A 72,089-nucleotide genomic window follows, 5' to 3' on the forward strand; every position below is an offset into this window, starting at 1 on the left:
AAAATGACAACCCGGCCAAAGATCAGTACTTACACAAGTACTTCTACAAAGCTAACTAACAACCACACTCCTGAAATGTTAGGATGCTAGTGTCGGCTACTTGAAGGATCTGAAAAACATTTGTATGATAGGGGTGAGACACCTCTTAGTAAGGGAGAAACGGGTTATATTAGTGTGTGGATACATGAATGTTCTTTCAACAATAAAACATAAACATTTCAAAATTCTAGTATTTTCACAACACAGTTCTAGTATACCTCACAAAACACCTCGGTCTAGTGTCTTCACACTCTTCGGCCTAAGTCGTCCGCACGACACGCACCCTCGATAACCTGGCGTAGCATAAGCCCCACTGCGTTCAACCGATGCAAACATGGTACAAACTCACACCTTCGGTGACCAACCGGAATCATAGGTGGTATTTCACACCCTCAACCTCAAGCCAAATATCTAAGCCTACGGTAGTTAACCGACTCGGCAGCCTACGGTATTATTCTGGCACGTCTTATATCTCAGCCTTTGGTAGTTACTCGGCACGCTTCGATTGTCCTAGGCCTTCAGTTTTATCCCGACTCGGCATTTTCACAAAACCTGAAACATTTTGAAACTCTCATTCCTATATCTCATTTCAATTACTCACAGCCTACAGTAGTTAACCGACACGCTTTTTCCACAAAACGCATCATTCAATATATCAGCTTATTCCATACTTATTTGGGTATACAAATAATCTTATAACAGATAATTTGAAAATAAGGTTTAACATATAATCAAAGGTACAGTCATCTCTATATTACCATTTAACCAAAAATACGATTTTCCAATAGAAACGGAGACAATGCTTCAAACCCCCATTTTTTCTACAAAAAAATTGTAACCTGAAAAGTCCGTAATTTCACCCGATAAATTTTCCCAAATAAGAAATCAAAACATTCGTATAATCGTAAACCACAGTTTTACCGATTCAGATTACAAAAATAATAGTATATAAATAGAAACTTCTTACACTATCCTGAAAATCGAAACATGAACTTAATCGGTCCAAAACAATGATACGTGGTACCCAAAACCTAAAAACCGAAGAACAATACTTCAATATAATCATATTTACTACAGATTTACCAAATCAAAAACTAAATCAGACTCTTACCTCGATTTCGGAACAAAGCCCAAAAATCCTCGAAACAAAGATCTGATCCGCTATAACTGTAGAGATTCTCCTCCTGATCCATGTAGCTACGTTGGATCGTTGATTCGGGTAACAGAGGGTCTGAAACCTTAGAGAGAGAGAGAGAACCTCCTTCGAATTCTAGAGATAGAGAGAGAAAATCTTTGATTTCTTAGCAACTAAGTAATGAAAAAGATACTTATAAACCTTTGACCTGGCCAGACTCGTCGATGAAATGGAGAGCTCGTCGATGACTAAAAGAAGGGAGTTCGTCGACAACGGCATGGCCTCGTCGACGAACCTTTGAATTTCGTCACCGAACTGTAGAAGGGACTTCGTCGACGAGAGAAGGAGCCTCATCGACGAGCCATGCTGATTTTCCCTTTTTAAATTTTCTTCTCCTTTTTTTTTATTTATTTAATTCAAAATTCTTAGGTCGGGTTCTTACAACCTCCCCTTCTTGCAAAAATTTCATCCTCGAAATTTGCAATCTCTCACTCGCTAACTCATCAATATAACCAAACACACACCCAACTCTAGAAAGAGCCAGCGACCACCCACATAGCAGCTCCGTCCCAAATTTATTACATACCCTCACTTATAGCAGAGGAATACCATGGTTACATACACAGGGTCTCAAGAATTCAAATTTATCACAAAACCCTCCTAGAGACTAACCACACATTAACACTCTAAACAACAGATACATCATATACCTACCCAAACCGTTCCTATAAACATCACCCCTCAAAAAAAATGTGGATATTTTTGGATTATTTCCGTCTCCAATTCCCAAGAAGCTTCCTCAATCGCGTGATTCCGCCATAGTACTTTCACTAACGGTATCTCCTTGGTACACAGCTTCTGAACTTTCTGGTCTAGAATCTGAACTGGTATCTCCTCATATGCCAAAGCATCCCCAATATCCAAAGATTCGTAACTAATCACATGTGATGGATCCGGAACGTACCTCCTCAACATAGATACGTGGAATACATCATGGATCCGAGAGAGTGCTGGGGGTAGTGCAATTATGTGTGCTACTGGACCCACTCGTTTAAGTACCTCGAATGGTCCAATATACCTCGGGTTCAGCTTGCCCTTCTTCCCAAACCTCATCACTCTCTTCATCAGAGTGATCCTCAGGAATATCTTACCCCCAACCTCGAATTTCAACCCACGACGGCGAACATCCGCATAACTCTTTTGCCAACTCTGATTTAATTTAATTCTATCCCTGATCAACCTAACCTTCTCAGAAGCCTGTTGTATGAGTTCAGGTCCCAATACCTTCCGTTCACTGACCTCATCCCAGTACAGAGGAGACCGACACCTTCGACCATACAATACCTCGAACGGTACTATCTCGATACTAGCTTGGAAGCTATTGTTATAGGCAAACTCCACTAACGGTAGAAACTGAATCCAACTACCACTGAAATCTAACACCAAAGCCCATAACATATCCTCCAAGATTCGTATCGTCCTCTCTGACTGTCCGTCGGTATGGGGGTGGAACGTTGTACTAAAAGTAAGCTTCATCCCCAGTGCCTCCTGTAAGCTCTTCCTGAATCAAGAAGTGAATCTCGGGTATCGATCTGAAACAATGGATATCAGTACCCCGTGCATTCTGACTATCTCCTCCACATATAAGTATGCTAGCCTACCCAAAGGGTAACTAACCTTCATTGGCACAAAGTGAGCAAATTCGGTCAACTTGTCCACGATCACCCAGATTGCGTTCTACCCGTGAAGTGTTGGTGGTAACCCGGTGATAAAGTCCATGGAGATATGCTCACATTTCCACTCTAGGATGCTCAATGGCTGTAACGGCCCTGCTGGCCTCTGATGTTCAACCTTTACCCGCTGACACGTCAAACATTGCTCCGCAAACCGAGCAATATCCCTTTTCATGCCACTCCACCAAAATGATTCGCATAAATCCTGATACATATTCGTGCTACCCGGATGTACCGTGTACAAAGAACGATGCGTCTCCTCCAGGATTATCCTCCTTATCCCCTTGTCGTTTGGAACACACAGTCTGGTTCCAAACCTCAATGCACCTCCCTCGGAGATGTGAAAATTTGCAGCCAGCCCCTACTGCACCTTCTCTACAACCTCGACTAACTTTTCATCATTGGCTTGCGCGGCCTTAATTTTCTCACATAGTGTCAGCTGGATCATCAAGCTAGCAATGAAAACCTGATGATTACCATCCACCAATTCCACACCAAGAATCTCCAAATCCTGTCTGATATGATGCTGATCTACTACTACAGATATTGACGCGTGCTCTGAGTTTCGACTCAACACATCAGTTACCATATTAGCTTTCCCCGAATGATAGCTAATGGTGCAATCGTAGTCCTTGATCAGTTCCAGCCACCTTCTCTGGCTTATGTTCAACTCCTTCTACGTGAAAAAGTATTTGAGGCTCTTGTGGTCCATGAAAATCTCACACTGTTTACCGTATAAGTAGTGTCTCTAGATCTTTAGTGCATATACTACTGCTGCCAACTCCAGATCATGCGTAGGGTACTTCTTCTCATACTCTTTGAGTTGCTGAGAAGCATAAGTAATTACTTTCTCCTATTGCATCAGTACACATCTCAAACCCTTTAGAAATGTGTCGCTATAAATCACAAAACCACCATCCCTAAATGGGATGGTTAAAACCATAGCAGTGACCAGTCGGTGTTTCAACTCCTAGAAACTCTACTCACACTCGTCGGTCCAATCAAATCTCACATCCTTCCTCATCAACCGTGTTAGAGGTCCAGATAACTTAGATAATCCCTCCACGAACCTCTAGTAGTACTCAGCCAGTCCTAGAAAACTCTGAACATCCTGCACGCTCTTTGGTTTCACTTAGTCAACCAGTGCTTCAATCTTACCTAGATCAACTGAGATACCCCCTCCCGACACGACGTGGCCTAGAAATGCGACCTGCTTAAACCAGAATTCACATTTCTTCAGCTTAGCGTACAACTTCCTTTCCCATAGTACCTGTAGCACCAACCTTATATGGTTTTCATGCTCTTCCGAACTCCTAAAATATACTAGAATATTGTCAATGAATACCACTACGAACTGGTCCAGGTATTCATGGAAAACTCTGTTCATCAGGTCCATAAATACAGTCGGAACATTAGTCAATCCAAATGGCATGACCAGAAACTCGTAATGACAATATTTGGTTCAGAATGCAGTCTTCGTAACATCTTTAGTCTTAACTTTCACCTGATGATACCCTTGTAGACACCCTATTTTTACCCTGACCAGATAGAACAAGGGGTATATTCTTATTTTTATTATTATTATTGTTACCTTATTAATATTATTATTATTTTATTATCACTATTATTTTTATTTATTATTGTTATTATTTTTATTCTTATTATTAGTATTTTTCTTATCTTTATTTTATTATTACTTTCTTATAATTATTCGTAATGTTTATTATTATTACTAGTAGTATTATTAGTATTACTTTACTATTATTATTTTGGATATTATTATTATTATTATTATTATTATTGTTATTTTTATTATTACTATTTTCATATATTATTATTATTACTTTATTATTATTTTTATTATTTTGCTATTATTATTATTATTATTATTAATTATTGTTTTTAATATTAGTATTATTACTTTATTTACTAATTATTATTATTTTTATGATCATTATTACCATATCTATTATTATCATAAAAATATAAAAAAATTAAAAAAAATGAAAAAGGAAAAGAAGGGGGCGCTAGGGTTGGCAAAAATTTTATAAAGTGGGGGGTGGGCGCACAGCAAAAAGACACGGAGCAGAATACAAAAAAAAAAAAAAAAACTTGCAGCCGAGACCATCGTCTTCTCTTCCTTCCAAACCAGCAGCCTCCCATTCTCCAGCTCCCTATTCTCCCTATTTTTCTCACTGTCAACCACCCTTCCCTGCTCCAGCCCTCACGGCTCTCCCGCACCCACGAACAGACTGACCGCCGAGCACGACCCCTCTGCAACCGCCGGAGATCCTCCAGCCCTCTGCAACGCCGGAGATCCTTCAGCTCCCAGCGAACCAGCCCAGCTCCGGCAGTAGCAGCGGCCATCCACTCCGCCTTCAGTTCCCCTGCAACAGCTGTAATCTCCCACAACCATTCCAGACCCTCCGCGCACAGGCCGCAGCACCAGCTCTCCCCTCTTCACGCCGCCAGCAGCAGCGGCCACCAGCAACAGCCCTAAACCCCCTCTGCAATAGGTCGCCGGCCATCATCGCCTTCTCCATCGCCCATTCTCTGCCCAGCCACCGACGCCGTCGCCGCCCATTAACTCCGGCGGTACCCCCCATGGTAAGTCCCCGGTTAGTCCCTGAAAACACATGTGTAATAATATTATTGTCATGTGAATATCATTATTAATAATGTTGTTATATTATTTGTATATTACCATCAATAATATTATTATATGATTTCTATATTATTTTTAATATTGTCATTATATTGATTATAAGGGTATTGTTATTATGTTGATTGTATTAGTATTAATACTATATGATTTATATATTATTATTAGTCATATTGTTATGTAGTTGGCTCATTATCATTAGCGTTATTATTATATTAATTATATGAGCATTAGTACTGTATTGTTTATATAGCATTATTGATAAGATTATTATATAATTAGCATGTTACTATTATTGGTTATATCACTGTTAATTTATTAGTATTACTATTAGATGAATTGTGTTAGTATAAATGTTATATTATTTGTACATTATTGGTAGTATTAAGTACATTGTTTATGTATAAATACAAGCATATTGTTTATTATAGTTAAAATATTATTATTATTATTATCATCGTTATTATAATTAGCATGTTATTAATATTTTTAGGGTTTGATTGCCTCTATATAGATTGTTTATTAATTTTAGGGTTATGAGTGTTTCCATATTATTATCACATTTTAACTTTAGGGTTTGTTATGTTTCCAAATTATTAGTACATATTTTTTAGGATTTTTGATTTATTTCCATTTTATTGTATGTTGAATTTTTTTTAGGTTTTGATTATTTCCATATCATTGTATATTTATTTTTAGATTTGTCTAAATGCCATAATTTCGTCTTATCTGTTTCCATGTTTGTTTATATTTAACTTTTAGGGTTTGATTTATTGTCATGTTTCATTTATTGTTAATATTAGGGTTTTGTTAGTGTTATGTCAAAGTTTTGATTATTTATAATTAGGGCTTTTGCTTGTATTTGTTAGGATATATTATTATCATATTGTATAGTTATTAAAATTATGATATATATGTATTATTAGTCTAGTAGTATTATTATAGTATAATAGTAATATTTACGTGTTATGATATATATAATTATTAAAGTGGTTTTATAATATTGTATTGGTATTTATGTGTTATTAATATTATGAGATATATATGTGTTATTATTATAGTAGTATTATTATTACAGGTAATGTATTATCATTATAATATATTAGGGCTATTATTATCACATATTTTGGAATTTTCAATTATATCCTATGTTTATATTTCGTATTGCAGTATCCATTATTTCTAGTATTTTGGTATTATTTTAGTAAGTATTTTTTATGTGGGTATATTCTTATGATTTTAATGCTGGGGTATGAGCCTTCGGGCTTCACGTGCCTTAAGCTCTGAAGGAATATATATGTATATATTACATTTATTTATTTATTTTTCATGTGTATTTATAAATCCACAAAAGGAGTAATTTAAAGACTTTTTAAATTAACTTAAATATAATTCTAAATTAATTAAGTACCGTTCGTAAGAATGGGCGCGTAGGGGGCGCTCGTACCTTCCCCTCGCGTAACTAAACTCCCAACCCCAACTTTGGTAACGTAGGCCCATTCTACCCCTAACGGGATAGTAATCATGTGTTCTAACCACACTAAAGGTTAGTGGCGACTCTAATATTCTTATTTTTAATTGAAAATTAAAATTGATTTTTATTTCGCCGCCCGGGGTACACGCGCTTTGAGACGTCGCGACAACCCTAACTGTAGATCAATCTTCGAAAAGACCTGCGTTCCCTACAGTTGGTCAAACAGATCATCTATACGAGGCAACGGGTATCGGTTCATCACTATTACCTTGTTGATCTCACGGTAATCAATGCACATCCTCATTGACCCATCTTTCTTCTTCACGAACAATACTGGAGCTCCCCAAGGCGAAACACTAAGTCTGATAAAGCCCTTATCCATTAGTTCTTGTAACTACTCCTTTAACTCTTTAAGTTCAGCTGGAGCCATCCGGTATGGAGCTTTAGAAATCAGTGTCTTGCCTAGCAGAAATTCAATAATGAACTCCACCTCATAATCAAGAGGTAAATCGGGTAAGTCTTCCGCTAATACATCCAGAAATTCATTAACTACTCAAATATTTTCGAGCTTCAGATCATCCCGTGGTGGTTCCTTCACACAAGTTAGGTACCCCTAACACCCATTCAAGAGAAACCTTCTTGTCTGCATTGCCGACAGAATTTGTGGCGTCAAGCACACACACGATCCTACGAACTCATACTTTGTTTCCCTATGAGGTCTGAACACCACTACCTTCCTACGAAAATCAATCACGGCAAAACTGGAGGATAACCAATCCATCCCTAGTATAACATCAAAATCAAACATATCATACACTACCAGATTCACCGGTAGCGGCCTTCCCTGAATTATCACTAGGCAGTTCCCTAACATCTTCTTGCAGATCACTACACTCGCAGATGGTGTAGCCACCGACAACCCCTCATCCATCACTTGGGTTTCAACCCCACACAATTTCACAAAATTTACAGACATAAAGGAGTGGGTTGCTCCTAAATCGAATAAAACAACAACTTTATTTGAAAGCAGTAACATGGTACCTGTCACCACATTGCAAGCATGTTCTGCATCAGTTGAGGTAGCGAGTACACCCTCGCCTGAGCTGTGTTTCTCTTAAAGTTTCCCCGAGGTGCCTAATTATTTCCCCGGTTTTGACTCGGTGTAGGCGTACCAATCATCTACGTACGACAGTCTCGGGCTTTGTGGCCCGATTTGCCATAGTTGTAACAATTACCCACAAACGACTGGCATTCACCATCATGCCATTTGTGGCACCTAATACAACGCTCGTGAGATTGATTCTCTGGTGGACCCCACAGTTTCGTACCCTAACGATTACCCAAACTGTGGTTCCTCTTCTTCCACCGCCCCTAACGAAAATGAGTCTGAGAACCAGAAGGCACCGGCCTCTTCTTTTGATCTTATACCACCTCATCCTTCAAGAGACCAACCTCAACCACAGCAACTTTATCCACCAAAACAGGAAACTTCTAAATCTACAACATCCCCACCATCCTACGGATATCTTTCCTCAGGCCCTTATCGAATCTCTGAGTCTTTTCATACTCGTTCGAGATCATACACGGCGCAAAGCGAGATAGCTCAATGTATCTAACTGCGTAACTCTACACTGTCAAGGTTTCCTAAGTCAGACTCGAGAACTTGTGTGCTTTTGCATCACGGACGGAAACCGGGAAGTATCTCTCGAAGAATACCTCCTTAAAATGACCTCACATCATCCCAGATGAATCGGCTCTCTGTTCCTCAAGCAGACTAATAGCCATCCACCATCTCTCAGCTTCTCTTGCCAGCTGAAACGTAGCATAGAGAACTTTCTGCTCGTCGGTGTAGTGCAGAACTTTCAGTATCTTTTCTATCTTCTGCACCCAATTCTCTGCCACAAACGGATCAAACCCTCCAGTAAACGTTGAAGGATGCATGCGGGTGAACTTCTCAATGGTGCAACCCACAGCTGTAGGTGGACGCTCCCGTCCCCTAACACTTCACCCAATCTCCTACATAATTTGCGTGGTTAATCCTCAAGGCACGGATGAAGACCCTTCACTCGTAATCCCTTCCGAGCTACTCTCCCAGTTGCTATCCTTAGGCTCCATTCTGAAAAATAGGATAGGAATAGATTAGCATTCCTATATCATGACACAATTAACACAATCATTGCAAGATAATCATGTTAACTTCTAGACTCTTAGGTCTAGGTCTGCCCTACCGCACAAACACAAAACCATCAATGGTTTGCCATGATTTTACTGAAACCGTCATTCCAGGAAAAACACAGAACACCGTCAATGAGTTCCTGTCTATCTACAAGAAAACCTTGACCTACTCTATCCATTTCCTACATCCTATACTCTGGTATGTTCACAAAATCATGTCTAACCAAGTCTACAAGACCTATCAACCTGGTTAACTCTAATACCAAGCTATCACGCCCTAGACCCAGAAATAGGTCCCAAGGTGTGATTTAGTAACCTAACCTATCTCTGTATCATACAAACATCCATGATACTACACAATATAAGGGTCTAACCCTGTAGAGTTCATGTATACCCTATCCGCAACCACATACACAATATATGCAGCAGAATAATTCAACCTATTACATCACAATACCATATCATCATACCATACCAGAGTCTATACAAAACCATAGTCTAATTCCCAAAATACATAATATACCTCAGGTGTCTATATAACCCAAAATGACAACCCGGCTACTTACACAAGTACTTCTACAAAGCTAACTAACAACCACGCTCCTGTAACGCTAGGATGCTAGTGTCGGCTACTCGAAAGACCTGAAAAACATGTGTACGATAGGGGTGAGATACCTCTTAGTAAGGGAGAAACAGGTTATATCAGTGTGTGGATACATGAATGTTATTTCAATAGTAAAACATAAACATTTCACAATTCTACTATTTTCACAACACAGTTCCAGTATACCTCACAAAACACCTTGGTCTAGTGTCGTCACTCTTCAGCCTATGTCGGCCGCATGACACGGCACCCTCGGTAACCTGGCATAGCATAAGCCCCACTACGTTCAACCGATGCAAACATGGTGCAAACTCACACCCTTCGGTGACCAACCAGAATCATAGGTGGTATTTCACACCCTCGACCTCAAGTCGAACATCTGAGCCTACAGTAGTTAACTAACTTGGCCGCCTACGGTATTATTCTGTCACGCCTTATATCTCAGCCTTTGGTAGTTACCTAGCCAGACTCATCAACGAAGTGGAGAGCTCATCGATGAGTAGAAGAAGGGAGTTTGTCGATGATGGCGTGGCCTCGTTAACGACCTTGAGATTTCAGAATTCCCAAAATCTCTTGGTTTCACTCGTCAACGAACCTCTGAATTTCGTCGCCGAGCTTGTAAAAGGGACTTCGTCGATGAAAGAAGGAGCCTTGCTGATTTTCTCTTTTTAAATTTTCTTTCCCTTTTTTTTATTTATTTAGTTCAAAATTCTCCAATCGGGTTCTTACAGTAATAACATAATTTTGGTAGTTACCCGACCCGCTTCGATTGTCCTAGGCCTTTGATTTTATCTCGACTCAGCATTTTCACAAAACCTAAAATATTTTGGAACTCCTGTTCCTATATCTCATTTCATTTACTCATAGCCTATAGTAATTAACTGGTACGCTTTTTCCACAAAACACAATTCATTCAATATATCATCTCATTCCACACTTATTTGGGTATACAAATAATCCTATAACAGATAATTCAAAAATACAGTTTAACATAATCAAAGGTACGGTCATCTCTGTTTTACCATTTAACCAAATAAATGATTTTCTGACAGAAACAGAGACGATACTCGAAACCCCAAAAAAAACTATAACCCGAAAATCCCGTAATTTCACCTAATAGATTTTCCCAAATAAGAAACCAAAACATTCGTATAATCGTAAACCACAGTTTTACTGATTTAAATTATAAAAATAAGTGATATAAACAGAAACCCTTTACCTTATCCCGAAAACTGAAACACGAACTTAATCGGTCCAAAACAACGACACGGGATCCCCAAAACCTAAAACCTGAAGAACAATACTTCAATATAATCCTATTTACTATAGATCTACCCAACCGAAAACTCAATCAGACTCTTACCTTGATTTTGGAACAAAACCCAAAAATCCTCAAAACGAAGATTGATCCGCTATAACTGCAGAGATTCTCCTCCTGATCCACGTAGCAACGTTGGATCATTGATTCGAGTAACAGACGGCCTAAAACCTTAGAGAGAGAGAGAGAGAGAGAGAAAGAGCCTCCTTCGAATTCTAGAGAGAAAGAGAGAGAATCTTTGATTTCTTAGAAACTAAGCAATGAATAGGATATTTATAAACCTTTTACCCGACCAGACTCGTCGACGAAGTGGAGAGCTCATCAATGAGCAAAAGAAGGGAGTTCGTCGATGACGGCATGGCCTCGTCGACGAGCCTGAGATTTCAGAATTCCCAAAATCTCTCGGTATTCACTCATTGATGAACCTCTTAATTTCGTCACCGAGCTGTAAAAGGGACTTCGTCAACGAGAGAAGGTGCCTCGTCGACGAGCCTTGCTGATTTTCCCTTCTTAAATTTCCTTCCCCTTTTTTTATTTATTTAATTTAGAATTCTCAAGTCGGGTTCTTATAGTAATAACATAATTTCATATATAATTAATTGTAATTAACCTATTAAAACTAATCTATTACTAGGAATAGGCATTCCATAATGCAAATGTAACCTTAGTAATTTTCTGAAAAAAAATTAGGTCCTATAAGAAGATCAGCATGGTCCTTCTGTAACGACTCGAAGAATAATTGTATTTAAATAATAAAGAGGGAGAGATATGAAAATAATAATAGAAGGAGGCAGTCAACGACATTGCATTTTGAATATAATAACTCAGGGGATTTTCTCATGGCCTCGTCGACAAACATAGGGGATTCGTCGATGAGGGTACAAGAGGCTCTCGTCGACAAGGGCAAGTTTCGTCGATGAGAAGATACCGAGAGAGGGATTTTGGAAGTCTGAAATTCGTCGACGAGGGTGCAGGTTCGTCGACGAACTTTCTACAAGACTCGTCGACGAAGTAACGTGGCTTGACGACGAATTTCGCAGTATAAATAGTGCTAAACTCATTTTCTTACGCAGAAATCTCACCGAAACCCTCTCCTCTCTCTCTCCTATGGCTCCACCTCCATATATCTTTGATTTCGGCCTCGTCGTTCACCGGATCGATGATCTGAGGCTACCACGATGCTCCTGACGGAGTTCTCTTCAAGTCTGGTGGGGCGGATCATCAGTGGGATCGAGTCGAATTTCTTCCCAAAATCAGGGTAAGGTCTTTTAGTCAATTTTTGGCCTTTTGGCAGTTGTAAGAAATGATGTAAGCAAAGAAATATTGATATTCTATTCTAGCAAATGTTATTTTTAGGGTGTTGAGTGGAGAACCTTGCGGGTGTAGGACCCGTTACAGTAAGGAGATTTTAGCAGAAATCAGGTAAGGGAAATATGCTATGCTGGGCAAATTTAGTATGATTTTTAGTATCGTATATATATTTATACCAGATTATTATTCATAGCAGGAATTTAATACAGTTGTACAGTTTATCAAGTATATTTAATATGTTTCAAATTATTGTGTGGCTTGAGAATATAGATTTAGTACAGAAGTATGTTTTGCAGTATTTTCAGAGTATGTTATACAGAATATACAGATAGTGAATATGTTTTACAGCATTTTCAGAATACCATGATTATACATATTTACATTTAATTACAGAAAAACAGTTGATATAGATACAGTTTACAATACCATGACATACAGTTTTACGGTTCATTTCAGAAATACAGTTGATACAGATACAATTTATCATAGCGTCATGGTTTACACAGTTATTACAGTATCATGGTAAAACAAGTAGTTATATATAGAGATGCATTATATAGTATCAGACCCTGTTGGACCATTACAGATTACATAGCACAATACCATAGCTACATACAGTATATAGAGTGCAACCACTTATTCAAATAATACGTGGTATAACAGTCGATCATATAGAGCCAACGAGTGGATAGGCTCCCCATCAGATATGGGTTAAGGAGGGCTAATCAGACTAATGGAGTATAGTGATTTATTCCTGGTTGGCCATCCAAGGTAGATCCCACCTACGGGCCGCACAACCCTATCATGAGGGGTTAAATCATGACACACAATTATTCACAGAGAAGTTTTCAGTTATTACTATGTTTATACAGATTTACAGAGACAGAAAATATATATATGAAGTATTTTGAGTAGAAACCTAAAGTATAGATATGTTAAGCAACCTGGGAATGATGGTGGTTTATATTACTTGTATTGTAATTGCAGATTCAGTTATACATGATTATATAGCAACAAATTTTCATAGTATTGTAACTCATTTGCCACGCACTAGTAATAGCATATTTCGTCTTACTAAGCATTGGCTCATCCCATTACTTTAACATTTTTCAGGTTATCCAGGTAGGTGAACAGATCAGGTTCGCAGATAAAGGGGCCTCAGTATTGCCCTGATAATAGAGAGAGTATTTTTGGGAGTATTTTTGTATAACTCTAGCCTAGTTGAGGGTACTTTTGGGAAGCAGTCATATATGTATATTCTGAGAAACCTTTTAGCACTTTGGTATTGTATATAATTACATATGGTTATGTTCATTTGATTTCCACTTCTCGCTACTTAGGTTGATGGTTGGGTTTAATTCAGTTTGGTATCAGAGCATTATAAATGTTATAGTATAAAAATAAAATAAAATAAAAACCCAGTTAAATAGCAAGTCATTACACCTCCTATTAAGTCTTTTCATCCAATAAAAACACTCAAATAGTAGGTTCTATCTTATTATACGTTGGTACTACCATATGAGATCCACTATTTGAAGTATTTTTATTCGATAGTAGGGCTTGATAGGAGGACCAATATGGTCCTTTCGAAGGATCTATTTTTTTTTTTTTTAATTCCATAGTAAAATAAAGGAAGTTTTATTTATTTATAAGGACATTATATATATATAAGCTTAAAGCATTTGTAAACTGGTTGGATGATGAGAAAATATGTACCGATGAAATCAAGGTGTGAAATTTTGATTTCAACTAAAATTTCAAGGCTTTAAAAGCATGCAAATTTTGGGAAATTTCGATATCGATGTCCATTTCAATATTGGTTTCTCTTTGATTTTAAAAAATGATGAAAACTAATAGTAAGATATAGAATTCTTTTATAACGTGTTAGAAACTAATTGTTGGCCCAAGAGTAAAGCCTAGAGGGGGGTGAATGGACTCTTTTGCGTATTTTTACTTTTCTCTACAAAACATAAAATCTTGACAAGATGCATATGATTATAATACAATAAATAAAATATAAATCATGCACAAGACATAAATTAAAGAGAAGGGAAGAAAAGCTCAACACTGATGTTAACGTGGTCCGGCCCCTTGCCTACGTCCACACCTTAAGACACACTCAAGGATTCCACAATCCACTTTAAGTCTCCTTCACTGGCGGAGAAACCTTTACAAATGGGAACAAATCCCTATCGCTCACCAAGAGCCGCAAGGTTCACTAAGAACCTTCACATGAGAGCCAACCCCTTTCGCTCACCAAGAGCCACAAGGTTCACCAAGAATCCTTGTACTTCAGTTCACCAAGAACCTTCAACCACAGTTGACTAAGAACCCTCACACTTTGGTTCACCAAGAACCCTCTTACAACTTGAGGAAGAAAATGATTTACAATAATAATGCTCCTTGAATTATCTGATAATAAATACAATCAAACCTCACACAAATCTCTTCAAGTAATGATTCACAACTAAAATAAAGAGAAAGAGAGATGTTAAGCACTTGAAATATCAACTAAAATGTGGTGTGCTTGGAAATGATATATGAATTACTAAATCAATGTTTAAAACAAGTCATTGGACTTGTATTTATAGGTAAAATGGAGTACTAGTCGTTTTATGGTCGTTGGGTATGTAAAATAATTTTCTTTGAAAACTAGTCATTTATAGCCATTAAGGACAGAATCCCGATGCAAATCATCGACTATTTGACCCAATTAGTCAATTGTTTAACCCAATTAGTTGACTGATTACCCCCAATTAGTCAATTATTTCATCTGGTCAGGCCACATTCTGCCTGAAATTGTCGACTAATTACCCCAAATCAAAAAACGTTTTCAACACAAAAGTTGTGGGATTTTTTCTTAACTTTACGTAGATATCAAAATCTCCCTTTTTGGAGTTTTCTAACAAAAGTTATGTTCCAAATACCAAAGGGTATTCAGGGAAATTTGAGAAGTGCATAACTGAGGTTTTAAACCTAACCAAGGCCAAGTTTGTAAAAGATTATAATACTAATATGTTTTAGAACTTGTCCTTATGAAAATATAATTGATTTTCTTGAATCTTTAGGTACATAAAAATAGTTTCGACTCAATCGAAACCAAGTATATTGAAGTTCAGAATATTAAGACCACTTAACACTTGTCCCATTTTAATCAAAGTTGAGTATGGGATATTTTCATATAAGTCGTGATTTTGCCTTTGAAAAATCTTAAGTATGAAACAATAAAATACTTATTTTTCATTTAAGTGATATTCCATATACTCTTATGTCTTAGTATGCACATGCAATTGTTCAACTCTTACTCAGTAATCATGCGTGCAACAAAACCGCAAGAGTTACAAAAAATACTACTCCCCATTACATATGATTCTATATTGAATTCCTTGGATGTGTGTGAGTTTTTCCGCATGAGTGTCCTTTTGATCTTTCCTACTCGATCGTCTACTCGGTTTGATCTTTGCTTTTGATCCAATACTTTCATGTGTTTGTCACTTGTACTAATACTAATTTGATCTATAAAGATAGGATACACTTGGAACTGCAAATGAGTTAATATCATCAAAACACATTAAATATAATTATTTAACGACTAAGGCTAACAATCTCCCCTTTTTTGATGATATCTAACTTATTAAGATTTTACTTAATCTTTGCATTTGAGTTTGTACTTATCATAACTTGATATGCAAAGATTAGTTTACTTAAAAGTACTAATGGGTTGTTATCATCAAAACATAACAATTAAGATCATATAGCCACCAAGGCTAACACGAATAAATAGACATAATAATGCATTATTTTATAACTAAAATATTTTTTTAAAGGGACAGATATACGGTGTATAAGTTGCTATAACTATACTTAATATAATAATCTTAGTGACCAAAATTTTCATCACTAATAGTCCTAGTAGTGACAATTTTTATAAATTGTCACTACTATAAATCATCACTACTAGTAGACTATTAATGATGGTTTTTAACAACCGTCACTAATAGCGGACGCACCGCCGCCGCCGCTCCACCATCGGATGCATTGTCACCACCGGACGCACCGCAGTCGCCGCACCATCAGCAGCCGCAACACCGCCTCTACCCACTGCTGCTTGCAAAAAGGTGTGCCTCCTCCTCCTCCCCCTCCCCCTCGTCTTCTTCCTTTTTCTAATTCTTCTATTACTGTATTTGTGTGTGTGTGTGTGTGTGTGTGTGTGTGTGTGTGTGTGTGTTTGTTTGTTATTGTCTTTTGATATTGAACTATGTTTTGACAACTACATTTTCTTTGTACTCTTGCATATTTATGTTGAACTTGTTACTTCTCGGTCGCATTAGATGAGCATATATATTTCTACACATTGAGACGTGTCTAATGAATTAAGAATCATATGTCTTGGCATGATCTAAGACAAGTTAATTAAATTTGTACATATTGCACAGAGTGATCTTAGCTAGGAAGTTATATATGGTAAGCTAGCTAAGTTACATAGAGTGATTTTAGGAAGCTATACATGATAAGCTAAATCTACTCTCCTATTTATGAACAAGTCATAGCCTTCTATTAACATCCCACCCCAAATTGATGCGGGTTATCCATAATTAAGCATCAATTCGTTTGTAAGAAAATTATATATGTTGTTGCCATGTGAGAGCCTTGGTGAAAATATCTGCCACTTGAAGATTGCTAGACTACACATGAGGAAGAGAAATAGTCTGAGCTTCAAACGCCTCACGAATGAAGTGGCAATCAACATTGATATGTTTAGTGCTTTCATGGAATCAGAAAGGTCATTCTGTTCTTTGGCTGTCCTTAACCCTAATTGGACTCTAATTTAAAGAAAGGTCCATAATGATCCTTTAATCCCTTAAAATTTGTCACAATAGTCTGTCCTTAGCCCAAATTGGGCTCTAATGTAAAGAAAAGTCTATATAATGAGTGACGAAACTATTAGTGACGGAGTTTATATATATATATATATATAAATTTGCAATTCAAGTTATGAATCTTAAATTTGAATTTCAAAATGAAAAGTTTAACAGATTTTGTTGAAATTTTGAGATTTCAATGAATTTCAAATAATTTGTGAAAATTTCAATAGAAATATTGTAGAATAGAAATTAATTGGCATTTCGATTTCGAGGGTTGTAGAAAGGGAAAAATTCGGTGGACACTTCAACAATTTCGAAAAAATTTAGGACAATGAATGAAATATAAACTCTAACACATAATGGGGACATTTATGAACCACTTGTATTTGTTATGCTGGAGGTTTGGATTTGTTATTATGGAGTACTTATTATTTATTATTATCGAGTACTAACTATTTAAGGAGTTTTAGTGTTAGTTGTGAGTAGATGGACTTTAGTGTGGACAGTACTAACTGCTAGTTGTAGGGTAGGTATTTTCATTAACTTTGGTAGGGACAAATATTTTCTTGTACTTTATTTGCTTTATGGAATAATATGGAGATTTCTACATAAATTTTATAAAAAGGAAATTAATTGGTATTCAATTTATATTTCAATAATTTCGAGAAATTTAAGATCATGAATGAGATGTAAGCCAAAGAGGACATTTTTTAACCACCTGTATCTGTATGCTCGAAGTTCGCTACTTGTGTTCAATAAATTTTTCATTATTTATTCGCATCGCATTCACATAATTGTATATTCCTTCCTTATTTTTCTATTATATTGTCATTTAAAAGTACATAATCTTACATTATTTCACAACATCCAACATTAATCATTCTCATAATTCACTTAACTAAAAAGATGTGACCTCACCAATTTTTAAGTAATTTTATCTTTTTGAACGGCATCCAACATACTCCCAAAAAATAAAGGAAAAGGAGAAGATGATTCCACACCTGTTGATGAATTAAATAATAACACATACCACAACGAGCATGTAAGCGTTTGTAGTCCAACGGTTAGGATAATTGCCTTCCAAGCAATAGACCCGGGTTCGACTCCCGGCAAACGCAGGTTCTGTTTTTCAATCTGCTCCTGGAAGACACAAAACCAAACTCTCTCTTCCAAAAGAAAAAACTATTATCTGTTTTTGAAAAAAAATATCTACAATGTACAAAGAGCAAAGCAAAGGTAATGGAACAATAGAGAGCAAAGCAGAAACCCCCAAAAAAATATCCCATTCATAAGCTGTGTTTTCAGCTGTAAATTTATTGAATTAAAATCCATTCCATCAAAGTTGGAAGAAAACAGAATATTCAGTCTCTCAGTCACCCGCCAAACAACGAAAACAACAGCACTGAAAACCGAATCCTTCGGACAGCAGGCCCTGCCTCGCATCATGATCCATACTCGCATCGATGTAGCATATCCGCAGCTCTTCACCTGCAATGCCAACACCAGACTTTAAATTTAATAGAGAATGCACTATTGTTATATCAGTTTTATTTTTTTCTACAATTTTTATTGAGAGAATATCTAGCAAATACTTCCAAACAATTTAGGTGTTTCATTTTGGAAGTTTGGGTTTTTGCTTGATCCCAAGTTTAGAGTCCTATAAATACGAAGTTGCAGTAACCTTTTCATCAGAGTTGAAGATGAATTGGATTGGGAAGGTGGCCATCCTCTATTATATCCCCATCCCTTCTCTCTCTCTCTCTCTCTCTCTCTCCTTGTTCCTCATCAAAATGCCTACTGGGATTTTCATACAACAAATTTCACTGTATGAACAAGAATCATCTTGCCGAACTGATGGAAAACAGTCCACTCAAAGACATGCAAATTTTGTTTGTTTTATTTACCACACGTCCGTTGATTCAGTGGACATAATTTGATGGAAGAGAATTTGCGGTTAAGTTGATCCATCCTAAACACAATTTAGTCCACGCAAGGCTAGCTTAAACTTTTCCCAAAAGACTTATCTTTTGCCAAACTATGTCATATTCTATGCTAGTTTGAGATTTTCCTTTGAAATTTTCAAGTTAAAAATCGAATGGAGCCTTGAAAAATAGGCATGCAAATGATGCCACAGTTAATAGTATATGCGTTATCCCAACGCTTGATATATTCTCATTACAAGAATAACAATGAACCAAGCCATAAGCCCCACTAGGTGGGATCGGTTGATAAATTCCGATTGAAAAAAGAAAATATAATTATGAACCAATTGGTAGTATACTCTCTGTTGACTCTATGAGTCCAATCCAATTTTAATAATGACAAATCACTTTGTATCTTATCTGTGCACTGAGCATTTGAACAGGATTAACTCTTAGCACGTACGGATGCTAAGGACAATGAAAGTCATACGGAACTCAAAGCTCTCATCACATGATGGCATTTGAAGAGTAAAAGGAATGAAGATAAAATTTGTCAATTGTAATTGCATTAAATTTTTTGGTCTGTAATAATTATATGGTTTGTATTAATGCATTGCATGCATGATAGGATTTAATGCTCAAAAACCATAGATTGACCATTAAGTTCCAAAACCCTTAAAATTAAAATGTTATAATCTTTTCACACGGGGTTGAAAAGATTTAAGTACAAAATAAGGCATACCTTGTTTTTTGAAGGACCTCGGTCGACCGACCATAGCGTGTTATAAACGCCTCACTCGACTGACCCTTCATAGTTGGGCTGTTTTGCAAAGCCTCGGCCGACCGACCAAAAATGAACACATCTTTCTCAGTCGACCGACCATGAGACTTTGCCTTTTGAGCGTACTCAGCCGACCGGTCTAAATGACCAAAGATAGCCTCAGGCGACCAAACCTACAAAGGTTTGGAAATCGCTCTTAGCACGGCCAACCGGCAGTATGCTCAGCCAACCGAGCCTCGAATATATTTTGAAAATCATTGAGTGGCCAACCGACTGGCCTTGTGCTCGGTCAATCGACCCTCTCGAGACTGCTTTAAATTTCAACTAGTCTGCCGACCAGTGCTAGCACCAGTCGACCGAACCTCTTGGGTTCCCGAATTTTTACTGCACTAATTCAGGTTAAATTCTTAATTAAACAATTTCTAAAATTTCCTCCGTGTCCTCAACGGTCAAAAATCTTGGGATGTATATAGCCCATTTGTAAACATAATTAGCAACGAAAATTAGCAAAAATTCTCTCAAAAATTTCTTATGCTATTTGCTTACATCTTTCACATACAAAGCATATTATACTCTCTCTCTCTCTCTCTCTCATTCTTTCTTGCTAAAACCATTCTAAGAAGAGAGCATCATTTTCATACTCTTCATTTGCAAACTAATTGCAACTTGAAGAGTCTTTGATTGTTGTGGGCTTATTCATATATCATTCTAAGCATATACTCTCACATATCCATTTATTTTTGAAAAATCATTCTTGAGAGTTTGCTTTGAGATTCTCTCCCATATTTTTTCTTATTGATAAATATTATTGGGAAAATCCCCTCTTAGTTTGCAAGTCTTTGTGCACTTTCATTGCAAGACTCAAAAGCTCAATCTGTGCTTATTGCCAAAAATCTTTTGGGAGCTATTATCCAACATCTCCTTCACTTCATTTCAAAAATATTCTTGGAGATATTATTTTGAGCTTTAGATCTTTGAAGAGTTCTCAATATAAATTTGTTTTAAGTCGAAGATCATTGTCTCTATCATTTTTCATAAATATACCTGTGAGAGATATCTCACATAAACTCTACTAAGCATTAATCCTTATCATACTAGAGTGCATTGGTTGAATTATTGTACATATCTGCTTGTGTAAGAAGCATCTCTATTGTACACATTTGTTATTAACTATTGCATTCCAGGCGTGGCCTGAGGAGGGTATTCTCCGCCCTGTGAAGGAGAGGTTGTATAGGTTGGGCTCAGCCCTGTGAATGTGAGTTGAGGTATTCCTCGCCCAGTAAGGAGAGGAGGTTGTAACCGGTGTTGCTCCACCCATAAGGGAGCATTAGTGGAATCCTCGGGCTGGTTAGCTAGAGGTGGGGAAGTAAGCACAATTGCCGAACCTCGATAACATATCGTGTGTCACTGTCCCTTTTTTTTCTTTACATTCTTGTGATTGCTTGCTTATTGCTATCTACTGGATTCATTGCACTAGTATTTAGATACATATTTGTGATTGCTTGAGAAATACTGAAACTGTTTTATCCGCCTTACTTATTTGAACGTCTTTGTATCTATTGAATTGAAATTGTTTAGAAAAGACCCTAGGTTGGGTTATACTGGTTGTAGATAGAAGTTGAATAGACTTGACCTAAAATTTTTAAAAATCCAATTCGCACCCCCTCCCTCTTGGGATTACACCAATTGCTGCTTCACTCCCTCTCACACACACACGCACGTGCACGCACACACAAAAACCATTAAGGTTTAACAATTTGCATAACTTGAGATGAATGAGAGATCAGAGTCAGCACTATTTTTCGAAAAATGGCATCCTGAAAGCATATAATATTAAGTGACTTCAATTTAAAATCCTGTGGAATACTTCACCAATAAATTACCATACTTTCATGCCGCCAACAAGCTAGTGATTATTGATTGGTGTTTCTAGTAGTTTTTCTTGAATATATTGCTATTGATAGTGATTAGTGATTGGTGTTTCTAGTAGTCTTTCCTGAATATATTGCTATTGTCTTCTATGTCACTTTTGGTTATAAATAAGGATATATTCCTCTCTTATCCTAAAGTTGGCCTATATGATTTCAAAATTTTTTTGAAAAAAAGATGGTGAATAATGCAACCTGATTCAATATCTCGGAGTGCCTTCAATCTGGCATCCACGTTCTCTATCCACACAATGTGAGCATTGGGATCTGCAATAAAAGTAAATCAACTCAGCTACATGGAACAAATGGAATGATTATAGGCATAGGCATCTACAGGTAACAATTGAAATATGACCAGCACAATCTTTGGTACTTTGCTTTTAATTAAGGACATTCAAGTATCCCTGTAGCCAGTTTCTTTCCTATTTTCTAGTAGCATTTTTCAAACTGATACCATTACACTGAGGCTGGAAAGCCTCTGGAGACTACTGTATATAAACAAGATGTTCATTGAAAAAGCAAAAAAAAAATTTATTGATCCAATTATAAAGAGAGGCACCAATTTAAGTGTGTGAATGAGAGGGCTTACCGCAATCGTGATTGTAGAAGGATGGAAGGATATAAACTGCATTTCCAACAGCAGCTTCCGCTTCTACAGAGGCTGCAGCCAATGAAATGAGATCTTCATACAATCCCCCAGCAAATTCGATGCGAAATGCATTAATTCGAATCCTAGCCAGCGCATTTGTGTACCATTGACTGGTTAGGACTAGCAATGTCAAAGAAAATGTGTGCTCAAGACACAGAAGAATGAAGCAAGTGGAACTGAAAATAAGTCAAGTCTCTGTACACAGGATACAAGCCATCTGTTTGTCTGTCACATTTGCCCTTGTGAAGGCACTCCTTAGCAAGCCAAACTCCTCTTCCATCTGGGGAAAAAAATACCCTTGCATAAGTTGATAACTAAGAAGAGGGAAAAAGGGATTTCCTCAAAAGAGAATGAAAGGAAGAAAAAACATGTTCACAGACTAACCAATTCAGATGAGAACGTGTCAATTTTCTATAATATTCCCTCATCTCATGAACTGCATATTTCCCAAAGTTCAATTACTTCATTCCTCAAAACAGAAAGAGTGACTTGGAAACGCTTGAATAAAACAATGGTTTCCAATTACATTTACATAATAAAAACTTTTGGTGAACTTCCATATATACTTCTAAATCATGTTCCGCTTGAACAAATTCAAGAAATCACCCCTGGTGATATTTTGTGGTTGAAAGGGAAATAATCAATTGAGGCTCCATATCAACCATAGTTACTATTTTCCTTCATAGGAGGCAGATAAATGAGCCATCAGAATCCAATTTTTTCTTTTTTTCTTTTTTTGATTTTTTTTTTTTTTCCAAAGTGCATTTTAAATAATGAACTGATTAACTAGTATGAAAAACCTTTTCATTCTAGATACAAAATTAATTTGGAAGGTGGGAAAATATACAAAAGAGAAGACCTCCTCACAGTCCTTGCCATATTCAGAGAAGAAAGAATACTGATCAGTTGCAAAAATGCACAGAGAACAGTGTCATCTATGGATGCAAGAAGTGACAAAAATTTGCAACCTTCTTCACCGCTGAATGTGATACTGAAAAAAAATAAATAAATAAAAAGCAGCACAGTTCTATACTCTAAAATCTCTAAGACCTTCACATTTTTTAGATGTTTTTTTTAATGGACAAAGAAGAATTACGTCAATAAAGAAAGAATGTAAAAAGCAGGAGAATAACAAATTCCCCCTAATAGGAGCTGAAAATGCAAATAAAAGAAAAGAGTCAATACAGGTCTCAGAACTCCCAACCAATTACACTGAACATCATCAAAAGTCAAAACACATTCCCCTGAAACAACTTGCAGCAACATTCTATAAAGAAACCAAATGTTGAATCTTATTACAAATCAAACCAAGAAGTCTTCTTCCCTTTAGAAATGCAAGAATACCTTTCCATCTAAATACCCCACAATGCAGCATACAACCCACATCTCCATAAGGTTGCCCTGTCGTCACTCCTCCCAAACCCCAAAAAAGAAATGGCCAACATCCTCCACCAACTCTGGACAAACCCATCACTCCCCAATAAAACCGAAAAGCTTGTTCCATATTCTCCAAGAGAAAGAACAATGCATAAACCAATGATAGGCAGATTTTTGAAGCAAAGGATGTGCACAACCAAAAATGATGCCTTAAAAGGCCTCCTACTCTGCCACAGATTGTTACTGTCTATCAAAGAATGGGCAACTAAACAAAAGCCTTGATTTTAGAGGGAATTTTTGCCAACCAAGTACCATGATAGAGCAAAAATGACACCTTCTCCTGGATCAAAACTCAAAGAACCATTGCAAGAAAAGTCCCCTGAAGATCCAGCACCTATTTCCTCACATCCTCTGTATTGGAAGACCAGCAACCCTTCGACAAACTCAACAAAGATGATAGCTCCTCCACCTCTCTATCATGTAGAAATATATGGAAATGGAAATCCGACAAAAAAAATTGCCCCAAGTTTCAGATCTTAAGTGCAACCAATCTCACAACAAAGAAAAAAAAAAGGAAGAAGAAGAAGAAAAGTAAGATTCTCACCTCTGCTTTCATCCCAGGGGACAAACTAGCAGGTTGAAGTATGTCAAGACAGTCGGCAGATGCTACTCCAGATATAACCATGCAAGCCAACCGCTTTACCAAGAGTGGATATTTCAACCCTCGAATTCTTTAGGAAATGAACATTCAATTACAGGTTACAACATTAGTTGTTTATTAGGTGAATTTCATGTGAAATATCAATAATAAGAGAAAATAGAAAGCATGTGTAAATAAAGACAACATTAAAAGTGCACTTGCATGCAAACTTATTTGTGCCTTTGATGATTTGTGGGTGGGGGTGGTGGGGTAAGGTCGTTTTGAGAAGTAAAAAGATTTGTAGATAAGGATCGGATATAGGATGCACAGCGGAATAAAAACGCAACAAGCAAATTAAACTCAACCAGTAAATAAGAAACAACAAGCACAACAACAAGATTTACGTGGTTCGGCAAAGCCTACATCCACAGAAGCAATGGCACAAGAATTTCACTAAGGAAATATCAAAGTACACAATACACTTCACAAATGATCACACACTCTGTCAACACACGCCCAAAATGACATATATAACAGTCCCTCGGGGGTTTCCCTCCAATTACCCAACCACCCCAACATTCAAATTCAAAATTCAAAAAATCTGCTCGCAGCCCAGAAGCACTCGTCGACAAGGACAGGGCACTCGTCGATGAGGCACAGAAGACCACTCGTCGACTAGTCTAGCCATTTGTCGACGACTCCATTTTTCTGTTCTCGGTATCTTAGAAACTCTGAGTTTTCTTTGCTCTCGGGATCTACTTGTCGACGAGCAACAGAACACTTGTCGACGAGTCCCTACTGTGTAGCCCCCTCTTCCTTCCTTTGTTTATGAAACTCCAAGTATAAAATTCACACCTTAAACAACAATCTCCACCTTGGCAATTATACGCCCCTTAGGAGAATCCCGAAAATCATGTTTAACTGCTTCGCCTTAAATTTGAAAATGCTTGGTTGGGTATGTCTCCCTTCCATCACTTGGAGACATGGAGTAAGTCTAAGCAATGTTTGAACTTCTCAGAAGTAACCGATTTCATCAACATATCCGCTGCATTTTCAGAAGTTTGAACCTTCTCCAATATAAGTTCACCTGAAGTAATCAACTCTCGAACCCTGTGGAACCTCACATCAATAGTTCTAGCATGGTATACCTGATTCTTCGCCAAGTAAATGACACTCTGACTATCACAATGCAGCACCACTCCATCTTACTGTAATCCCAACTCTTTGAGCTAATAGGTAAGCCATAAGACTTCCTTTGCAGATTCGGAAACTGCCATATATTCTGCCTCATTCGTGGACAACACTACTAGAGATTGAACCATGGATCTCCAACATATAGGTCCTCCTACAAGGGTAAATACATAACCCGTTGTAGACATTCTATCATCCATATCTCCTGCATAGTTAGCATCAACAAACTCCATAACTGAAGGACAACCCTATTTGCTTGCCGATCACAATGCCATATCTCGATGTACCCCGTAAGTATCTGAATATCCATTTGACGACATCCCCATGCTGTCTTCTTGGATTAGAGAGAAACTTACTTACCACGCTCACAGCATGTGCCAAATCTGGCCTCATACATACCATGACATACATTAAACTCCCCACAGCGCTAGCACAGGGGACCTTTGACATGTCTTGGATATCCTCATCCGTGCTTGAGCAATCTGCAGTAGAGAACTTAAAACGACTCGCAAGAGGTGTACACACTGGTTTTGCATTAGCCATGTTAAACCTCTCTAACACATTATGCACATAGCCGCCCTGAAATAGTCATAATCTCCCTACAGTTCTATCCTGGCGAATCTCCATCCCAAGTATTTTCTTGGTTAAACCAAGATCCTTCATGTCAAATTCCTTATGCAACAGTTCTTTTAACTGATTCACCTCAGTTAAATCTTTTGCAGCTATCAACATGTCATCGACGTACAATACCAAGAAAATAAGAGAACCATCATCAAGTTTGTGCACATATATGCAACAATCATACTCACACCTTTTGTAGTCAATCTTGATCATGTAAGAATCAAATTTTTATACCATTGCCTTGGAGATTGTTTCAACTCGTAGAGAGATTTCTTCAACTTACAAACTAAGTTTTCTTTCCATGGTTCATTGAATCCCTCCGACTGTACCATATAAATCGGTTCCTTCAAGTCACCGTGAAGAAACGTCGTCTTCACATCCATTTATTCTAAATGAAGATCATAATGAGCTACCAACCCCAACACAATCCTAATAGAAGTATGTCGAACCACATGTGAAAAGATCTCATCATAGTCTATCCCCTTCTTCTGTAAGTATCCTTTTGCCACCAACCTTACTTTGAATTTCTCTCCTTTCTTTTCTAAAATTGCTTCCTTCTTCCTATATACCCATTTACAGCCTATCGGTCTCTTCCCATCTGAAAGCTCCACCAAATCCCAAGTTTGATTTTTATGTAGTGATTCCATCTCTTCAATCATTGCTCCCATCCACCTACCTTTCTCCTAACTGTGCACTGCCTCTTGAAATGTAGTTGGATCATTGCAACTGGTAAAAAAAGCATAAGACACTAACTCTTCAAACCCATACCTTGGTGGAGGCCTAATAGTGCGTCCGGATCTCCGTATAGGAAGATCGTCAACTTGTTGGTTTCTTGAACTAGAGCTCCCTGCAACCATAGGACCATGATCATTTTCGTTGCCTTGAGCTTCCAACTCCACCTGCACAACATGTTCATCACTACCCCATCTTTCTGGCTCCTGTTTCTGTTCATAACACTCTTGAGTACACTTCACCATAGTCTTCTCATCAAAGACTACATCTCTACTAATCACCACTTTGTTTGCCAACGGGCTCACAGCTTGTACCCCTTTACACCCTTTTGATATCCCAAAAAGGTGCAATGACGAGACTTCAGGTCAAGCTTAGACCTCTCCTCACTAGACACCCGAATATTTTCAATCCAGAGTAGTCTACGACACTTCCCGTCCATAGTGATGCTCTTGGTGATCAGTTTATCAGAAAACAAGTCATACTAATTACCTCGGTCCAGAAGTTCTTTGGTAGCCCTGCATTAAGCCTGAGACACCGAACTTTCTCAACCAGAGTCCGGTTCATCCTTTCCGCCACACCATTTTGCTGAGATGTCCAGTGAACGGTAAAGTGTCTCTTAATGCCCTGCTGCTCACAAAACTCCATAAACCGAGAATCAGCGTACTCGGTCCCATTATCCAACCTCAAGCATTTGATTCTGTTCCCCGTTTGGTTTTCCACTTCAGCCTTCTAAATCTTGAACCTAGCAAATGAATCAAACTTATGTCGCATGAAGTATATCCAGACTTTTTATGAGTAATCATTAATAAAACTCATATAATACACATGTCCACCCTTTGATGCAACTCTAACCGGACCCCAAACATCGGAATGCACATAATCAAGAATATCTTTCGTTTTGTGTGTAGCTGATTTAAATTTTACCCTGTTTTGTTTTCCAAGAACACAAATCTTACAGCTGACATGATTTCAAACCCTTTAAAAGTTTCCTCTTGTGTAATTCTTTCATACCATGTTCTCCCATATGCCCAAGACGCATATGCCACAAGATGGTCTCATCAGATTCAGCATCTACGGCTGCAGCTCCACCTACAACAGTAATTCCCTGCAATGTGTAGATATTCCCATCTAACTTTTGCCCTTTCATCACCGTCAGATTTCCTTTCCATACTTTCATAACTCCATTACAATCCAAAGTGCCAAGTGATATCAAACTCTTTCTCAACTCCGGTATATGTCTTACATTGCTCAAGGTTCTCTCAGCACCATCAAACATTTTTATCTTAACACTTCCTATGCCAATGATCTTTTAAGAAACATCATTACCCATAAGAACTGAACCTGAATTCACTAACCTATAAGTGTTGAACCACTCCTTGTTTGGAGTCATGTGGTAAGAACATGCCGAATCAAGTATCCAAGAATCCGTAAGATTATCCGACCCCGATGAAACTAAAAGAACATCATCATCGCTGCAAACTGAACCTCCTTCTTGAACCACATTCGCTGACTTCGAAATCCCCTCGTGCTTTTCAGCATTTCCCTTCTTCCAATTCGGACACTCTGGTTTCACATACCACTTTTTACCGCATTTATAACACCGAATTTCCTTTTTCTTCTTGGATTGAGTGCAGAATTTCTGACTTGACCCACTTTTGAACTTTCCTTTGTCACGCTCATTATTACCTTTCACCACAAGTCATTCTCCATCATCACATATTTTCAGCCTTTGATGAAAATTCAACAAGGCACTTATTACCTCTTCTAAATCAAGAGTCTCTTTTCCCCACGTAAAAGTGGTAACCAGATTTTCATAGGTATGAGTCGACGGCAAGGAGTTTAGCAACATCAACGCCTTATCATCTTCATCAAACTTAACATCAACTCTTATGAAATCACTTATTATTTGATTAAAGGCAATAATATGTTAATTATAGTTTGATCCTTCAACCATCTTAAACCAATAAAGACGCCACTGCCTAAGAAAAAATGTATTATTGAGTGATTTGAACATGTACCGGCTTTTTAACTTTCGCCATATAGCCGCTGGAGAATCCTCCTCCATCACATGATAGAGAACTTCGTCGGCCAAACACAAGTGCATTGTAGAAGCGGCCTTTGCTTTCAAATCTCCCCATATTGCCTCATCCATTACTTTCGGTTGAAAGTCAAGTAAAGCCTTAGTCATTCCTTGTTGCACAAGAATATCCTTGACTCTCCTCTACCACAAACCAAAATTTTCAGTTCCATCAAATTTGATAATGTCAAATCTTGCAGAAGATGATCCCGATGCCATGACAACAATTGCTCTGATACCACTTTGTTGTAAATAAGGATCGGATATAGGATGCACAGCGGAATAAAAACGCAACAAGCAAATTAAACTCAACCAATAAATAAGAAACCACAAGCACAACAACAAGATTAACTAGTTCGGCAAAGCCTACATCCACGGAAGCAATGGCACAAGAATTTCACTAAGGAAATATCAAAGTACACAATACACTTCACAAATGATCACACACTCTTTCAACACAGGCCCAGAATGACATATATAACAGTTCCTCGGAGGTTTCCCTCCAATTACCCAACCACCCCAATGTTCAAATTCAAAATTCAAAAAATCTACTCGCAGCACAGAAGTACTCGTCAACGAGGATAGGGCACTCATCGACGAGGCATAGAAGACCACTCGTCGACTACTCTGACCATTCAACGACGACTCCATTTTTCTGCTCTCAGTATCTTAGAAACTCTGAGTTTTCTTTGCTCTCGGGATCTACTCGTCGACAAGTACAAGACACTCGTTGACGAGTCCTTGCTGTGCAGCCCCCTTCCTTCCTTTATTTATGAAACTCCAAGTATAAGAGCCACACCTTAAACAATAGGTAAGGTTTTTTTGTAGGCTTTGATGTCTCACCCTTTCAAGCTTTATTCCATTGATAATGCTTACATCGCATCATTTTATTCTTTGGAAGTGAGCTGTGTTTACCTTGAAATTTCCTTTTTTTCAAAATAATAAAAAAGAAGTCGATGAGCTAGTTATTTTGTTGAGAGTTTTGTATTCTTTTGTTCCTCAATCAAAAGGCAAATAACTGATATGTATTTAGGGAATACTTTTGGCTTCTTTTCATCTAAATCTCTCTCTTCATGCACTAAAACCTTCAACTTCATGTCCTTTTGCTTTGAGGTTATTTGGAAGACTAAGGTTCCCTTTAAGATTAATGCATTTAGTTAGACTTTGGCTCTTAACGGGATCAATACAAATGACTCAATACAAGTGAGGAGACCCTATAGGACAATTATTGAAGACACTTGCATGATGCATTTAGATTCTAATGAGACTAATGTGAGCCTTTTTCTACATTGGCAAGTGGGTAAGCAGCTTCAAGTATCTTTTTTCTCTATATTTGTTGCAACGTGGAGGTAATACACAAAGACGTTGGTGACTATGTTGTTGTAGTTTGGGTTTTACGAGAAGTAAAAATGCAGAATTTTGTGGAATTGCGCCATGTTTGCTATTCATTGGATTTTTTGAGTTGATAGAAATGCAAGGATTTTTTGTGGCAAGACGATATCTTCCCATTTATTATGGGATAGAGCTGTTTTCCTCACTTCCTCTTGGATGTTTGTTTCAAGGGCATGCCTTATTTGCAAGATGGAAAACCTGTTGATATGGGTTTCAATCCATTAGGAGTACCTTCACGTAGGGGTGGGCATAATTCAATTAAAATCTAATTAACCAAATTAACCGAGTAAATTCGGTCGGTTCAGGTCAGTTAAAAAATTTATTCGGTTTGGTTCGATTTTTATTTTCGTTGAATTTCGAATTCCAATTTTTGGTTCGGTTTTTGGGTTCCCGAATTAACCGAATAGTATAAATTAATAATAAATAATTATATATTATATATTAAAATATTTTATATATTATATATATACTAAAATTTTATTTATTTTTTATATATTATATATATTAAAATTTAATATACATTATATATATTATTTATATTTTATATGTATTAAAAACATATATTTTATAGATATAGGAAAATATTAAATCAATTAAAATCGATTAACCGATTTAACCGAAATTTCATTCGGTCGGTTTTGAGTTCGATTAGATATGAAATTTTGGTTAGTTCGGTTAATGACATTTTTTAACTAAAATTTTTCAGTTAATTCGGTTAATTAATCGAACTGACCGAATGCTCACCCCTACCTTCACAAATGAATGTAGGACAAATATTTGAATGCTCACTCGGGTTAGCGAGGGATCCGTTAGATAGATATTATCAAATGGCACCTTTTGATGAGAGATGTGAAAGAGGCTTCAAGAAAACTAGTGTTTTCTTAATTATATGAAACCGGCAAGCAAAAAGCGAATCCATGGGTGTTTGAACCCAAGTATCCAGGAAAAGTAGACTATTTTTTTGGGGGATTTCTTTGTTTAATCTGCAAGGGATTGGAGGGCTGCACTCCTATAAATGCTTCTGGATTTTCATAGGAGGACATGCATTCTCCAAATCTTGTATCTCATTCAAGTTTCATTAATGAATTTCTCCATTATAAAAAAAGGGCACTTGCACACAACATTACAATTAGTGTTATGTGCAATTAATGGTATGGAATCTGAAATTTTGGAACAACTGGTCGGTCATCAAAATCAGGAGCCAAAGGCTAGCTAAAAAACAAAAATTTTCTCTAGACCTTTATTCTGTGTTTGGGAGTATGGAGCTCAAGCCTTGAATTTCAATAATGTAGGTTTAACAAAGTTCCATGCAATTTGTGTTTTTTGTCCAAATCCATTCAAGTACAGGCCCAAGACTTGATTGCCATGCTCCCAACCAAAATGCTGGTACTTACACAATAGCATCATAAGGAAATTGTATTCACAATGATTCTTTAAGTAGGTGTAGCACTGTAGATTACCAAAAAGAAAAAGAGTTTTAAGTATATATTAGACGTGAAAAAATAACTTCACATGATGCCAAAGACCCATTATAATATGGAAAAATAAGAAGAAAAAAAAATCAAACAAACTTCCATACCTGCAATAGTTATCATAGATCGACCAATCTGCTTTCCTCTCGACTTCATAAAATACCTAAAAGCATCAAAATGATTTATGCAGTAAAAACAATAAAAACTAAATCAAAATCATAATAATGGGTTAAAATTGGCAACCAAGCACCCCCTGCTGGTTCTATCCCTGATTCATAGCAAGAAGTTTCCCTGCTCTCTTGTTAAGCTTGAATTTGAAAACCAAAACTTGTCTCCGTTGGAACCAAATAAAATACAGCAAGTATCAGGGATCTCTATGAAATTTTTAGATGTTACAGCAATAAAAATCAAATTAATTCACAAAAGTACTAAAGCAATATGCAATTTAATGTAGAAAAAGATCAGCTTATGCATTTACGATCCCCCACAATGTAATATCCCTTCATGTTCGTTGGAGTAAGTGATAGCAGTGCAATCACCATCCATCCAGCAAACACAGGTGAAACTACACAAAAAGACAGGACATTTTTTTCCCTAATTCTCTGATTGCAGGAAATTCATCATAATATTGTGGAAGGGGTTTGGCAAAGAGACCACCTGTAACTTGACCTAGAAAGGAAATGCAGCAAAGAAGTGAAAAAGAAAACTTTACTTCCAAAAATCGCCAATACAACTATACAAGGACCAAACAAAGATATAATTGCTCAAACATAACTTAGCTACAAAAATTTTCCCAATGTAATACATGCTTGATGATTAACATAAATTATTTTAGGGATAGAGTCTCCTCCAAATACAAGATTACTGTAACAACTCACACAAGAATATTACCTTAGTTTTTTTATGCAAGTAAATCAAATTCTGATTGGAAGCAAATGCATCATTCATTGAAAATTGACACAATAAAAACTAGTTTCAACTTTGACAAAAAGAAATACCAGTTATTGGCACAATGCCAGGGAGAAAATCATAAGACATTCTCATTGACTTTTTCTATCTCCACTAAAATGACAAAATGCAAAAAAAAAAAAAAAAAGTGAGGGGAGGGGAGGGAAGGGGAGGGGAGGGGAGGGGGGGGAAGGGTGGGGTAACCTTGCCAAACTAAGTATTAATCATCCGTTCTAACTTCCCTTCCTTCACCACCCCTACAAGCTCATTCAGTTTTCAGCTTAATCAAGCCCGGATCAGGCTCAGCTCACTGGCACAAACAAACCTTCATTTCTTTAATCAGATGATCATGTTTTCATTCCGTTTACAAACCTTATGGTTACCACTCATGAAGTCCAAAACCAATTGTCATTATCTTTTATATTGATATGCATGGATTGGTATAAAAAATAACCATTAAAACACAGCCATCATTAGTTTTTCAAGTTGACAACATGTAAATGCTTGAAACTACTGTTTCAAGTCTTTTGAGTTCTGAACAAGATTATGAAATTGTCATACACAAGACTTGCGTGTATATAATTTTGAACCAAGCTTCAACTATGTTATGTTTGCTTTTCTTGCCTAGCCAAAAAAAAACCTATGTTATGTTTGCACCATTGTTAGAGTTCAAACTCGCAACGCCCACACTCATGATTGGTTGTGGAGGCAGGCAGCAAGATCTCTCTACCGATCCCAATCCTAGCATGTTCTAAAGAGCTTTAACTCGGTGGGCTTGAACTAGGATTCCTTAAGGGTGTGCTTGGATCAAGGATTTTACTTGGGGAAAGGAAAGGAAAGGGAAAGGAGAAGGAAACTCATTTTCCATAGTATTTTCCTTCTCTATTAAATGCTATTGAAAATGAAAATTTATTTTTATATGATTAGAAATATGAAAAGGTCAAATATTAATGATGTATAAAATCAAAATATTGTTCATAGATTTGGTGTATTTTTTATTTTCATTTTCATTTTCCTTGGTAACCAAACATAAAAATGTGAATTCCTACATATGTTCCTTTCCTTTCCTTAATGTTTTCCTAGTTCCAAACAGAGCCTAAAGGAATCCCCCTTCGCCTTTTTCGACTGCTCAATTGTCTCATGTGTGTCATTTGTGATGCATGTCCTTTTCATACACCTTAGCCTAACCATGTGTCTCTACCCCATTGGACCAACAATCTATCTTCTTCTCTCAATGCTTGCATTCTGTCGTTGGAAGATGAAAACTTAATGGTTGCTTCTCCCCTTTAAAACCCCCAACAATGCTTCAGCAATTGAACTATCAGCGATTACCCCCAGGATCAAATTTATATTTATTTAAGCATACACTAGTGGTGCCTGGTGAGCTACTGTGATAAGCATTCCAAGTGTTGCCAATCAAATACAAAAAAACAAGAACTCCAAGTCCGGTGGGGAACCAGCTGTCTTGTGAGCAATTTCTCAAACACGTAGTGGGCATCTCGGCGAAAATCACAATTCACAGTCCTCTACCTTCATCAACGATACCAAAACAGAACTAACGAGGAAGAACGCAGCTAAAACACTCGAATGCGAAATTGGAATGAAAATGATATAATTAAAGAAAAAATTAAAAGGGCAAAACCGTGGATTGTTCCCTGCATTCTTGGCTGCAGAACTGAACACACTGAGGTTGAGAATCCGAAGATGTGTTCGGGAGCTTCTTGAGGCAAAAATAGCAGACGCCGTGGACGGCAGAGAGAGAGGGGTGAGAGACGAGGGGTTTGGCCGTGTGTATGAGATCTCCGGCTCCTATTCGGCGGGTGGCGAACACGCCTCTGCCGGCTGACTCGGTGAACGAGACTCGGATGGGCGGCGGAGAAGGTTGAGGGCGAGTCGGCTCGGTACCTGTGGTGAAGAAAAAGCACGCGAAAAGTGACTTCTTCTGGGAATTCAGTCTTGAGAACGTCGAAATCCAACGGCTATAACGGCCTAACGGTCGGACCATTCTGTCTCCGTGCTGTGGAGGGAAATGAATGAAGGCGCCACCTGGGGTTGGAGAAATTATACAGGATTCCCTCCACGTGTCTGGTGTTTGTTTTCTTAATAATGCAATTATTGAAATTGAGCCTATCTTTAATATTAATGAATGTTTTATCAAGTTGTTATATATTTAATATTAACAAATTTTTCCAGTGATATTTTTCCTAGGATTGCTCAGCAAATCCCACCAAAACTACAACTCACAAGAGTTATACACCAATCCCATTGCACCATATCATTTTCATACAAATAAAATTATAAAATTATTGTACATTATCCACGTGTATACACCAAATGGAATCATTCAAACTTTCTAATAGTGAGCCAACCTTAGTTTTATTTTTTATTGATTAGGTGTGTCATGTATTTTGCACATTTATAAAATTTAAGTTTAGTAGCGTGTAATATTCGTATTTGATGGATATACTAATCTTTTCCGATGAGTTACTTTACATGGAATAGCATATAAGTTGTGAACTACTGCATTATTTTTTATATGTTTATTTTATAATCTCAAGAATATGATAAAATTTATATAAGTTCTTATTCTATAAATGGATTTGGCACATTGCACTAGTGTTAATGTATAGCTAATAAACTCAAAATTTAAGATCACTCCTGTATCTATCCTTTATTAAAGAAATTCTTTAGCGTGTCAGATACATATTTAGATACATTATCACCATTGATTTGTACGAACTTGGTGAAGATGTATTAAATGGATGGTGCTGATACAATCGATAGACGTAAAAAGAACACTTATTATTGTAGGGGTGATCTCCCGCCAAAGCTCTCTTCGAGGCAATGCTTCTGTACTTCTCGAGGAGGAATGAAACAGTCCATGGAGAGGCCTTGGACGTCGAAGGCGACATCATCGATGGTCCAGATTTCCTCCATCCGCGTGATGGCAAGGCCGGCCTTGAGATTTTCGCCGAACCGTGTGATGATGACGGTGGACTGACCGGCATGCGCGATCACGGCGCCCTCCACCGTCCGATAGTCCTCCACCTTGGTGCCCATGGTGGTCTCCCAGTACGTAGGGTAGGAGCCGGGAGACTGAATCCTAGTCAAGGAGGAGTCCTCTAAGTACACTAGCAGCCCGCTCCTTTGGCTGAAGTAGCCAAAGATCACATGCTTGATCATCTCCGCAGTGTGGTCGCTTCGTTCCGCTAGGTCCGTCTGATCAGCAGACAATTTCAACACGAAACAGTCAACGGCCCACATTTGCTTTTCTCCCACGTACTGCGCTAGGGAAAATACAGTTGATATTGCGACAGGGTCTAGTCCCTGATGTACCAAAAAAACAAAAACAAAAACAAAATTATTTTCAGGGCTATTTTCATTTTAGAACAAAATATAAATAAATATATATATAATATTATTGCACTGGCCTGAAGAGCACGGCGGAGGGGGCGGACGCAGCCCTTAGCGGCGTGAGCGGCGAGCCAGGGCGTGTGGCGCCAGGCCACAGTGCCGTCGCTGCCGGCGGCGACCTTGTGGCCGCCGACGACCAGCTCAATCAGCCACTTGTTGGGGACCATCTGCCACATCACGAAGCACCCTCTGTGCGGCACCCCTGCCGAGCCGGCGGAGCTCGGCTCCTCCACCGTGGCCATCCTAACTTTTCCGGTAGCGAACATGTTCTTCACTCTGCCCTCCAGTTTCCGGCAGCCAGTCGCCGCCGCGAAGTGCTGGATTATGTATTGCGCCGACAGCGAACCCTGTTAACCAGTAAAGGGCAAAGGGGAAGGGCATTAAGGGGGTGTTTGGAGTTTTGTTAAAAAATTAAGCAAATTGTACGTACGTGGGAAGTAGGGGCGGCGGGAATTGGGAGGAGGAGGCGGGATGAGGAATTGGAGACGGGGAAGAGAGGGCAGCCCAGAACGCTTAAGAGAAGTTTGAGATCAGATTTCTTGTTGATGAGGAGGAGGATGTCAGATAAGTGGTTGAGATTCTTCGCCACCCACTTCCGCCATGAGCGCCGGCGGCCACCTCCTTCGCTGCCTTTTCTCTTTGAGGAGGAGGAGGAGCTGCTGCCTCCGGAGTAGCTGTTGTCGCCTTCTTCGTCGTCGTCGACGGGTTCCTCTGATAACGGCGCCAGACGACTCATCTCTCACCTCATTTCATCTCATGATCTGTTTCTGTTGATTTTGATTGTTGCAGAGAGAAAGAGAGAAGGAGAGAGAGAGAGTGAAGCTTGTGGGGGAAAGGAAAGAGCGCAGAAGAATACTTAAAGACGGCACTCGTGGTGGCGCTCTAGCACACGCGCAGTTCAAGAGCGTATAGCTCACAATGAAGAAGTTTGCCACCAAGAGAGATTAACTCCCTGTTTGGATAACGGAACACATTTCCTTAAAAATAAATTAAAAATAATTAATTAATTATTCAAAAAATAATAATTATAATAAATTAATTATGTTTATGCAGAAATATTATTTTTAATCTTATAAAAAATAATTAAAACATGAGTTAAAAATTATTTCATGGTTCCTAAATATCATAGACAATAACTAAAAATAAATTTTATTGTTAAACACAAGCATTAACGTTTTTAAATATTTATCTTCTTCCTTTTTCTCCTCCCACTAAGCTAGCTAGATGCCAAAAGTTGCATGAACCCCACAAGTGGATTCATCATATGAACATGAAATGAAAAAAGGGAGTGTTTGGGTGGCATGTGCTAAGAGGGATTACCGTTTATTTCAAAAGACTCATAAGCTCAATGGCGCGTGGGGCAGCCTTTCTTTACGCCCATGTTGGCTTCTTTTTCTTTTTCTTTTTCTTTTTTTTTTGTAAGGGCGTGTTTGGGAGCAGTGAAAAATGAAACGATACTAGAAAGAGAGAGAAGGAGCGTTGAAGGGAGGCAAAGCGGGCAGAGCGTCCACATCTTCATCTCTACTGGTAATCATGGCATTTCTGGTAGTTTGGTACAATTGCTTTTGAAAACCATATTTCATTTATAGTTTCTTGGCTTTTGTGCTCTTCAATATTGAATCCTCTGGCATAGTTACATGTATGGGGGTTGAACTTCGAGGCTCCTCCTAAAACTTAAAATATTTGGGTTAAATTTATTTATGTGAGTTAAGATATTTGGTTATTATTTTGGTCTCATGCTAAATGTGTAATAAAACAATTTTAAACTTGTAGAATAGATTTAAATATTATATATTGATTATCGAAAAGACTGATGATCAGTTATTAAGTATAAGAAAAAGTCTCGCCTCATGAGCTAATTCTTGGGGTTGAGAAAACCTTAAATCACTTATTACTAGTTTCAAAGTTCGATTCATCAATATTTTTTCTAGTGTATTATGTCAAGAAAGACCGTGAGAAAAAAATTATTAAATTATATCACATCGATTATAAAATAGACTGATAATCAGTTATTAAATATAGTGAAAAGCCTCACCCCATGAATTAGTTTTTAGATTAAGAAAGTCCTAAATCATTCATCAAACTCCAACTATATCAAATGTATTTTATTAGATAAACTTATAAAATTTAAAGCAAATAATAAGTCAACAGATGTTAAGATACTTTGTAAGGGCTTCATCATATTACTCTTCAAAAAAATAAAGGGTACGTACCGTAGAGGTGACATGACCCAACTCCCAACTGAATATTTTGATTGTGCCTTCCATCTTCCAATAAATAGATGAGACAAAAAATGAGAAAATGAAAATGGTTGCATCATCAATGAATCAGCACAAGGGTACACGCGGTCGCTGATCATTGGTCAATCAGGGAAAACACCAATTCATGATTGTTAAATACGAGAAGTTTGACTTTTGGTGGCTTTGGGGTTCCTTGGCTGGGATCCGTTGGTAACTGTGTTCTGCTCTCTTGCTTTCATATATTAATTAATTATCGGAATAAAGAAATTTAGAGCAATTTTTCCTCATTTTAATGCAAATAAATTAATGCATTTTGGACCTAATTAGTTGATAAGTGATTTTAAATAAGTATTTGCCTTTTTTATGAAAATATTCGAGACCTTACAAGTACTATTGGCCCAATTTAAATATTTTATTTAAATAATATATTTAGTCCAATTATATAATAGCAATGAAAAAGTAAGTTTTCAATTAATAACGAAGTTTTGGCTCGAGTTTAAAAATGAGTAATATTCTTTCTCGTAATTTATATTTCATAATTGATTAAATATTATTTCTTAACCATTTCTTATCTAGTTGAAAATTTTTAAGTTAATCCTTGAATTGTCTAGATAGACCTATCAATTCATTATTTGTTCTATAAATGATTCCTCCCGAACTAGTAGCCCGATTGATTGTTTAAAAAAATAAAAAAATTAGTCGAACAAACTAGAGGCACCGAAATAATTTTGAATTCAAGTGTATTTTTGATAGTATCTAATTAATTAATTTAAATACAATGGGAATTAATTTTTTTTTCAAAAAATAAATTCAAATGATAATTTTGCTATTTTAAAACTCGTGATTTAAGACCATTAAACTTTTACCTTTGAGAAATAGTTTAATTATTAGGAAAGCTTAATATATTTTTGGTTATGAGACATCGACATGTTCTTAAACCTTAGGGATAAATAAAAAATGATTCAGAGGAGGATTGCCAACTTCCCCTTGGCCCGGTGGTCCTGCGACTGTTGCTTGGCCCTGTGGTCGCGGGTTCAAGTTGGTAGAGGAGAAGGAGGAGAGAGAAGATACGAGGTATTTTAAAATACCTCCATTTTTTTAAGCTACCATATAATTTATTTTATTTTTTTAAAATCTGAGAATACAAAAGAGAGTTGTATTTCAAAAATATAAGAAGGATGGAGAGTTTTAAACTATTGCATGATTTTAAATTATTAATTTAAGAAAATAAATAATTAATTAAAAGGAAAATAAAATTTGCAGTGCAACTTCAGAATGTCTAATAAGATCTCCAAATGAGGGGATCTTATTAGATATACCACCTCATAACTAATATAGGTGAGGTTTAAAATACTTCTTTACTATTTGTTAAATCATTTGGACGCACGTACACAAAAATCAAATAAAAATATCAAATTTGAGCCAAAAGAAAGTTTCTAAAACATTCCCAAGTTTTTCTCAAATTTTTTATAATTTTTTAGAAAATTTTTCAACATTTTTTTAAAATTTTCTTAGATTTTCTAAGACATTTCTTCATTTTTTGGTCTTTCTATTTTTTATTTTTTATAATTTTTTAGTATTATTATAGAACCCTTCATAAGATACATGTATCAAAGCTTCTTATATTTAAGTAAAAATTTGCTATATTTAGAAAAATAGATTTCACTTTGAATTTGAATTTGAGTGGATTTGGACAAATTTCAATACAATTTTATATTATATTTTATCCAAATCTAATACAATTTCAAATTTAAAGACTATCCAAACAAAGAATTCAAGTTTTTAGATTTATAAAAAGGAAAGAGCAAAACATTTGCATGATGAAACAGCTCATCAACTAAAGTCTAAAAATGAGTAATATTCATCCTCATACTCTTACATTTCATAATTGATTAAATATTATTTTTTAACTCTTTCTAATCAAATAGAAAACTTTTGAGTTAATCCTTGAATTTTCTAAAGAACCCTATCAACACAGTGTCTGTTCTATAAATGATTCCTCCCGAGTCAATAGCATGATTGACTGTTAAAAATAATAAAATAAATTTAATTGAATAAACTAGAGACACTAAGTTAAGTCATTTGGATTGTAAAACGAAGTATAGTTATTCATATAAACCAAACTATTCTACTATCCATGAGTTAAAAAGCAATATCCTCTCTCTCTCTCTCTCCTCTTCAAATGAAGGCGCTTCAACAATCAATAGCCCTACTCATGCAGTTGGTTCTTAAACATGGTAGGGGTGAAAAAACATGTCAGAACCCAATGGGTGATTTGTGACCTACCAGTTTAAATTAGTTTCGGATTTAGTAAAAGGTGACCCATTTATAAACAGGTCGACCCTGAACCTAACCAGTTCAATAAACTGGTTAGGCAGGTTTGAGTTTGGTACACACTGAGTAACTTATTTAATTTTATATATATTGTCGCAACATGCCCTTGGCGGATGGATGTGCCTTGGGACTGGTGATGGGTAATAAATGTTGGAAATTGAAATGGATTCGCTACTAGTTCATTATTTACCTAGGTGCGGTTAGAACACCTAATTAATATTCATTTCATTAGTCTTTAGACTAATCCTATATAAAGGAAGTAGTAGTCTTAGTATTTTTTACTAGAATTGGGACTGCAAGTTCAATTATGTGAGGGGAAGGTATTAGCATCCCTTACGCATTCGTTCTACGAACGATAATTTATTATGAATTATCCTTAAATTGAATTCTATAGTCTTTAATTAACTACTTTTAAAACTAAAATTAAAAAAATAATAAAAGGTTTTAAAGGAAAATAAAAATTTACGTGTGATTTAGAATGTCTAATAAGACCTCCAAACGAGGGTATCTTCTTAGATAAACCCCCCTCTTAGAGCTAACACATCTAAGGTTTGAAAATACCCTATTACCCTTTTCAAAATCATAAGATCACATCTAGGTAAAATTTTGGAAAAACAATTTGATTTTAAGAAAAATAGCCTTTACAAATATCTCAAAATTTATAAAATTTTCTGAGATTTTTCTAAATTTTTTTGGATTTTTGAAGACTTTTTCTCATATATTTCGGTTAGAAACAGCTAAATTTTTTATTTTTTTTTTTACTTTCAATTTTTTCCTAATTTTCATGATTTTTCTCTAATTTTTTCCATTTTTAATTAAAAATCTAATTAAATTGAAAATAAAATTAGAATAATAAATAAATAAAACAAAAAATGGGTTCAGGAAAACCCATCCCAAACTCAATGGTTAAGTTCAAGTAGACTCGGACGAGGCAACCCAACTGTTTTGTTACGAGTTGACTCAAGGTTAATTGGGCTCCTTATTTGGACACATAGGCTGAGATAGGAAGTTTGGGCTTTGCTTGGATATGTGGGCTCAGGTCCACTCTTTGGGCCTGAGTTGAATGTGTGGACTCAGCCCATGTGTTTTTTAAAAGATAATTGGGCCTAGCTTTTTAGGTTTGAAATTGGGGCCCCGGGCTGTTGAGTTTTAAAAACAGACTATTTTTTTTATTTAAAAAAAATTGGGCCCAGGATGATGTAACTGCCTCTGCCTTTCTTTCCTTCCCAAGGAAAGCCACCATTTACTCAGCTGATGCTGACGGAAAAGTTAATAAAGAATGATAAAGCAACCCTACCCCATCTTCCCATCCCGCCAGTTAAATAAAGAAATATAACTTGTATTTATTTATTTATTCCAAAAGTTAACTTCTCAAGGAATGGGCATAAATAATTAGAAAGTGTTTTGACAATTGCCCTTTTTCTCCTCCAAAATTACAATGACAACCACTATCGTTTTGTTTTCATGCCACCGTTTTTGGGTTCCATTAGTTTTTGCTTATGTTTAATTCTTTTTTTCACTATTAATTTACGAAGAACCTTCTATGGCTCGTCAACGAAGGCACCATTCGTCAACGAGTTTAACCGGGTCAAGGAATCTATAAATATCATTTTTTGTTGCTTAAGTGTTAACAAACTCCAAACTCTCTCTCTCTCTCTCTCTCTCTCTCTCTCTCTTCGATTCCTTCACTGTTCGTCACCCAAATCCACAATCCGACGTTACTGCGTGGATCAGAGGGGGGAATATCTACGATCATAGTGGGGTGGATATTCGTTTTGAAGATTTTTGGGTTTTATCCCAAAATCGGGGTAAAATTCTGATTTAGTTTCTAATTCGGTAGATCTGTAGTAAATAGGATGTGTTAAAGTATCGTTCTTCGGTTTATAGGTTTTGAGAACTCGGTTCGCTGTTTTGGGAGCCGTATAGTTCGTATTTCGAAATTCGTAAAAAAGGTAAGGGGATTTGTTTACATCAGTCTTTTTAGAAAACTAAACCACAAAAAAGTTAGCTTATGTTTATATGTACAATATGACTGCTTATTTGCAAAGTTTCACTGGGTAAAAATGTCGGTTTTACGATTTTACGATTTTGGTAAAATTGAAGGTTTTGACGTATGATCTCCAAATTTTTCAAAACTTCTTTATTTGTATTAATCTTAACGTAGGAGATGCTTGAACTGTAACGTCCCTCAATTTCTAAATATAAAATGTCACATAATAGATAAAATGGTCAACCCGAACCCATGGCTAACGGGGATACCTGTCAAACACAATGGAATTCTACGCAGCAGTAAACATAAAATCCAAACATCCATCCATAAAGCATAATACAAGAAACATAATACTAGAGTTTACTACATCTCCCAATACTGTACATATACACAACCCTCAAAATATCAAAATGATACTAGGACCATATAACAAAAATCTACTGATCCTAGTACATAACTTACCCTTCTATTAGGGGAGCACCAATAACTCAACAGCGGCCCTGACCCGCCGGTCTCTCTGAGTTTCCTGAAAATCATTTAATGTTGGGGGTGAGACACTTCTCAGTAAGGGAAAATAAACTAAATACAACTGTGTGACAACATGAACATTTAAAGTGCTTATACATATACAGTACATTTCATAACTCTGAAAATAATCATAATATCATACTGGATAATCATGTACTTTCATATTGTTAATAAATCATAACATACATAAGTATCTGTTATAACTGTAATACTGAAAATATACTCAGGATGAATAACTAGCCGGTGTCATGTATTACCCCCCATGACAGGTTGTGCAGCCCGAAGGCTGGACCCGACAATGGCTGGCCGACCACTACAGAATCAAACATGTCTGTAAGTACGATGGGCCTGCCACACCCTGGTCCGGACTGCCAGGTGGATGTCCACACTCTACTGAAAGTCATATCTACTATCCATCTCTCATCCCCTTGTGGGATGGTTAGCTCTAATCTGACGTAGATATCTGATCTACACATATAGCTACGGTACCGAGCTTCTGAACTGAACTAAACTAATATCCGGGTTCTGATAACATATAGTACATAATTTCGTAAATACGGCATCGTGCCGAACATTTAATAAATACGGCCTCGCGCCGAAATCATACATATGGCCTCGTGCCAAAATCATAGTAAATACGGTCTCGTGCCGAAATCGTAGTAAATACGACCTCGCACTGATAACATAAATATGGCCTCGCACCAGAATCATTTCAGGTATTTATGTTCTAAAAATAACTCATTTATCATATATTTGTCAAACTCAGTATACCATAACTCGTCTTTTCAAAATACCTGAAAATATGTTTTGCTCGTAAAATCATTCATATCATGATTCACTTCACATAAAAATAATGTTCATGCCACACATATGTCGTTTAAAGCCATGCTTCATATTCTAAAATCATCATTTCTGGCATCTTATACATACATATACGTTTTAATCATAATAGCAGTATTTTCCAAACATACATTTCATATGTGATAAACAAATATAGCATATGTTTTTCTAAAAATAAATATACTCATAATTAATAATAACTTGTATGGAAAATAACTGTTTTAGTTTATTCCCTTACCTGACTACTGAGAAAGCTCCCAAAATATCCTAAGCTAACCCCCGTATGATTCCCTGATCAATACCCTAAAACTCAAAACTCCCAGTATTAAACATCCGTATTTTCATGCGTGCATCATTTCCTATAACTACCATAAAGTCTAATTTGGCTTAAAAAGTCTTACCTCAACTTTGGGATGATTTCCAACTTCGTTTCCCCAACGATCCGCTCTGGCAAACTCGTAGAGAACTTCGCCAGGAGCGTCATGGTAGCCTTAAATTTTCGATCCGTCATAAAGCTAGCCCAAAATCGAAGAGAGAGAGTGAGAGAGCCGAAGGGGAGAGAGAGAGAGAGAGAGTGGAGAGGAAGCTTAATTGTGAAGAAAAATCAAAATTTTCATATTTATAGACAGGGGATTTCGTCGACGAGCCCGTCCTTCGTCGACGAATTCTCACTAATTTTGTCGACGAAATTCAGTCTTCGTCAACAAAATTCAGTCCGCACCAAAACCCCTCTCGGTATTTCTTCGTCGACGAAGCCCTGTGTTCGTTGACGAAATTCTTAAAGCCTTCGTCGACGAAACCCTATGTTCGTTGATGAAGCTTGGCAGCTTCCTTCTGTTCCTTTTTCCAATTTCCCTTTCTTTATTATTTAAATTTCATTTAAAATTCAGGTAGTTACATGAACCCTTTATAATTCCATTTGAATGATATTGATTGAGTTATATGTTATATAGCGGATTTTTGATCAAATGAGTGTGACATATGATATGAAATTGAATATGTAAATTTGTTTAAATATGTATATGAACTATGGGAACTAGAGTTCCATTTTGCTATTTGAAAATGTAGAAAACAGGTATCGGTTATATACCGAACTTTATTTGTGAAAAGGGTTAAACTGAGAGGGTGTGTGCCAGTTTATACCACGGTACAATTGAATGAGGTTGTGAAAATACTAGAATTGTACAAGTAATTTGTGAATTTGAAATAAGTTAATTCGTTTTTTCATAAATTGTATATATGATATTTGAAACCACAACTTGTTACTATAAAAGCCTTAAAAAGCTCACCATTATATGAGAGCCCTAAAAAGCTCACTGTTATAAGGGAGTTTTAAAAAGTTCAACGTTAAATGCGGTTTCATTGCTTTATATTATGGATATAGTGCAACCACACATATTTTCAGTATGGGTATCGAGATAGTTGGCTGGATTTGGAGTGGCCACTGGTGGATTAATGGACCAGGTGGTGCCACTCGGACTATAGTAAATTGCATAACCCGAAGCAAAAGGGTAGTGTTGGCATTTGTTATTATTGTATCTAACCTAGACAATGTTCTAAATATGCATATTTATGATTTAAAAACTAAAATGGGCAAAGTCATAGGTTTGAGTACGGGGAGGAGGGATCGTACAATGTATGGGTCTGTACCCCATCCTAACCTCGGGAACTCTCGCTTGTTATGATGCTAAACCATCTATCGTAGGAATTATGTCTATATATCTCCTATATTATAGTATTGAGAATATACCTTGTATGTAACCGCTTTCAATTGAAATAAACGCATATGATCACACATTGATATAATATCTTCCACCTTACCGAGAAGTGTCTTACCCCAAGATACAACCTTTGTTTCAGGTCCTACACAACGTCGGTCCTAGTTGCTAGAGGAACTTGAAAGGTCGTTTTGTTTTTAGCTTACGTAAGTGTTTGTATATGCAATAGACTTAGTTCATAATGTTTTTGGGATTGTAAGAACAGGTTATGTTTTAAGTATGGATGTATGTATTTGAGGATACAGTTAGAAAACTCAAGTTATGTTTATTAGATTCCATATGAATGTTTATGTTTTCTGTTGTGCATGAAATTTAAGATCAGTATGAAACACCCGTATGTCCCTATTTAGGGCGAGTTGTATATGTGTGTTTATTAGAGACAAGTGTATTATAGAGGTTTAGTAGCACTACGGGGCTGTATAAAGGGTCGGGGCGTTATAGTAGTTGATTTTTTTTTTTTTTTATGTTCTTTCTTGTAGACACTTGTTGCAGATTATTTTCTATAGAAATAAAGTAATAAAGGAATGCATTTTTATGTATTTGTGACTCTAAATGTTATCTTCCTTTTGGAAGAACTAAGGACTAAGGAACTAAGGTTGATCTCATAAGGAATAAGGTAGGACCAGTTGGGATATGCATGTTAAGGTTAAGAAGCATGCACATTACCATGCTACACATCCATACTCAGTTCATGCCATTGAGTGTATTTGTGTGGTGAACATTGATGGGTTTAATTACAAATATGAGTGTACCAAATGCCGTTTTTGTGACGCTCTGAACCCGCCAGGTGGGACCTGAGTGTCACGCTGTTCAATCCTTTATCTCTGATACCATAATTAACATACACGCAGCGGAACATAAATAAATAACCTTAAATAAATACCAGAATTCTATATAACATAAAAAAAAAAAAATGAACACTACAACATCTAGATATCCGTATTTACAACTAGCATTTAAAACATAACCCCATACAAAATATATCTGTATATTTACCAGTATCTCACAATACCCCAAAAAAGAAAACTACCAAAAACAATTCCAGCCTAGGCCTTCAAGTCCGATCTCTAGAAGAACCTGAAAAATTGATAATCTACTAGGGTGAGACACTTCTCAATAATGGTGGAAGTAAATTATAACAGTGTGTGGCAAATGAGTTTTAATATATATATATATATATATATATATATATATATATTAATAAACAGTTTCTCATATAATATCAATAACAGCTGAGAAAACGCATCATTAATAACATCACTGACATTTTATATCATACACACATCCAATATGCACAGGTACATAATTTTTATGCAGGTAAAAGTCCCCGAGGATAGGGAAGATTACTCGTCCATACAAGTAGCTTCCCTCCGCTCTAGTTCCTAAAAGATACCCACCAGAGCACTCACCATACTCAGTAAGCCCTTAGGCGAAGAATTACCTTGCCGCCAGTATACACATATTTATTTTATCTTTAAAGGTGAAGGTTTCCGAGGATTAGGATGATTACCCGCCCATACAAGTAGCATCTCTTTGCATTGATACCAATAAACAACCTATCAGAGCCCTCGCCCTTCTTAGCAAGCCCTCGACGATATGTTTATCTTGTCGCATGCACACACATGCATTATTCACAATATGCTATACCATTATTATTATGCTATAATTAAATTCACATGCGCACAACACATCCACACATGAATCATGCATCTCATACTTCGTCTTCCAATGTCCTCAGTACGTAGCCCACACAGAGCAAATGCATACATATCAGTATGTGGCCCACACAGGCACCTACGTACTTCTTATCTATACTGGCCCACACAAGCACCACTATCCACACAAGGTATATAGCGTGGCCCACACAGGCGCCATCATCCATACAAGGTATATAACATGGCCCACACAGGTGCCATCATCCACACACGATATAACGTGGCTCACATAGGCACCACTCTGACTTCCGCAACACATGACCTACACAAGCACCGCTATTCACCAGTATCCAATGCCCATGATCTACCCGTAGTACATCACTAGAACAAGGTCCTCAAACCTGCCAATGTCCTGCCTCATATAAATGACAATATGATGAACTCCTCGGTCTGCCAATGTCATGTCATGATTTATATCTAAGTAATATAACAACCTCCTTATGCCAACATTATATTGTGATGTATATGACTAATCATACTAGGTAATTCACACAAACGTATCAATGTATTTCCACTCAGGAATTCAACATATCAATACATTTCCACATGCCATAATTATTACAAACATCCCCATATGCAAACTCAAATATCACAGTAATTTATATTCAATTTATTAGGAAAAATTGTTCTCATGCCACACGAATTTAATATCATATGCAATTATCCTAGATATAAATCTTAAACAAAATCATCATTTTCTAGTACTCAGGTTGTTCTGAAAATTATATAAATAAATATTAGTTTCCATATGCTCATAAATAACCGGTTCGCTTTAATAAAATATTGATATAATTTTATTTCCCCCTACCCGACCCTCGAAAATAAACCCGCAGGGACCCTACACCGCTCATGTAGCATCTGTGCAAAAGCCCCTATATCTATAAATTCCAAACCAATCATCTCAAACCCATAATACTTCCTAATAATATTCCTCAACTTATTTCCCTAAAATAATCATTAAACCCCAAAAATACAATTTTACCCTGATTTTTGAGTTATGCCCCGGAACCTCAAATCAAAATTCTACTCTACTAGATTTGTAGAGAATTGTTCTAGGAATCTTGTGGTGGTTCCCGATTGTTAATTTGACTTAAGATTTAAGACAAATTGAGGTAAGAGTGAGAATTTACTTTACTTTAGGAGTTATGTCTATGTCGCTCTTACGACAAATTCATTCTGGTAGAAATGTCGATGGCGGAGAATGGAGTCTAATGATATTTTTTGATTTTTGAGCAACGCTCGTTTGGTCAAGAAAATTGAAGAGAGAGAAAGAAGTTGAGGAGAGAAAAAGTTGAAATAGAAGGAGAGAGAGAGAGAGAGAGAGAGAGAGAGAGAGAGAGAGTGGTGTGAGAATGGCGCATAGGCTAGCAGCTAGCTGGGAGGTGAAATTCGGCCAACTCACGGGAAAATTTGGAATGCAATTCGATTTCAAATTCAAATCCAATTCATCGAATTGCATTTAATGCATTCCATTAATAATTATATTATATTAATATTTTATATATATATCCATATATATATATTTGTATACATATATAACCATTATATCATTTATTTAATTACTTTAATTTAATAACATTTAATTAGTTAATTGATTATTAATTAATTAATTTTTTTTTTCGGGTTATTATAGCTTTGATCCTATGCTAGCATATGAGATGAACAATATTGAATTGAGGATATGTTGTTATAAGGATGATAGCCATATTGTGTACACTTAAGGTTTGGATAATATAATTGTTTCTTATATTTATGTGTTGCTCAAGTGGGAGATTGTTAGGAAATTTTAATTTCCTATTGTGAGCTCACATATTTAAAAGCAATTATTTTACTAGGTTATTTTAACATCTATTGGGTATGAACTTTGTAATGTATAGAAACCCAATACTAAGTTAATTTGAGACCGTAGTTGGGCTAAGCTTGATTGTGTTTTTATTAATAATGGTTTTTCCAACCTATATGGTTCGACTCAATTCAAATATCTAAGTTGGAAATCATCATATCATAGCCCTATGGTGGTGTATACAAATACGTCTTTCTCCCGGTATGGCCCTACCCTATTTCGGTTCTTAAATATGTGGAGTTTGCATGAAATGTTTTTGTCGTACGTTAAAGATGTCTCGATCAGGAATGACTCGGCCTTAGGTCTTCTGAAGCTTGCTATTCGCCTTAAGAGAACTAAAGTTGCTTTACGTGCATGGAATAAAAATGTCTTTGGGAGAGTGGAAGAAAATTTAAAAGCTCTTGAGGAAATGATGAAATATCTAGAAAATCAACTACAAGCAGGTTTTTCTGAGGACGTCGAAGTTGATTACTTGACTACTAAGGTGGAGATTCAGGTGTGGGAGAAGAGGGAAGCATCTCGCTTGGGACAAATGGCGAAAAAAAAATGGTTGACTGAGGGGGATCAAAATTCTAAATTCTTTCATTCAGTTATCAATCAAAAGGGGAATAAGAGTCGTATAGACCGTATGGTTTTGAATGATGGAAGGATATTGGAGGGTGCGGAAGCAATTCATAATGAGGCAATTGTTTTTTTTCAGAATTTTCTTTAAGAGTCTTCAGTGGTTAAACCAGGCGATCTCTCTAAGTTAATTCAAAGGCAAATTTCAGATGTTGATAATAATTTACTCTGCGCTAATCCGATAGAAGAAGAAGTTAAAAGAGCGGTGTTCTCTATTTCCAAAGAAAGCAATCCGGGACTGGATGGATTTGGATCTGAATTTTATAAATCTTGCTGGGATATTGTAAAAAAAGATCTCTTGGATGCGGCAACGGATTTTTTTCAGGGCACTACTCTTTCCAAGTTTTTTTCATCTTCATTTATTGTTTTAATTCCGAAGGTGGATAATCCTTCTAACTTTGATAAATTCCAGCCTATTAGTTTATGCTCTGTGGTTATAAAATTTTTTCCAAGATTCTTGTTTTTAAACTAACTGAGGTTGTTGATAAGTTAGTCTCGCATGAACAAGGCGCTTTTATTCCTGGGCGAAGTATTTTTCAAAATATTACACTAGCTCAAGAAATGGTTCAATCTTTGCACAAAAAAATAGCTAGCGGCATTGTGATGATAAAACTAGATATGGCAAAGGCTTATGATAAAGTGAATTGGAATTTTCTTATGGAGGTACTTAAGACTTTTGGCTTCTTTGAGAGGTTTTGTAAGCTCATAAAAAATTATGTGAAGTCTCCATAGTTTTCTGTTTTGATGAACAAAACCTTTAAGGGGTTTTTTCAATCTACGAGAGGCTTGCGGCAAGGGGATCCACTATCTCCTTATTTATTCATCATAATAAAGGAGGTTTTGACAAGGTTGCTTAGGAAAAACTATGAGACTAGTCGGATTGGTAAATTTAGTCATCCGATTGGGACCCCATTGGTTTCGCATTTGTTCTATGCGGATGATATTCTTATTTTTGCGAATGGTGGGAAGAGGTCTATGAGAAATTTAGTCTACGCTCTAAAAAGGTATGAGAAGTGGTCGGGTCAAAAAATCAGTAAGATTAAGTCAGCGTTATTCCTTTCAAAATACATCACTCCCGCTTGGAAGCGTTGTTTATTGAGAATCACGGGTTTCATGGAAGGTAAATTCCCTGCTTCATATTTGGGTGTGCCTTTGGTATCTGGAAAATTGTCTTCCAAGACATTGGAGCCTCTTGTAGAGAAGATTAGAAAGAAAATTCCAGGGTGGAAATCTAAGTTGCTCTCGCAAGGTGGAAGATTGATTTTATTAAGACATGTGTTGTCTAGCATGCCTATTCATTTGATGTCTGTTATTAAGATTTCGCAGGTCACATATTCTCGCATTAACTCTCTTCTTTCAAATTTTTTATAGGGAGAGGTGAAAGATAAAAGGAAGATACATTGGCGCTCTTGGGGGAAAATTTGTAAACCTACCTCAAAATGGGGTCTGGGCCTGAGAGATCTTAAGGAAGTTCAGAAATCTCTTCTCATGAAATTTGCTTTCAGATTGCTCACTTCTAACAATCTGTGGGCAGATTTTTTCAGAACTAAATATTGCAAAAATGATCATCTACTAATAAGGAAAGGCAGACCAAATGACTCTCGGTTTTGGAAATCAATTATGGCTACCATTTCAGAAGTTATGGATAATGTTAAAATTTTGGTGAGAGGTGGGAACTCTTCTTTTTGGTTCGATAGGTGGTTGTCATCAGGCCCGTTATCTGTCAAGGATTACTGGCTAAATAATAATTGGAACTCTGATTTAGTACGAGAATTGGTTGGTGTTGATAAAACAAGGGAAATTTTGCATCTGGTGCCAGCGGGTAAAGCCGGGCAGGATATTTTTTTCTGGAAGCCTGCTCCGGATGGAAATTTTTCTATGAAAACGGCTTGGGAGGCAGTGAGGAGCAGAAGTGAAAATTTTTTATGGAATGACTGGTTTTGACATTCTTTATTACCCAGAAGAATCTCAATGTGTTTATGGAGAGTCTGGTTTAGATGCTTGGCTGTAGATGATAGAATTTAGACCAAAGGAATATCGATGGTTTCGGTTTGTGATTGCTGTGTTCAAAGAAATTAGGAAAACATTGATCATATTCTTTCTTTAGGAGAGGTGGCTTCAGAGGTTTGGCGTCGGGCTAGTGTGGCTTTGGGGATTCCTTTCCAACGATCTCTTCCTTGGAAAAATAAAATGGCAAATTGGTTCCACCATGCAAAAAAATCGTCTATTAGAGGTATTTTAATCGGGCTGATTCCATGTTTGATTATGTGGTACCTCTGAAATCGAAGATGTAAAGCGAAAATGGAAGGAGTTTATCAAAGTGCATATCAGATGTGGAGAAGTGTTCGATTCTGGGTTAGTTTTCTTGCTGAGAGCACCATTTGTTTTCAAAAATTGAAGAAGTTGGACGTTAAGATTTTGAATGAGTTTCAAATTAAGCATCGGGGAGTTTGCGAGAGGCTTGGAAAAATTATTTCATGGCTTAAACCTCCAGTAGGGTGGATAAAACTTAATTGTGATGGGAGTTGTAAGGGCAATCCGGGTACTTCAGGAAGTGGAGGAATTATTCGGGATTGCCATGGCATGGTAAAAGCGGTTTTTTCAAGTTATTTTGGCAATGGTACGAATAATAGTGCGAAATTAAAAGCAATCAGGGAAAGAATTCGTTTGTGTAAATGTTTGCATTATGTTAATGTGATAATTGAAAGTGACTCGAGAATTGTAGTTGATTGGTTTCGGAAGGTAGATGTATTTTGTGATATCTTTGGGAATTTTAGGAGGAGCTCGTAGCAGAATTATAAGGAGTGAATGTCATGGCGATGCATCAATATAGGGAAGGCAACAGTGCTGTTGATTTTCTTGCTAAAGAAAGAGAAAAGGGAAATAATGTAATCTACGAAAAACAACACATTCTATCACGTTATCTGAAAGGTATCATTCGGATGGATATGTGGGGTCTTATTTCCGTTCGTCATTAATTCATCTCTAGAGTTTTGTTTTGTTTATTTTGTTTTTTGGTTGTTTTTATGTTTTTTTTTCTCCTTTGTTAGTTATGTTTAATTTTATTTGTCCTAGTTTAGTTGGTTGGTGTTAACTTGTAACCACGATATTCCTCCGCCAAAAGTGAGGGTTTATTAATAAATAAATAGAGGTACCGCCCTCTTTTACCAAAAAAAAAAAAGAAGTTAATTTGGGACCAATGGACTTTTAAAATAACCTAGTATATAAGGAAAACCTAATAGAGCTATGGTCCTTAAGTCAAATAAGAAACAGTTTCACGTTATTTTTTTCTCCCATCTAAAGAGAATAACACAAGCGAGACACTTAAGGATTTGACTTTAGAAGTTTAAAACTCTTTGCTAAAAACTTTTGGACAATCAAATCAGACACATCTATGGATCCAGGTATTTATTCTGTGTTTAGTTTTCTTAATTGAATAACATAATGATCTTGAGTTATCAAGTTTTTTGGATTAAAGTTATTTATAACAAATTTTCAATTAACAACAAAGTTTTGGCTCAAGTCTAAAAATGAGTAATATTTCTTCTCATAATTTTGTATTTCATAATTGATTAAATATTATTTCTTAACTCTTTCTTATCAAATAGAAGATTTTTTAGTTAATCCTTGAATTGTCTAGATAGTCTTATCAATACAGTATTTGTTCTACAAATGATTCCTCTTGAGCCAATAGCCCGATTGATTGTCAAAAAAAATAAAATAACTTTAGTCGAACAAACTAGAGGCACCAAGTTTAGTCATTTGGATTGTAAAACGAAGTATAGTTATATTCATATAAACCAAACTATTTTACTATCCATGAGTTAAAAAGCAATATCTTCTCTGTGTGTGTGTGTGTTTTTTTTTTCTTCTATCTTCAAATGGAGGTGCTTCAACAATCAATAGCCCTACTCATGCAATTGGTTCTTCAACCTAGTAAGGGTGGCAAAACGAGTCAGAACCCGATGGGTGATCCGTGACCCACCCATCTAATTGGGTTTGGATTTAACAGAAGGTGCCCCAATTATAAATAGGCTGATCCCGAACTCAATACGTTTAATAAACAGGTTAGGCGAGTTTGGGTTGGGTACACACCGGGTAACCCGTTTAATTTCATATATATATATATATATATATATTACTTTAAAAAATATTAAATAAAGAGATGTACTATTTTCTACATTTTATTTTATTTTGTTAAAATATTAATAAATAATATAAAAAGTATTGTTTTTTTTTAATATGTCACTTTATATGAAATGTTTTAAAAAATTTTAAATAAATAAATTATATTTTCAAACAGGTTCTTGACGGGTACCCATTTGTGACCCGTTTATTAAACAGACAAATTTGGATTTATATGTTAGTCATCCGTTAATAAACGGATCAACCCAAATCTGAACCTATTTAACCCTACCCGTTTACGATCCGCCCAAATCCAACCCACTAACCCGTTTTGCTACTCTTAAAGTGTATTGTGCAACAAATTTAACAAAAGTTATAAAACTTAAAAAAGAGTTAAATAACAACTTTGCTTCGAAATAATATTTTATTTCAAAGTATAATATATATTTTATTTACTATCAGTGTACTATGCAATAAATAATAATAACAATTGGAATTGTTGTGAATGGTGACTCATTTCTTTAAATGATTAATTTACACAAGAAGAAGAACATAGTGCAGCATTCTAAGAGAAAAACGTCGACGATTTTTTGTGGCTTCTCTGAAACCGTTGACGGTTTCACTGAAATCTCAGACATCTTCAGAAACATGCTCTCGGTATCTCAAACCGTCGACGGTTTCAAGAAATCTCAAAAAACCATCTAAGGTTTTTTTTTTTCTAGGCAGGAAGACTGAAATTCAAAATTTGAATTTAAACGTTAAGTTGGTTGGTTTTTGGGAGGGGGGGAACCTCTGAAGGAAAATCTATATATTCTAGTCCGAGTGTATTGTGAGACAAGAGAGATCACTTTTAGAAGTGTATTGTGTACTCTACAATTTCTTAGTAAAATTGTTGTGTCAATTGTTTTCGTGGATGCAGGCATTGCCGAACTGCGTAAACCTTGTGTTGATTCTTGTTTGCTTCTCATTTATTGGTCGTGTTTGATTTGCTTGTTGGGTTTTATTCTGCTATGCATCCTATATCCGATTTATTTTACAACAAGAATTTATATATATATAGTCCATTTACTATTTACTATTAATAATAATTTTGAATTCAAGTGTATTTTAGATAGTATCTAACTAATTAATTTAAATAAATGGGAATTATTATTTTTTTAAACCGAAGGATAATTTTACGATTTTAAAACTCATGATTTAGAACCATTAAACTTTTAACTTTTACCATTTATAAATCGTTTAATTATTAGGAAAGCTCAATATATTTTTGGTTGTGGGGCATCAACATGTTCTTTAACTTTAGGGATAAATAAAAGTATGATTCAAAGATTGCTCACCAACCCCCTTTGGCTTGGTGGTCCTGCAGCTGATGTATGGCACTTTGGTCTTGGGTTCAAGTTGGTACAAGAGAGGGAAGCAAAAGAAAAATTGAGGTATTCTAAAATACCTCCTTTTTAAGTTTCACTTTTTATTTTTCTATCAATTAATAAAGTGTGTATGAGTAATCTTAATTTTGTATTTTCAATTCCTATCCTACCCCTCTTACTATATTATATTTATAATAATTATAATTCTGGTCGGTTCAAACCATTTTGTAGTCCAATTTAATGGACTTGATGCCGAAAAAAAAAAACATATTATCCGTAGTTCATAGAATAGAATAGTGCGAGAATGAAATAGATATTATCTAATAGTTTGATATGCAGTTAATATAAGATTAAATTTTATCTTATTGCAAGTACGCTAAAAATAATTAGTTTTGAACATACAAATAAAACTATACTTAAAATAAAAAAAAAATTTGGGAGTAAATATTTTAGGATTTGAATTTTGAATTGTTGTAAATTTAGGTAAAATTCAATAATATTTTATATTAAAATTTATTTAAATTTACATAAATTTAAATTAAAAACCTTAAATTAATTCCAAACCTCAAAATATAGGATAGAAGGAAAATCTTGATTCATACTTTTGTGGTAGGTGCTTACTTAGAAAGTGTCTGTTTAATATCAAAAAAATCTTCTTTAGTTTATGTACATTTACAAGAACTAGTTAATCTTATTAAGCATATTTATGTGAATACTTTTTAAATTTGAGAGCATTTATGGACATTAAAGCTTTTTCTTAAAATAGAAATATTTGCATAACGTGAAGAAAAATAGGAAATAAGCAGCAATTATGGAAATATTTTTCACAAATAATAATAATAATAATAAATATGGCTTTAAAATCTAACTCTATATATAATTTCAAGAAATTCAAAGTTCATGCTCACGAACAATTCATTGTCTGAGGAATCGAAAAGCAAGAAAATGATTATCACTATAGTCTTGAAGTTTTTGGCATCAATGGTGGATGGTTCGCTCGTTCTAGGAGACTTCAACCACAAAGAGTTTTGTTTCAAGTTTGATAAAAAAAATTATTTCGAAAAAGAAAAAGAAAGGAAAAAAAACACATTTTCCAATGTATTGTCCTTCTATATTAAATATTAAAAATAAAAGTTTATTTTTAATATGATTAAAAAATAGAAAAAAAATAAATATTAATTGTGTGTAAAATCATAATTTTGCTTATAAATTTAGTATATATATTTTTTATTTTCTTTCTCACTTCTCCTGATAATCAAATATGAAAATATGGATTCTTTAATATATATTTTTTCTTTTTCCTAATATATTTTGAATTTCAAAAAGGGTCTTAGTAAAATAAGTCAAATGCATCGAGTGTTTACCAGTACCAAATAAATGTTTCATGTGTTCCATATGATTGGATGTGAATAATCAATTTCTCAAAGCACATAATTAGTCTGATTTGATTATCCAAACCAATCAATATGCGTGCATCTACATAGTTACGTAATTGATTCAGTTTATATATGTCCATAATTATATAATTATAATATTGGTTGCAACAATGAGTTGAACTTAAGTTACATGATTAAATAGTCAATATTTAAAGTTAGAAAGTTGTATACATTATTTTATAATTGGTTCAAATATTACATAATTATACAATTATGAATATAAATAATTTGTTCGATTCGGTTATTCAAAACAATTAATATGCATGCATGCATGTAACTGGATTTTATATGTTAGTCATCCGTTAATAAACAGGTCAATTCAAATCCGAACCTGTTTAATCTCCACCCATTTACGATCTGTCTAAACCCAACCCACTATCCCGTTTTGCAACTCCTAAAGCCTAGTATTGTGCAACAAATTTAACGAAAGTTATAAAACTGAAAATGAGTTAAAAAACAACTTTGCTTTGAAATAATATTTTATTTCAAAATATAATATATATTTTATTTACTATCTGTGTACTATGCAATAAATAAAAATAACAATTGGACTTTTAATATATATTAATAAATAATAATAATTATAATTTTGAATTCAAGTGTATTTTAGATAGTATTTAATTAATTAATTTAAATAAATGGGAATTAATTTTTTTTTTAAAGCTGAAGGATAATTTTGCTATTTTAAAACTCATAATTTAGAGCCATTAAATTTTTAACTTTTACCTTTTAGAAATAGTTTAATTATTAGGAAAGCTCAATTTATTCTTGGTTATGTGTATGTTCCTAAACTCTAGGGCTAAATAAAAAAAATGATTCATTTTGTCAGTTTCAGATTTTATTTGATGAATATCTGTCTATCTGTTAATAACTAATGTCTACCCAATTCTTAGACTATTATATGCACCTCTAAGTTTACCTCATGCCCACATTCAAACTCAAGTCCATATACTTAATTTTCATGATCAAAACAAAAGCTCTAAATTCACCATCTAAAAAAAAAAAAAAAACATTAATAATTTTGTGATTGGTTATGAAATGCTTAACAATTTACCAAATTATAATTTTAAAATAACTTCAATTATTATGTTATGAAACAAATTGTTCTTTGGATGGTGAAAAAAAAAATAATACTATAAACAGAAATGACAATATGAAATAAATATATATTTCGCATGGTGATTTTGAAGTAGTTATTTCTTAATTAATTTTTTATAATGAATTAAAAAATAAAATATTGTTATTTATTTTATGCTAATGACATGAACTTATGGCCTAAAGGTTTTACGATTTATGCTTGATACTTAGGTCAAGGGTTAGGTCGTATTTGAAAGAGAATTAGATTTGCAAATTAATTTTTATTTGTGTAATTTTTAACGCTACATTTTGGAGTATGATTTTAGACTTTAGATTTGAATTTAGGTGGATTTGTACAAAATTGAGTATAATTTTATATTACATTTATCCATATTTTATACTAATTCAAATCTTGACCTCGATAAGTAAAAAAATTATTTATTTATTTTTATTAAAATTCATATAAACTCAAATTTCAGATCCCAACTTTAAGTTATTAAATGTAGTACCAAAAAACTCTTCGAAATTCAATTTTTAAACTAGTAGATTAAAAGGAAAGGAACTTCCTTACTCATTATCAGACAATTACTTACTCACAAACTTCATGTGGGACTAATAGTTTTCATTTTCCCATCTCATGCAAAACTCATTTCGCTTCGTTTAATTCTGTCCTCCTCTAGGGATATTCTAGTGATAGGTTCTTTAGGAACTGGACGATCTTATTTGATCAAATATCTAACAACTCTTACTTGTACCATTTTTTTTTTTTTTTTTAAAGAAGGCCGGCACCATTTAGTGATAAAATTTATGCTTTTGAGTTGTCTCTTTTTTTTCCATGACGATCATTTTTAATTATTTTTATTTTTGAAATTAACTACTAGAACTCTTTATTTTTGCTATTATTTATTTATTTTTATTTTTTTTAGTATAGGAACAAAGCAAACTAGAATAAAACTAAAAAAAATTTATTTAGAAAAGAAATTGTCTTTTTGCTAGTATACTCTTTTAAATAAAAAATGATCTCAAGTTGTACACCACCTTGCTTTAGGATTGATGGTCATGTGCTTGTTGCAAGGCCATCAGGTCATGGGTTCAAGTTGGTATTTGGCATTGAGCGATATTGGAAGATAAATGAGGTTTTCTAAAATACCTTTATAAAATTAATTATTTAATTTCTTTATGGTGTTCTTATTACTATATCAGTATCTCAAAATTTTGAAGGATTTATACTTTAATTTTCAAGTAGTTGTGTGACGCCCCAATTTTTCATACAAATTTTTTTTTCCAATAATAATAAATAATTACACACGTCATACATCCACAAATCGGTCATGTCAACAATCCTACTATTATTCATACGACCCGACTCACATTAGGTATCGGGTAAAAAGTTATTTTACTATACAATCTAATAGCAGAAGACAATATACACATATCAGTCAGAATACAATACCCAGAGTATCCATATACACATATACACAATACTATCTCATATCCAAAAACAATACAACCCTAGGGAATCACACCTCCCTAGTCCCAACTCACCCTGTATATCAGAGTCCCAATTCCCTATGATCATGGAGTTCTACCACCTGGTCTATCTTTGTCCCCTGAAAAATTTAGATAATTTGAGTGGGACATATTTTAGTAAGAAGGAATAAATTATTTACAGTGTGTGGTCATATGAGTACAATTATAATACACTTTACTTCTCAAATCATCGTTTCATCTGCGAAAGTACATTAATATACACATTTTCATAATCATATAGATATACATCACAAGTTTTTATAAGTTTTAAAATCATTTCTCAAATTCAATAATTTCTAACACATATTTACTGCGAAGTTCCTGAGAATAAAGAAGATTACCTGCCCATACAGGTAGCTTCCCTCTGCCCTAACACGTCATGCAGCCCGGTATGACCACATCTGATACCTATCAGGGGACCCACTTTACTCAGTAAGCCCTCAGGCGAAGAGTTTAATTTCGCCTCAATTATTTATATTATTAACTCATGCGGTTCCATTTCTCAATTTTATCATTCTTTATTTCTCAAATTTCATTCTTTATTTCATTTCTCATTTTAGCCAATTTTATCATTTTTTCACTTTTCATTTCCATTTTACTTTCCAGCTCATGAGTATCCTCGGTATCAAATACCAACATCGCGTTTGTAAGTCATGGCTATCCTGAGGATCTTTCTATGCACGCCATGCTTCCCCCCATGGTCAAGGTTGTGCGGCCTGAAGGCTGGATCTAATCGCGGTTGACTCGGTTAGATCAAATATCATATCACATATCGTGTCTGTAGTATGACTGGTCAGCCTATAACCCTGATCCGGACTCAGGAGGCCCAACAACCCTACACAATGGAATAGTCAACTGTTACGCCACACGCTCAAAGAGTCTGTGTGGTTGCACTAACACCACTAGCAACGGTACCGTGCTCAATATCATAACCATCCAATAGGGTTTACCACCACATACTCGCAATCATTATGCGGTATTGTCATTTTATCATTCATATTTCACGTATTTCCACACTTCTCATTTTCATATTGCAGAATTAACATTGCAATATTTTCATTTCACATACTCACATTTCAATATCAGTATTCTCAACACATTTCATCACTTAAGTGATATTTTCTCAATTCATAATTCATCTAATCTCATACTATCATATACATATCTTATTTCACAATTACTCAATATTTCTCATGTAATGACCTGCTTAATTAACATGATTTTTTTTTTCCACTGTAATAATTATCATACTCTGATACCATAATATTATCCTAAGCAACGAGAAGCAAAATACAAATAAATATTTCCATACATAATCATATACCATACTGTATAATACCAGAGTGCTATCATGTTTCCCAAAAGAATATATACATGTGATACTAAATCCCCAAAATTGCCCTCAGTTAGCTAGGGCAAATACAAAAACCCTTCACTGTATTCACTTTGCTGTCAGGGCACCACACACGCCCCTCTACCTGCGAGCCTGATCTGCTCGCCTAATCTGCTCGCCTACCTGGATCACCTGAAAAAAGGTTTCAACACTGGGACGAGCCAACGCTCAGTTAGACAATATATGCTGTTACTAGTGTGTGGCAAATGAGTCATCATATCATAAAAATTTGTTTCCATATAATTATGTATATCTGGATCTATAAATACAGTACAAATCATAATATTCATTACCATTTTTATGTCATTTAACACATCTGCATTTAAGTTACTATTCAAAATACTTCTAACATACATAAGTAACTCCCTGGTCTCTGTAAATTATAATATACATAATAATAACTGTAAAATTTCCCCTGTGGATATCTGTAAGTCATGATTTAACCCCTCATGACAGGGTTGTGCGGCCTGTAGGCGGGAACTACACTGGCTGGCCAACCAGGTAAATCACTATACTCCCTCGGTCGATCTGCCCACCTCTACCCATATCTGATGGGGAGCCTGTCCACGTCAAGGGCACTATACGATCGACCTACAGCCTATTATCTGAATAGGCGGTTGCACTCTGTAAACTGTATACTGCATGTAGCTACGGTACCGTACTCTGTAAACTGTATGGTCCAACAGGGTCTGATACTATATACGTATTCATATATATACTATTTCACTGTTTTCATCATGTTTTCAAAATTACCATAACGCTATCTTTCTGTTCTGTACATACTATAACTGTAACATCTCGATGCTATCTCTGTATAACTGTCTATATATTCTGTAAATGCTCTGTCTGTATACTTTGAATGTTATGGTAATAGAAATCATGGCATGCTTTAAACTCTAGAAATCATAATACTGGAACTACATAATCATAATACTGCATCCGTAATTCGTATAATCATGGTGTTAAAATCCGTAAAATCATGGTACTGTAATTCACATAATCATAGCACTAAAATACCTAAAATCATGAAACTACAATTCATAAAACATACTCCCATACTGCATACATATTTCTTAAGCCACAACATACTTGAGTACATAATTTTCATAAATAAATACACTGCATAATATTTAGAAATTTCCTAACATAGCATATATCCCTTACCTTAACTCTAAAAAGCCCCTACTGTACTCTAACCCGATACCCGCAGAGCCTCCTACAAAACACCCTGAAACCAATATTTTTCAGAACTAAACATCAGTATTTTTCTGCCTGTATCATTTTTTATAACTACCATAAGACCAAAAGGAGACTAAAAGTTCTTACCCTGAATTTGGGATGGTTTCCAACTCTGATTCCCCGATGATCCACTCGGTAGATGCGTAGAGAACTCTACCAAGAGCATCGTGGTAGCTTCGGATCGTCGATCCGGCTACTGGTGGGGCCGAAAATGAAGAGAGAAGGGGAAGAGAGTCATAGGAGAGAAAGATGAGAGAGAGAGAGCAGCGAGAGAACTGATAAAAATCCCAGTTTTCCTTCTTTTAAAGGGCTAGGTTCGTCGACGAGACATGTCATCTCGTCAACGAGCCCTTCACTAATTTCGTCGATGAGGCCCTCTGTTCGTCGACGAAATTCAGAGCAGCCCGAACCATCTCTCGGTATTTTCTCGTCAACGAAGCCCTGTGTTCGTCGACGAAATTTTGAACACTTTCGTCGACGAGACCCTGTGTTCGTCGATGAAGCTGGGTAATTTCTTGAATTTATGATTATTTAATATTTTCTGTTTCTGGTTCTATTCGCTCCCTCTTATTATTACTAACATGCTATTATTCTTCGGGTCACTACATCTCAAAACACATTTCCATATTTTATTTTTCTTCATTTTCTCAGAAAATACATTTCTTGCACATTTCACTTTCATCATTTTCCCACATTTCAATTCTCATATTAAAACACATTTCAATATCACATATTTCACAGGGTAAATTATCTAACTCGATTTAAACATTTCTCAATATAAATCATATGCCACACAAATTTCATTTGATATTTATATCATAATAAATTTCAGCTAAAATAACATACACCATTTTCACATATTTCTCAACCTATAATTTTCATAAAAAAAACTGTTATAATTTATTCCTCTTACCTAACTTACTGAGAGACTTGCTAGAACCCAAAATCTCACGCTCTTGGCGCCCGAAATTTAACTCCTGCAATTTACATTTTCCCTACATTAATTAATATATTTCTCCAAAATAATACCCATCTAACCTTCCCTAGGTTCCATATACCTCAAATTAATATTTAAACTATTATTTAACACCCCCACTTAATTTTCTGAATTTTACATGCGGGTCCTAAAATTACACCTGCGGCGCTCACCTAGGCCCTAAATTTCAGAAATCCAACTTCAGCCCCAGATGCTCAATATTTTAGCATTTCTAAATTAATGCTAATTAATTAAAAATAAGCCCCTTAATAACCCCCCGTACCCTAAATTTAGGGTTTTGGTCCGATACCCCCATGAGAATTCCGTCCCGCTAGACTTGTAGAGAATCATCCCTAGATTCTCGTGGTGGTGTCCGTTCATCAATCGAGCTTATATTTTGCAAAAAATTCAAGAAAAAGGGAAAAATGACTTACCCCAAGAGAAACGTCAACGCCGCTCCTACCACCGATCCGCTCCGGTAGAAATGATGATAGCGGAGAATGGAGTCCAGCGGCATTTTCGGATTTTCGATCCGGCAAAAATTTGTCACGAAATCGAGGAGAGAGGGAGAAAGAATGAGAGGAGAGAGAGAGAGAGAGTTCAGAACTGCAGAGAATAAAGAAAAGAAAAGAAAGAAGAAGAAGAAGAAGAATAGAAGAAGCCTGAAGCTTCTAGCAAGCTTCAGGAGGAGGAGAATAATAATAATAATAATAATAATAATTTAATTAATATTAATAATAATATATTTTATTAATAAAATAAAAATAAATTTTATTTAATTACTTTTTTTTCTTTTTTTTAAATCTGATTAATTAATTAATTTTTTTATTTTTTTATTTTTTTTTTGGAATTACTCTACTAATCTTCTATAACACTTTTTGAGGTTATTACATTCTCCCCTCATAAAAATTTCGTCCTCGAAATTTGTCATTCCCCTGTTTCCCTTTATTAGCGAAAACACTTCTAATTTTTATTAACTACCCTCACTTATGGCGGAGGAATACCGTGGTTACAATGAGGGTTCTGGGAGATAACAACTATTCAAAATTCTCCCAAAACCATTCACGTTTCAAAACTAAAAACCCTATCTATCCTACGTTACCTTATACAAATAAAAACTACCCAATATTATTCCTTTCACTTTGACTGGTTCAGCTCTAAACTCCACTGAACAAGTGCGGATATCTTTGGTGCATCTGATCCTCTAGTTCCTAGGAAGCCTCCTCAATGGCATGGTTGCGCCACAGAATTTTTACTAGTGGAATCTTCTTCGTGCGTAGCTCCTGTTCCTTCGAGTCAAGAATCTGCACTGACACTTCCTCATGAGTTAAAGTGTCTCTCAACTCCAGTGTTTCATAACTGATCACATGGGAGGGGTCTGGGACGTATTTCCTCAGCATAGAAACGTGGAATACGTGATGGATCCTAGATAGGACCGGTGGTAATGTCACACGATAGGCAACTAGACCCACTTTTTCAAGAATCTTGAATGGTCGAATATACTTAGGGCTCAGCTTACCCTTCCTCCCGAACCTCATAACACCTTTCAACGGTGCCACCTTCAGGAATACGTGATCTCCTATGTCAAACTCCAATTCTCGCCGACGAGTATTAGTATAACTCTTCTGCCGGTTCTGCGTTGTCCTGATCCCGTCTCTAATGAGTCTAACTTTATCCTGAGTCTGCTGTATCAACTCTGACCCCAATACCTGTCTCTCTCCAACCTCATCCCAGTACAACGGGGACCGGCACCTCCTACCATAAAGTGCCTCATACGGTGCCATCCCAATGCTGGTTTGGTAGCTGTTGTTATACGCAAACTCAACCAGTGGAAAATACTGCATCCAACGACCTCCAAAGTCCAGCACACATGCTCACAACATATCCTCCAGAATCTGCATCGTCCTCTCTGTCTGTCCATCTATTTGATGATGAAAAGCTGTGCTGAACGACAACTGAGAACCCATGGCCCCTTGCAGAATTTTCCAAAAACGAGATGTGAACTGTGGGTCTCTATCTAAAACTATGGACACTGGGATGCCGTGGAGTCTAACTATCTTCTGGATGTATAACTCAGTCAATCTATCCATGAAGTAGTTAACTCTTATCGACAAAAAGTGGGCAGTCTTCGTCAATCGATCCACCACTACCCAGATAGCGTCCTGTCCATGCAATGCTGGCGGTAGTGCTGAGACGAAATCCATCACTATATGCTCCCACTTCCACTCAGGAATGTGGAGTGGCTGCAACAATCCCGCCGGTCTATGATGCTCAGCCTTCACTTGTTGGCACGTCAAAAACTGATCCACAAATTGAGCTATCTCCCTCTTCATGTTGCTCCACCAGAAATACTCTTGAAGATTCGTGTACATTTTAGTACTACCTGGATGTACAGTATATAGGGATCGATGTGCTTCCTCCAAAATGACTTTCTTGATCTCAGGATCGGCAGGAACGTATAATCTAGTACGAAACCTCAAGGCTCCTTCATCCGAAATGCTGAACTCTAGTTGCTGACCATCCTGTACCTTTCCCATAAGCTCTACTACTTCTACGTCATTCCTCTGGGTTGCTTTAATCCTCTCCTATATAGTCGGCTGCAAAACCAAGTCAGCAATGAACGCTTGGTGATCGTCCTCTACCAGCTCTACACCGAGTCTCTCTAGATCCATCTAGATCGGATGCTGGATCTCCACTGCAGATACAAATGAATCCACTGATTTCTGACTCAAAGCATCAGGAACCACATTAGCCTTTCCCGGGTGGTAGCTGATAATGCAGTCGTAATCCTTTATTAGCCCCAGCCATCTCCTCTGCCTCATATTCAATTTCTTTTGCGTGAAGAAATACTTTAAACTCTTATGATCAGTAAATATCTCACACCTACCCCCATATAGATAGTGCCTCCAAATCTTCAGTGCGTAAACAACCGCCGCTAACTCCAGATCATGGGTAGGGTAGTTTTTCTCATATTCTTTCAACTGTTAGGAGGCATAGACTATCACTCTCCCTGCTGCATCAATACACATCCGAGCCCTTTATGGGACACATCACTGTAAATTACGAACCCCTCTTCTCTTGAAGGAATCGTTAACACAGGCACAGTGATGAGTCGTTGCTTCAACTCTTGGAAGCTCTGTTCACATTCCTCAGACCACTCAAACTTCGTTCTTTTCTTGGTCTGTAACGCCCCGAACCCTTAAACTCGGGTCCGGTGCTTTATACCTGATCATATCCTGATAAATCATAATTCATAACATACGCAACGGAAAACATAATCATAATCTCCATATAGCATAACACCAGAGTTTACTAATTCTAATATAATCCATATTAAATTATCCATCATCTGCATTTCCATAAATCTACATAACTCCCAAAACAATTCAATATTTTCACAATCATTCCTTACTCAATAGCCTTAAAATATAAAGGCATAAAATATAAAAATTTACATTCCCCAAAATTAACATAGAAAAATACCATCTTCTTTTTCTATTTCCCAATAATGCTATAAAAACCTCGAGCTCTCTAAGCTCAATCTTGAAGAAGTCCTGAAAAAAAAAAAATTTCATATTTGGGTGAAACACATCTCAGTAAGGGAAGAAACAATATATTAAAGCAGTGTGTGACCAACATGAGTTTATAATCAACATGATATGTAACATTTGCAAATTCTTAACATAATTTCCGAAATCATTTTCTGATCCTATTCAAACACATACAAGATATTTTACCCACGAGATTACCCAAGGATAGTTGTGATTACCCGCCCATACAAGTCGCACCCCTCTGCTCTGATACATTTGGCAACCCAAAGGTCACAACTAAAGCATACCAGGGCACTCATCTTACTCAGTAAACCCTCAAGTGATAAATTAATCTCGTACTTACACAGTTCATACAAAATTTTACCCGCAAAGGCCCTAAGGATAGGGAAATCTACTCTCCCATACAAGTAGGTTCCCTCTGCCCTAGTACGTTATGCGGCTACTGCCACATCTGTAGCTACTAGTGCACTCGCCTTATTCAGCAGGCCCTCAGGCAAAAGGTACGCCTCACCCAATCGTAACATGTTCTACGTACATACATTCTTCTAATATCATACACATTTGTTCATATTCATGGCTAAACATTGCATTGCATTTCACTTTAAGTGACTTTTTCCCATTTTACATTGTTCACATTTCACATTTCATTTCCATTTCATTCATTTTCCTTTCCATTTCATTACATTGTTCACATTTCATACCGAGCATATTTTAGTTGTTTTACCCAGCATTTTTCAACTATCATACATTTACCCAGCCACTTTTAGTTATTACACATTTACCCAACCACTTTCAGCTGTTACGCATTTACCTAGTCACTTTCAGCTGTTACACATTTACCCAGCCACTTTCAGCTGTGACACATTTACCCAGCCACTTTCAGCTGTGACACATATACCTAGCCACTTTCAGCTGTGACACATTTACCCAGCCACTTTCAGCTATTTTACCCAGCCACTTTCAGTTGTGACACATTTACCCAACCACTTTCAGCTGTTTTACCTAACATATTTCAGCTGTTTACCCAACATATTTCAGCTGTTTACATGGTTGCATTAACACACACAAGCAACATAATCCATGTCATGTTTTATTCACAATGCATTACTTAACCTGCATTTCATACATTTAACATATATTTCCACACAACATTCTATTTACTCATGCCACACAATTTAGTAATAAAATTCATACACTGCCTGCAAAATAAGCCAACCAATATTTAATATTTATATACTAAAAATACCTTTCATGTCTTACATAAATATTTTGAAAATATTTTTTCACTTTCACCAGTTCATTTTCACACATACATATCTAATAAATAGCCCTAAACTCGAAAAAATATGTTTTAAACAGTTGGCATTTTACGCATACTGAACATATACACGTACATATAACACAATTTATTTTTCCATTAAATTCATAAAAATTCTAATTTAATATATATTTTTCCCCTTACCTTGTTTCTTGAACTACACCAACAAGGACCCCAAAAAGATGCATGCAGCGCTCACCCCGACCCTGAAATTAAATTCCTAGTTCCAATAAATTATTCCTGAATAAAATATTATTTAAATATTTCCTAGGGCCATAATTCCTAAATAAATAATAATACCCTTAAATATAGCCAAATTTCCCAAATCCCACTCTCGCTTTGGAGTAGGGTTTAGAAAACCCCAATTGAAAAATTACCTACGCCAAAATGACGACGACGACAATTAGGACCCCATGGTGGTGTCCGATCGTCGATTTAACCTGTGGTAGTACCCAGCCAATCCCAGGAAACTCCTGATGTCACGCCCCAAACCCAGAAATGGACTCGGGGGTGAATTTAGTAACCTAACCTATCTCAGTATCAATTAAAACATACATGATACTACATACAAAGAGGGTCCGACCCCGTGGGGTGAATGGAAACCCTAAATATATACATACAATCCTCCATACTCATCAAAATACGCAGCGAAATACGATCTTTCTATACATAAACTGTACCATACCAGAGTCTATACCATACAAGGATATACATCCCTATGATTACCAATACATACTACGGGTGTCCACAAAATCCATCACCACAACCCGGTTACAAAAACTCGTACCGATCAGACACTAGTAGTAGCTAAACAACACCCCTCACTTCCGGATGCTAGGATGCTAGTTACGGCTACCCGAAGGACCTGAAAAACATTTGTATATATTCGGGGTGAGACACCTCTCAGTAAGGGAGAAAACAAGTTATATCAGTGTGTGGCATACCAATGTAAATTTTACATACTTCATAACACTATACATACAATACAGTTTGAAAAAATTCGTATAGTTTCAAAAACAGTTCCATACATTTCCATACAGTTGCATTATTTTCAGAAAAACCATTATAGTTCATACGATACCCAAATACATACATATATACATACATGCAGTCATTGTCGTCACACTAGTTCGCAACTACACCAAGTCACCTCATCTCACCACAATTACATTGCTACATACGCAACTACGTTGCGACGATCAAGGCCCAATGGTGAATCCATTGCATCATATGCAACTACACAAGGTCACCTAATCTCACAGCGATTACGTTTCTACACATGCAACTACGAAGATCTATGACTCAGGCCCAATAGTGAATCCATTGCTACATACGCAACTACACAAGGTCACCTAGTCTCACCCCAATTACATTGCCACGTGCCAACTACGCTGCGACGACCTAGGCCCACTGTGAATCCATTGCTACATACGGTGTAGATCACACCCACCGGTGACCAGCCGGAACATACTGGTGATATTTCACACCCTAGATATAGAGCCGGTCACTCTCGCCACGGTAACTACCCGATACCTGACTATTTTACAAACCCCTGGAATCATTTTGGAACTCACGTTCCTATACATTTTAGTGTACGGTAATTAGCCGCCACATAACTGTTTCATAAATATCTGGAACAAAATACATACATTCATACATACCACACTTATTTGGTTTACGACAAATCATATCATTTACAATTTCAAGTATACAATTTATGCAAATATGGATTACAGTCACCTCAATAATACAGTTTAAATAAGACAAATATATTCCAAACAAAGTAGAGATGATACCCGAAATCCCCAATTTTCCCGAAAAACTGTAACCCAAAAATCCCGCATTTTCACCCGATAGATTTCCCCAAATAAGTAGTCAAAACATACATACGATATTAGCCTACATGCTTACCGATCCTGATTTCAAAAATCGACTGATATAAACAGAGTCCCCTTACCTTAAACCGAATTCCAACTACGAACTTTACGGTCCTCAAAACTACGAAACGAGACTCCAAAACCTACAAACCATAGTACAAAACATACTTACAATCCGTACTACTATACATATACTGAATCAGAAATGAAAATCGAGCCTTACCTTGATTTTGGCCCGAAACCTAAAATCCTTCGAAATGAGATTCCAATCCAATAGAAACGTAGAGAATCCTTTACTGATCCTCGCAGTAACTTTGGATTTGTGAATCCGACGACAAACGGAGAAGGAATCGAGGAGAGAGAGAGAGAGAGCTTCGAAATCCTAGAGAGAGAGAGAGAGAGAGAAACCAAACTTAGGAGCTAAGCAACCGCCAAAATATCCTTTTATAGACCTTTGACTCGAGGGATTTTGTCGACGAAAAGGTGTCTTCGTCGACGAAAAGGTGTCTTCGTCGACGAAAAGTCAAGGATTTCGTTGAGCAATCGAAGATTTCGTTGACGAAGCCTGATATTTCCAATTTCCGCCTCTCGGCTTTTCTTCGTCGACAAACCTCTGAATTTTGTCTATGAAAAGCCTTCAATCTTCTTCGACGAATTATGGCTTCGTTGATGAAGTTTGCAGAATTTCCATTTTTACCCCTCTTTTACAATATAAACCCACATCTCACGATTCGGGTTCTTACACCTGATCTCGTGCACGTTCTTTGGTCGTACCTAGTCTACTACCGCCTCAATTTTACTCAGATCAACATAAATACCACCCTTGGATATAACGTGTCCAAGGAAGGTAACCTGTTCCAGCCAGAACACACACTTCTTGAGCTTTGCATAAAGCTTCTTCTCTCGCAATACGTGAAGCACTATACTCAGATGCTCCTTATGCTCCTCTGGGCTCTTCGAATACACCAGTATATCATCAATAAATACTACCACGAACTGATCCAAGTACTGGTGAAAGACCCTGTTCATCATATCCATAAACACTGCAGGAGCATTCGTCAACCTAAACGGCATAACTAGAAATTCATAGTGACCATACCATGTTCTGAATGCCGTCTTCGGGAGCATCTTCCTCCCTGACTTTCACCTGATGGTGCCCGACGCGTAAATATATTTTCGAAAAGATCTATGTCCCCTGTAACTAGTCAAACAAATCATCGATATGCGGGAGCGGGTATTTATTCTTGATAGTTACTCTATTTATTTCTCGATAGTCGATGCACAACCTCATCGAGCCATCCTTCTTCCTCACAAACAAAACTGGTGCTCCCCAGGGCAACACGCTAGGCCAAATAAATCTCTTATCTAATAGTTCCTACAATTGCTTCTTCAATTCTTTCAGTTCTGCTAGTGTCATTCTATACGGCGCCTTCGAAATCGATGCTGTCCCCGGAACCAGATCAATTATGAACTCTATCTCACGATCAAGAGGTAGTCCCGGCAAATCCTCGGGGAATACATCAGGAAAATTCCTCACCACTGGGATATCCTCCACTCTCAGCTCCCCTTCTGATACTACCTTCACACAGGCTAAATATCCCTGACAACCTTCTGATAGCAATCTACGTGCCTGAATAGCAGATAGTAATTGAGGTGGGGTGCGCACACGTGATCCCATGAATTTGTACTCCTGTCCCTCTGGAGGTCTGAATACTACCACTCTTTGATGGCAATCAATGTTAGCATAGTGGGCAGCTAGCCAATCCATACCCAAAATTACCTCAAACCCATGCATGTCTAAAACCACCAGATTAGCCAATAAAAACCTCCCCTAAATATCCATTGGACAGT

General features: G+C 36.2%; 2 protein-coding genes and 1 non-coding gene across 4 annotated transcripts; 1 reads left to right on the top strand and 2 right to left on the bottom strand.

Annotated features, from left to right (window-relative positions):
* Positions 1-18,362: 18,362 nt before the first annotated feature.
* On the top strand, positions 18,363-18,434 carry TRNAG-UCC (transfer RNA glycine (anticodon UCC)). Its single transcript has one exon. It is a non-coding gene; the product is annotated as a tRNA-Gly (tRNA).
* A 52-nt stretch (positions 18,435-18,486) lies between these two features.
* On the bottom strand, positions 18,487-35,078 carry LOC131168569 (histone-lysine N-methyltransferase ATXR4). 2 transcript variants are annotated; one of them, XM_058128099.1, is made up of 7 exons: positions 34,689-35,078; positions 32,206-32,261; positions 24,578-24,704; positions 22,807-22,876; positions 22,537-22,716; positions 22,143-22,214; positions 18,487-18,804 (listed from the first exon to the last, which is right to left on the bottom strand). In XM_058128099.1, exons 1-7 carry the CDS (start codon positions 35,049-35,051, stop codon positions 18,686-18,688), a joined length of 987 nt encoding a protein of 328 aa, XP_057984082.1. In that variant the 5' UTR covers positions 35,052-35,078; the 3' UTR covers positions 18,487-18,685. The 2 variants fall into 2 exon arrangements, with proteins under 2 accessions (XP_057984082.1, XP_057984083.1); XM_058128100.1 differs by having other exon boundaries at positions 22,537-22,608; positions 22,798-22,876; positions 34,689-35,059.
* A 613-nt stretch (positions 35,079-35,691) lies between these two features.
* LOC131168103 (uncharacterized) lies at positions 35,692-37,290 on the bottom strand. Its single transcript, XM_058127309.1, has 3 exons — positions 36,891-37,290; positions 36,478-36,807; positions 35,692-36,373 (listed from the first exon to the last, which is right to left on the bottom strand). The coding sequence occupies exons 1-3, from the start codon at positions 37,194-37,196 to the stop codon at positions 35,849-35,851; spliced, it is 1,161 nt and encodes a 386-aa protein (XP_057983292.1). The 5' UTR covers positions 37,197-37,290; the 3' UTR covers positions 35,692-35,848.
* Positions 37,291-72,089: the final 34,799 nt, after the last annotated feature.

The sequence above is a fragment of the Malania oleifera genome, chromosome 11 (assembly GCF_029873635.1).
Source record: "Malania oleifera isolate guangnan ecotype guangnan chromosome 11, ASM2987363v1, whole genome shotgun sequence".
In the NCBI taxonomy this organism is placed as follows: Eukaryota; Viridiplantae; Streptophyta; class Magnoliopsida; order Santalales; family Ximeniaceae; genus Malania; species Malania oleifera.

Excerpts from the sequence above, each read along its gene's own strand:
- LOC131168569 (XM_058128099.1), bottom strand. The coding sequence starts at position 35,051 with ATGGTCCGACCGTTAGGCCGTTATAGCCGTTGGATTTCGACGTTCTCA. Across the intron at positions 32,262-34,688 it reads AATGCAGGGAACAATCCACG|GTATTTTATGAAGTCGAGAG; the intron begins GTTTTGCCCTTT and ends TGATGCTTTTAG. Across the intron at positions 22,215-22,536 it reads CTTCTACAATCACGATTGCG|ATCCCAATGCTCACATTGTG; the intron begins GTAAGCCCTCTC and ends CTTTTATTGCAG.
- LOC131168103 (XM_058127309.1), bottom strand. The coding sequence starts at position 37,196 with ATGAGTCGTCTGGCGCCGTTATCAGAGGAACCCGTCGACGACGACGAA. Across the intron at positions 36,808-36,890 it reads CCGCCGCCCCTACTTCCCAC|GGTTCGCTGTCGGCGCAATA; the intron begins GTACGTACAATT and ends ACTGGTTAACAG. Across the intron at positions 36,374-36,477 it reads CCCTCCGCCGTGCTCTTCAG|GGACTAGACCCTGTCGCAAT; the intron begins GCCAGTGCAATA and ends TTGGTACATCAG.